This window comes from Mycetomoellerius zeteki, unplaced genomic scaffold (genome assembly GCF_001594055.1).
Source record: "Mycetomoellerius zeteki isolate Tzet28-1 unplaced genomic scaffold, Tzet1.0 scaffold46, whole genome shotgun sequence".
NCBI lineage: Eukaryota > Metazoa > Arthropoda > Insecta > Hymenoptera > Formicidae > Mycetomoellerius > Mycetomoellerius zeteki.
Genome location: NW_017257457.1, coordinates 36,942 through 98,059, shown reverse-complemented (window position 1 = coordinate 98,059; position 61,118 = coordinate 36,942). Strand labels below are relative to the sequence as shown.

The 61,118-nt window shown below is 33.0% G+C and overlaps 8 protein-coding genes across 14 annotated transcripts in view; 5 read left to right on the top strand and 3 right to left on the bottom strand.

Moving 5' to 3' along the window:
• eya (eya transcriptional coactivator and phosphatase 2) overlaps positions 1–7,901 on the top strand; it is an 11,968-nt gene extending 4,067 nt beyond the window's left edge. For all 6 annotated transcript variants that reach the window (XM_018454868.1, XM_018454867.1, XM_018454866.1 and 3 more), the window contains 8 exons: positions 3,260–3,381; positions 4,323–4,488; positions 4,836–5,019; positions 5,114–5,249; positions 5,540–5,620; positions 5,759–6,024; positions 6,637–7,093; positions 7,431–7,901. In XM_018454868.1, the coding sequence (XP_018310370.1) occupies positions 3,270–3,381; positions 4,323–4,488; positions 4,836–5,019; positions 5,114–5,249; positions 5,540–5,620; positions 5,759–6,024; positions 6,637–7,093; positions 7,431–7,612 (1,584 nt within the window). In that variant the 5' untranslated portion in view covers positions 3,260–3,269 and the 3' untranslated portion in view covers positions 7,613–7,901. The remainder of the gene's footprint in view (positions 1–3,259; positions 3,382–4,322; positions 4,489–4,835; positions 5,020–5,113; positions 5,250–5,539; positions 5,621–5,758; positions 6,025–6,636; positions 7,094–7,430) is intronic.
• Positions 7,902–10,046: 2,145 nt separating this feature from the next.
• On the bottom strand, positions 10,047–13,768 carry 26-29-p (C1 family peptidase 26-29-p). The gene is made up of 12 exons (XM_018454829.1): positions 13,548–13,768; positions 12,840–12,892; positions 12,576–12,743; positions 12,290–12,462; positions 12,079–12,183; positions 11,846–12,005; positions 11,530–11,722; positions 11,239–11,456; positions 10,994–11,094; positions 10,691–10,822; positions 10,401–10,590; positions 10,047–10,326 (listed from the first exon to the last, which is right to left on the bottom strand). Exons 2-12 carry the CDS (start codon positions 12,877–12,879, stop codon positions 10,142–10,144), a joined length of 1,665 nt encoding a protein of 554 aa, XP_018310331.1. The 5' UTR covers positions 12,880–12,892; positions 13,548–13,768; the 3' UTR covers positions 10,047–10,141.
• A 1,017-nt stretch (positions 13,769–14,785) lies between these two features.
• Positions 14,786–16,591, top strand: LOC108726976 (trafficking protein particle complex subunit 2-like protein). The gene is made up of 7 exons (XM_018454840.1): positions 14,786–14,968; positions 15,130–15,253; positions 15,701–15,744; positions 15,887–16,068; positions 16,161–16,248; positions 16,336–16,415; positions 16,509–16,591. The coding sequence occupies exons 1-7, from the start codon at positions 14,930–14,932 to the stop codon at positions 16,549–16,551; spliced, it is 600 nt and encodes a 199-aa protein (XP_018310342.1). The 5' UTR covers positions 14,786–14,929; the 3' UTR covers positions 16,552–16,591.
• Positions 16,592–17,063: 472 nt separating this feature from the next.
• CCT2 (chaperonin containing TCP1 subunit 2) lies at positions 17,064–20,290 on the top strand. The gene is made up of 7 exons (XM_018454830.1): positions 17,064–17,185; positions 17,441–17,750; positions 18,303–18,739; positions 18,817–18,894; positions 18,974–19,198; positions 19,332–19,713; positions 19,847–20,290. Exons 1-7 carry the CDS (start codon positions 17,183–17,185, stop codon positions 20,017–20,019), a joined length of 1,608 nt encoding a protein of 535 aa, XP_018310332.1. The 5' UTR covers positions 17,064–17,182; the 3' UTR covers positions 20,020–20,290.
• A 69-nt stretch (positions 20,291–20,359) lies between these two features.
• On the bottom strand, positions 20,360–24,814 carry LOC108726970 (NADH-cytochrome b5 reductase 3). 2 transcript variants are annotated; one of them, XM_018454832.1, is made up of 4 exons: positions 22,543–22,941; positions 21,761–22,093; positions 21,506–21,694; positions 20,360–21,364 (listed from the first exon to the last, which is right to left on the bottom strand). In XM_018454832.1, the coding sequence occupies exons 1-4, from the start codon at positions 22,561–22,563 to the stop codon at positions 20,981–20,983; spliced, it is 927 nt and encodes a 308-aa protein (XP_018310334.1). In that variant the 5' UTR covers positions 22,564–22,941; the 3' UTR covers positions 20,360–20,980. The 2 variants fall into 2 exon arrangements, with proteins under 2 accessions (XP_018310334.1, XP_018310333.1); XM_018454831.1 differs by lacking the exon at positions 22,543–22,941 and adding an exon at positions 24,623–24,814 and having other exon boundaries at positions 20,361–21,364.
• A 2,338-nt stretch (positions 24,815–27,152) lies between these two features.
• LOC108726977 (transmembrane protein 60) lies at positions 27,153–27,859 on the top strand. Its single transcript, XM_018454841.1, has 2 exons — positions 27,153–27,423; positions 27,654–27,859. Exons 1-2 carry the CDS (start codon positions 27,214–27,216, stop codon positions 27,828–27,830), a joined length of 387 nt encoding a protein of 128 aa, XP_018310343.1. The 5' UTR covers positions 27,153–27,213; the 3' UTR covers positions 27,831–27,859.
• A 342-nt stretch (positions 27,860–28,201) lies between these two features.
• LOC108727009 (uncharacterized) lies at positions 28,202–29,709 on the top strand. Its single transcript, XM_018454896.1, has 5 exons — positions 28,202–28,511; positions 28,760–29,014; positions 29,114–29,248; positions 29,350–29,455; positions 29,549–29,709. Exons 2-5 carry the CDS (start codon positions 28,766–28,768, stop codon positions 29,707–29,709), a joined length of 651 nt encoding a protein of 216 aa, XP_018310398.1. The 5' UTR covers positions 28,202–28,511; positions 28,760–28,765.
• Positions 28,890–33,042, bottom strand: APC4 (anaphase-promoting complex subunit 4). Its single transcript, XM_018454895.1, has 9 exons — positions 32,674–33,042; positions 32,132–32,511; positions 31,856–32,053; positions 31,423–31,704; positions 31,120–31,343; positions 30,988–31,039; positions 30,523–30,901; positions 29,967–30,429; positions 28,890–28,958 (listed from the first exon to the last, which is right to left on the bottom strand). Exons 1-8 carry the CDS (start codon positions 32,777–32,779, stop codon positions 29,984–29,986), a joined length of 2,067 nt encoding a protein of 688 aa, XP_018310397.1. The 5' UTR covers positions 32,780–33,042; the 3' UTR covers positions 28,890–28,958; positions 29,967–29,983.
• Positions 33,043–61,118: the final 28,076 nt, after the last annotated feature.

Below are 61,118 nucleotides of genomic sequence, written 5' to 3'. Positions count from 1 at the left end.
TTCCTCTTGTTTCGCTGCATTTCGTTTTCCCTGACGGTTGACAGACAGGCAGCCAGTCAGACAGCAAGCTAAGCAACTCGCCCGTGATAAACACTTCGGCACAGGCTTTTGTTTAGATAAGCGGAGTGCCTTTCATCTTTCGCTTCGCTGTACATTAAGATGTGCAACTCGGCGCAGCGAGATGAACTACGACGATATACAGGGTGGCAACAAATTCATGTCTCTGTATTCGGTGCGATAATATTTGATCAATCTGGAGAGTTAATCTTTTAAATCTTTTTGCATAAAATGTGCCAGAAAATCGTAATTTCATTAAATTCGGGACTCGATCTCTTCGCAATAATACTTTACTCCAGTATCTTACCAGCATGGTAAGATATATATACACTCGTATATATATATATACCTATAAAAATCGTTCGTCATCAACAAAATGAAAATTTTTCAAAGCAAAGACGATAAATTAAAGAGCTGAGCTCTGCAGTCACCAATTATATTTACGCTACACTTTTTTAACGGTAATTCAATTTCATTCAGAATGTTAATTATAGTCTTTGATGAGTTTCCTTCAAAAGCAATCGCACTTAAAGACTTTGTTATCAAGATACTTAAATATTGGTTATCAGCTGGAAAGTCAAATCGTACTATTATTTGAAAAGAGATTGCATATAGAAATGTATGTGGGACAAGAGTGGTCACATCTCGAGGAACTCTTGAAGGTGTCTTTCACACCATCGTACGAAATATGTACGAGACATATGTACGCGCACGTATAAGGGCGGAGTGCAGATATAGATAGTGACTTGGCAACATAAAGAATACATAATGCAAAGCATCGAGGAGGTTCCATTGGCTGGTTTCGGTGCCTCATGGTGTACGCCTACCCAGCCAGTCACTCCACCTCTTCGACACGCAATTGGCAGACAATAATCGAGTTCTCACGCCAACGAGCAACCTCGCGATCTTTACAGGTGCGATCTTTCTTCACCTGCGAGATTGCGTTAATGCATTATCGTTCGACGCAGAGTCGTTAATGTCTTGGATTTAGTTACTTATTAGAGTACTTATATTAGAATACTTATATTAGAATATGAATTCATAACGACTCCGCATGTATCATTAAATTATAGATTGTTGGAATAAAAAAGTAGTTATACATACATATATACATATATATAGATATTAAAATTAATAAATAATAAAAATGAGGATTTAATATATCAAAAGATCAAAATAGTACGTTTCGACTACACCGAGTCTTCATCAGCTAATAAAATAAGTGCTCAATTAATAAAACAGTATAATTAAGCATCATGAAGGAGATATTAACCGCAATATGTTTTACCAACAAAGATACAAAAATGCTTAACATAATGCCTATCTTAACATCCTTGACGAACTTTGATGTCAAAATATAACGCTAAACAATATGAACAAACATAGTTTGTCATCTTAAGATCTTTCCTCGCTTTATCGCGCCGATATAAATCAACTGAGAGGTAACCGTTTCTGGTTTTTAAAAAAGACACATATTAGACCAAGAGGCCACTGTAGTGATTTTGTTACCCATAGCGATAAGTATGAGAAGTTGATAACCTTTTATTTCATGTAAAACATAAAAACAATACATATATATTTAAGCCTGGTCGCTTGAAGGGGAGGTGGGCTTTTCAAAATGTTGCAGATTCTGATTTTTTTTACTGAAAGCGTCAAGGTTGAATGTTGTTGCAATCGATAGTTAATACTCTTATTCCAAGACAGGCTGACTTCCATACCCCTCAGAAGGGTGTAAGGGATCGCCATGCTGGGTCAAAGTGCAAGTAAATTTAAAAAAAAAAAAAAATCGATAGCGACAAGGTTGAATTTTTGTTCTACTACTTAATTTTGATATCAATATGTATGGGAATCATATTTCTCGATAATTGATATCAAAATTAAGTAGCAGACAAAAATTCAATCTTGTCACTATCGATTTTTTTTTCAGAAAAAATTTACCGTTTTGATCCAGTATGGCGATTTCTTGCATCCTTCTGATCAAGGGATATGGAAGTCCGCTTGTCTTGAAACAAGGATATTAACTATCGATTGCAACAACATTCAACCTTGCAATCAATACTAGAAATTAAAATGCTGGTCGAAGTTTATATACTATATATACTATATATGTACTTCAACCTTGACGCTTTCAGTAAAAAAATCAAAATCTGCAACATTTTGAAAAGCCCATCTCTCCTTCAAGGGACCGTGACCGGGCTTAAATATATATGTATTGTTTTTATGTTTACATGAAGTTAAAAGTTACCCACTCTTCCCATACTTGTCGCTATATGAGTAACAAAATCACTACAGTAGTCTCTTAGTTTGAACAGTTCATTTTGCCTTTGATTCATCACATGTAAGTTTATATATAGAAACTTGTTTTATTTTTTATTTATCACATTTGATATTAATTTGATCACTATTCTGATATTAATTAGTGTGTCTTCATCTATTAAAAGAACAGTTTTCGAAAGATATGAGAACTGGCGTCGATGACTATTAGTTGAGACATAATTGGAACTCCTCGTAGAAGAATGTTACATATAGAGAATTAATATTAACGTTTACCACATGACTTAATTTAACATTTACTATCGACGAATCAATATAATTTTAACCTTTTGATTGCATGCATACCAAATCTCATCTTTTCAACTTCGATTGTTTTGTGTCAAATTTTATTATTTCTGATTTTTAATTTGTTCTAAAAAGATTTTTTAAACGACTTTTTGGAAAACCCCCTTTATTTACGCGATTTAATGTAAAATGTTTCGATTAACACCTTTTTTTATGACGCTTAATTATGTGTCTTATTTAATAAATCACTTATTTTATTAGCTGATGAAGACTTACAATTAGTGTCGAAATGTACTATTTTAATCTTATATGATATTAAAGTCTTATTTTTATTATATATAAATTTTAATATTTTGTATTATTTCCTGTGCTCGTTCTTTAATCTTCATCCTCTTACATAGAGATATATACTTCTAATTGGTATACTATTAAAATGCGTGTTTTATGTTTTTATTTACGGATTCTCTCTCCTCTCTCTCTCTCTCTCTCTCTCTCTCTAATTATCTTATATCTTTCCAATAAAGAGACACCGATAATTTTTAAATTATAAGCGCGATTTAATTTTACTTTTTCATCACAATGTTTATTTATTCTTTTATCACATTCTCAGTATAGAGAGATAAATCAATAATTGTTATTTCAGATAGAGTGATATGTTAACCGAAGACAATGATCCGACAAAACCAGCAGGGGTTTTAGACAATGCTGGCAACGTGTCTTCCTCGACAGAAGCCTCGGTACAGCATCCTCGCGCCGCAAACAATGGTAAATACAACAGGCAGTTACATTGGCGTAGAATAAATGCATTGCTATATAGATTCAAAGTTAAACAATTGTGTGGAAGATTTTATTCTTTCCTTTTTACATACAATATATTTAAAAGTAAAAACTTAAATAAAATTGATTTCTTCATTAATAGCCAATTCGTTTGCCGGTACGCTTATCTCATTAATTATATCTTAACCGCTTTGCATTTTGCTATTTTTACATTTACTACAATTATCAATGTAAAAATACGATTGAAAAAGAACGGCAATCAATGTCTTCAACTATTAAGCAAAGATGTATATATATGAGGAACAGATTTCCAAAATGCATTTTGTCCAAGAATTCATTTTTTGAGTTAAAGAGATGGCATAGTTTTCAGTGTTGAGAGATTCATATTTTAAACTATGATTCTGAAAGCATTTTTACACCTTCAATTTGTGAAAACTGTTTTTATAAACAAAATAATAAATAAATTAAACAAACGTAAAAAGTTTAAATTGAGCTCAAATTAAATAACTAATAATATAATTTTATTTATACTAAAAATGACAAAAAATACCAACGGAACGTTTCAAATTTAACTAATGTCCTTTTCTACCAATGTAGATTAACATTAATTTCGTTTTAATTTACTTTTAATCTTTTTCCATTTCTAACAAGTAAATTAACTCTTCCAACGGAACGTTTCAAATTTAACTAATGTTCTTTTCTACCAATGTAGATTAACATTAATCTCGTTTTAACTTACTTTTAATCTTCTTCCATTTCTAACAAGTAAATTAACTCGAGATTAAAATTGATCTATATTGGTAGAAATGGACTCGTCTTTTTCAGTCGTGAAAAATTATAAAGTTAAATCATGAATAAGTATAATACAATATACTTAAACTCAAAGGATTTAGAATATAAAACAAAATATTTTGTTATTTTCATACAAGAAACCGAAGTTAAGAACGAGGTGCAAGATTGCCCCGAAAATGACAGCGTACCTGGTGGTGAACTGTATATTGACGAGAATGCCGATGAAAAGGAGCAGGAGTATCCAGATTCGATGGAGAAAGCGGATTATGGATCCCTATACGGCGCCAACCAATATTACAACAGGTATTTAAACATTAATTCGGTAGACATACAGTTCAACGATTAAATGTTTAATGAGATTAATTTTATTTTGAAAAATGATTGTGATGAAAAGATATTTAATTTGTTGAAGTTATATATTTTAAATAAAATGATAAAATACGAAAGATATACTTGCTGTATAAAATACTATCACATTGTGATAGTATTTTATACAGCTTTTGATAATTCTTTTTAAAAGATCAGATTAGTCTCGTATAATCATCGAGCTGCATGTACGTATTATATGTGTAAAATCAATTTGATTTGCATAAGTAGATCTTTATTATCCAAAACAATTAGTCTTCATCATGATTTTTTCTCTTTCATAGCCTATATAATTCGCCACCTTATGGATCAACGACAGCTTCGAAAAACGCATCGAGCTTGCAGAGCTCATACTTAAGCTCTTATACATCGTCAAGCTCGATGACGCAGTATCCGTCCTATGCCAGTTACAATAGTGGGACAACGACCTTCCCGAATATGGCGCAAAATATATCATCGGCTTCCCAGGTGAGGACAATTGCAAACGTTTGATTTCTCGTTCCATTTTCAGCCTTGATTTTTCTCCAAATTGCGAATAATTTTACTTTCTCTTCTTTTGCAGAAATTAGACTATAGCGCTTACAGCAGTAGTTTGTACGGAAACGACAGGGTACCGCTACAGTATTCCGGATATTATCCTGTGCCCGGTTATCATGCGCCGCCTACTTCATTCAATATCGGAAACATCAACTTTGCTGGTAATCTTTTAACTGTTACAGCGCGTAAGGAGAAAGTAAACAGATTATAACAGCTACATAAACTATTGGAAAGACAGTGATACAAAATAAAACTTTTGCATTCAAGTCTAATTTTGAAAACTATGCAATTTAAATGTGTCGCGTTAACATTTTAAAACTTTAATATTTTGACTCCCATATAAATGACTGATGTAGATAAGAAATTTTATAATTCTAACAAAAATCATTTGCATGTTTAATACTCCTTTACCAAATAGTCGCAATTAACGTTATTTTATATTTGTAAAAAGATTCGACCAAGTCGCTCACGTTGGACGCAACGACGCACGATGCGAGCGATCTGACCGCACGCGAAACCGCAAACATTGAAGGTAATATTGTATATAATCTTATATGGATACAAAGAGATAATATACATATAATTTTTAAAAGAATATTTCAAAAAAAGAATATATACGTATAATAGTGAAGAAATATTTATAAAAAAATCGGTGTGACGACTTTTATAGTGGCAACGACGAAGCCATGCAGGCGCGGAAGGAGACAGAGCGGAAGCGGAAATAGTATCGGTTCCGCGGATACGACGGAAGCCGGCCCCGAGCGTATATTTATCTGGGACCTCGACGAAACCATAGTCGTGTTTCATTCCCTGCTAACCGGACAATTCGCCACTAAGTACCGTAAGGATGCAAGCCTTTTAGCTCAAGTGGGGTTCAGGATGGAGGAGATGATATTCAATTTGGCGGATACGCACTTTTTCTTCAATGACGTCGAGGTGATAAAAATTTCCTATGTATAAATTTTATACAGGATGATTACCGCAGAAGCAGAATATCTAAATAAGTTTTATAGATTCGAAGATATTTAAAAGATGTTTAACTATTCTATGTGCAAGTACTTAACTAATATTTTATACAAGAATTTAAATAACATTTAATCGTAATGAATATATGATTATTTATTTTATTTCCTGAAAAAAAAAAAACTTTCTAGGAAATACTTTCTAGAAAACAATACAAAATGTTACTTATCATTATTGTTTATAAATTTGCAAATATATAATACTTGAGGTATTTGATTTAAATGATCTGATACGGTTCGTTTCCTAGATGGAAACTTTTTCTAGAAAGAAACTTTCATAAGTTGACCATGTGTTCTTTAAGAACTAACATCTGCAAACTTATGTGACTACCTGTATAGTATAACGGTTAGATTTCAGTTGGAGACACAATGAACTTTTGACTATTTTAGTTCGAGAGTAAAAAAAATATCAAAGCCATATTTGAAACATACGCTTTGTAATATAGCTATGTATATACTGATTCATATTTTCACATACAAATTCAAATTTGCAAAAAAATTCAGCGTATTATTTTTTCTTTCGCAGGACTGTGATCAAGTGCATATAGATGATGTTTCGTCGGATGACAACGGGCAGGATCTATCATCCTACAATTTCGCGACCGACGGTTTCCAATGCGCGTCTGCGAACAATGGGATATGCCTGGCATCCGGTGTGCGAGGAGGCGTCGATTGGATGAGAAAGCTAGCGTTCCGCTATCGTAAAATCAAGGAAATTTATTGTAATTATCGGAATAACGTGGGTGGCCTCTTGGGAACAGCCAAGCGCGAACAGTGGCTACAACTACGTTCCGAGATCGAAATGTTGACCGATAACTGGTTGACGTCGGCAGTAAAGTGTCTGAACATTATCAATAAGAGAAGCCATTGCATCAATATCCTAGTAACGACTACGCAGCTGGTTCCCGCACTCTCCAAAGTTCTGTTATTTGGCATCGGCGGAATATTTCCTATAGAGAATATATACTCGGCCTCCAAAATCGGTAATTATCAAATGTAAAGAAATAATTAAATATAATTATACAGAATGTCCCAAACTGTTTGACACATCGCTTGTGGGCAGATAGAGCGAACTAAAATGAATTGAAAACTCCTCTACCGTTTTGCAATTTTTGCAATAGTTAATGAGGTATTAATTTTTGCAATAGTTAATGAGGTATTAATTTTTGAAGATTGTTGGATAAGAGAATAATTGGCCTATCTACCCACAAGCGATGTGTCAAAAAGTTTGAAACATTCTGTATATCATTTGATCACAAAGCGGGATTTTGGTCATTCTTCTATTATTTTTTCCGCAGCAAAGTTACATTTTTGTTTTAGGAAAGGAGAGTTGTTTCGGTAGGGTGGTCGCCCGATTTGGCCGTAGATGTACGTATGTGGTAATAGGAGACGATTCTGACGAGGAAACGGCAGCGCGGGCACACAACTTTCCCTTTTGGAGGATAAATAGTCACTCAGACACTCAAGCCCTCTATACTGCCTTAGAAATGGGATTTCTTTAATCAAAAGTATATATGAAAATCAGTCTCTACCAGGAAACATTTCGGCCGTATGAAAAATTGCATAAGTGTATTTCTGTGCGATTTATAAGAAAAACTAGCGAAAAAGCTATGCTTAACCAGGGAATGAAAGAGTTATTATTCCGTTACTTTTTCCATCCTTTTTTTATAATAACAATTTGATAATAACGTTGTAATTTTTTATGACTACAATGATAACTAAGTAAACACTGAGAGCGCTAAGATTGGGAAAGTCACTTTAAAAAATAACTTACATCATTACGCATTTACTTGTCCGGAAAAAATATATAATATATGGACATATATTTTATATATAATTGTATATAAAATGTCAATTTTTTATATAATTATATATAATTTTATATATAATTATATAATTTGATATAATTATATATGAAACATTTTTTCCCCCGGATACTAAAAAAAGTAATTTGTAATGAGTAATGTTATCCTTAAAAGTAATAACTAAAAAGTAACGATCAATTATGAATGCTAGCTTAATTTTTTCAGTAACGAATGACTTTCCCAATCCTGATGTTACAATTATAAAAAAATTGCCAAATTGTTATTATAACAGAGTAACGATAAGAAAAATAACGGGTGTTACAGCATAACTATACTTCCATTCCCTGTGCTTAACACACACATTCCTTCACTTTCTTTTTTTGGAGCAGCTCTTATCATTCCTATAACTTTTATCGTATGTAATATACATAAAAGAAGGAAAGTTGACACTTTCGCAACTATCATAATTACACTCGCCGATATTAAAATAATTCGCGAGTAATTCGGTCGGACATCTTGTCCTGTCCGCAAGTGATATAGAATGAAAGTAAAATTTTAGAAATAACAAAATTCGAAGAAACAAAGATTTGTGTATAATAAAATTCTTTCGGACAATTTTCTAGTGTTGGCACTTAGTCACATGTACTATATAAACTGAAAAATGGAATCTGTGAAAAATATATATAATAATATACGTTTCATGTACTTAAATGCACTACATTTGCATCTTTTTTCTTCCGATAATAACAAAATCAAAGGATTTTAACTTTAATATCCCTGGCGGAAAAAAAATCTTACAAAAAAGTACAGAAAAACTACATAGATTGAGACAAGATCTTAAAATTCGTAATTTTTCATAGATATTCTTAGTGGGATGTAGAATGAGATTTGTTTGTCTTAGGCATTCTTAGTTTTTCGTAGATATTCGTAATAGGACGTAAAGTGGCGTTGTTTGAGGGCGGAGGATTTCTTGGCTTTTCAATTAACAAACGACGCTATACTCTACAGTACTCTACAGTCTACATTACGAATATCTATGAAAAACTAAAAATTTCTAAGATTTTGTCTCAATATATGTAGTTTTTGGTAAAAATTTTTTTCGCTAGGGATGCGCTAATAGATTTTAATAGAACAGATTTTTTCATTAATATAGTTTACACAGCTTGTACGAATTTACATTTTTCACAAATTGTAACTATTATAGTTATTGTTCACTTAATATACCGTGATACTTCCACGTGCAAATTTATTGCAAAGAATTAGTTTACTATTCGTTAATTTCCATTAATTATACCTGCTTTATACCTATGTTTGTCATATATCACATGTATTTTTTTACATTCCTTTAGCGTTTATCGCAAATATAAACATTATGTATATTTTGAAAGTATCCATATCAATTACACATTATATACAAACACCATATAACAATCTTACTGGACATAAATGCATTAGAAAAAGTATTTATATATTTGTAAAAATATATAGTTATAACCATATTTTGGAATTGTACAAGGCTATTTGACAAACAAAAAATGCATTAATATAATAAAAAAGGAAGAACGAATTAGTATAATTACTAATTACGTTGACGTCGTTATGTGTAAAAACAGTTTATAAAAATTTTCTGAATATATCGTATTATTCGTTAAAACTATTAATAAAAATATAATTGAAAATATAATATGTAATGACTGTTCGTGTCTAAAAAAAAGATTGCGAAAGTGAAAGTAACCTTTGGTAAAAAAATAATGCATCAAGTCTATGTTAAATTATATGTGGTACTAATTTAATATCAACTATTCCGAAAATAAATTAATATTCTAAAATTCTGTTTTACTTAAACATATATGCCTAAATTTCATAAAGAATTCTGCTTATTTCTGTTTCATTAACATACTTGTTAACATACTTCAAATTTGAATATTTTTTTATTTTATTTCCTAATCACATCTCTTGATTGATATTAATAAAAATTGTTTAATAAACACTTTTTTTAATTACGAAATGTTTTATTTTTTTATTATTATATAGTATAATCACATTTTCCTACATTAAATACAATCTTCAACAATTTACACTTTGTTCGTTGTGAAATATGTAATTAAATAATTAAATATATTTTGGTCTCTCAATTTTTAAAATTGTATTTTGAATATATATTTATTAATTAAAAATACCAGAGAGCTTAAATGATACAACCAATTCTTAGAAATAAAACTACAATTACATAGTAACATATGTGGGAGTAAGGAGAACTCCGCAATTGTCATCCTTTTGCGCCATTAGAATATATCCGTCATTACCCCAGTAATTAGACCAAGAATTCTTTATCAGCCAATAACCTTTTCCATTCATAGTACCATATCCAACAGCCAAAACAGCATGATCCAATTTATCTTCGGTGTTGCCTATACACGAAAACATAATTATTTTAGTAACCTAAATTTTTTCATTATCATAAATAAAAGTTTATAAATCTTACCACAAACTGGGTCATAATATACTCCGTGAGAATAAAAAGAGAATGTCTTGTGAGAAGCATCAATAGAAACAGAGATAGGACCATGTTTAGCAATAGCGATTTTCAAAGCTTCTACGCTACGTGGAGTGACGTTAACAAAACCTGTGATCTTGGCTGTTAATGTTACGTTGTTTATATGACAGTATCCATCCTAAAAAGAAAAAGATTTCTTTGGTTTGCACGTTACCAATTATATTAATAATCAGATACCATTTTCAGTTTTAATAAATGTAATCGAATATATATTTTACCTGTCCTAAATAGCCACCATAATCCTCTTCAGTAGGTAAACCACCATGTTTCATTATCCACTGATATGAACGAAAATCTTCTCCACCATCGCATCCGTTATTACCAAATCCCCATGAACAATCGATGAGAGCCTGCAATATTAATACTACAATATTATTGATCTGCGGTATAAACACTATATATAATATATTATTATATATTATATTATAATATTAATAACACACACTTAGCATTATTTTATCAAAAAATTAGTAATTGAATAGAAAAAAAATTCATAAATTTTGATACTTCACGCTGCTTACCTGTTGAGATAGACGTACTAATTTATTATACTTCATGTAATATGCCCCTTCTACCGCACCAGTAGTACCAAAACTCCAACAAGAGCCACAAACAGACTGATCTATTTAAATAAGGTACATATATTAATGTAAATCTTTAATATTATATTTAATATATATTTAATATTACATTTAATGTATGCTTTATATATATATATATATATATAAATAATATATACATTAAATATAATATTAAAATTACAAACCTTTGACTGGTGTTACAGCGCCATACAGCCTCCAATCTATACTATCAGGAACATCTGTAATTTCCTCTTCAATATCATGCGGGAATGATGCTCCACCATTATAACCTGGGGTGTATTGCTTGCCTCGTAAAGCCTTTAATTCGAAATCGTTACGATCCACTAAATGATTTATCTCTAACTGATAACCCAAATTGGCACGATTTAAAGAATGAATAAATCTGAAAATTATTTACATGAAGCCATTACTTTTGGAATAATAATAATACAATACCTATCGTGGCATAAGTGTACCTGATATTTTGTCTAAATAAGTCTTTGCGATACATATGATCCAAGTCATCTTTGTAATTTTTATTATAAGTTTTTTTAAATTTATCAAATGCTTTATGCAAATGATCCTCATAATTATGTATGAATTCACGCATTGGGTTAAAGGTATATACATGATTTTCACCTGGACCTGGGAAGCTGACGCACTTTTCATCTACAAATAATTTTCTTTATAATTATAAATTTAATACAATAATTGTTTTACTATAATGTAATTAGAAAAACTTTATATCAGTTAGTAGTAACTGGAAAAATATATACTAAGAATTATAAATACCTTCTTTGATATTAAAGATATCATCGTCAGGTTTGTCAGAGGAATACCAATCATACTCCAAGTAATAATGATCATAATGTGAACCTAAAAGACTATTAAATCCTTTCATTTCATACCTCATAGGAATAGGTTCCTTGATTTTTGGTAGATACGGTGATTTCTATAAAGATTATTTCCTCCAAGTAAAACAGATTTATTTACCTTATTGTATACACAAATAATTTTATTCTTACCTTATAACGTATCCAAAGAGTATACTTGTTTGTTTTGTCCCCAATTTCTTGTACAAGTCGCCATTTCTCACACAATAATCCATCGATCATCTCTTCTCCAATACACTATATATAAATTTCAGTAAAAGCTACTTATACATTTTTTACATGTATATATACATATTTATATTTTATAAAATTACAGAAATGTAAATTCTGAGATTTTACTTACCTCCATTTCAAGTGTATCTGGAAGAATAGATTGTGGTTGTACTTTAAACTGATTAGTACCATTTATTTGAAGACATGTTTCTTCATTACTAACAGTTTCTGTTGTAACAGGTGCTATTTTTATACTTGCTCCATATTGTCCTTTGTGAGCCAATTGAAAGGTTTTAACCATTCCTATTAGAAAAAAATAGATATTATATATGTTGTTCATATGTGTTATACCAAACAGGTCTAAATTAAAAACAGATAATAAATAATTAGAGAAGACTTTTATTATTTTTTAATACCTCCATAATAATCAATCCTACTGGATCCACTGCTGCCATCATACCAAGCATAGAAAGGTTCTCGAATTTCTGCATATGGAATATACAATGTTCCTTTCACTGTATATGTTTTACTGAATGTTGGAGCAGTCAAGGTTTTTTTATGAAGTACCACTGCACAACACGTTCCTACAAAATTAAAAAAATATATAAGAGAACATACATAATAAATAAAAAAAAGTATATTACTAATGTATATCACTACTTAAATAGAATATAACTTACCACAGAATAATAGAAATATAATATTCCTAAAGTTAGACATTTTCACTGTATCTCTGAAATACATAACATATGGATGAATATGATAAACATTTATCGTTATTCGGATACAGCTGATATGGCTGACCTAACCAGATCACACCAGATTAAGATAAGATCGTATATATATATTATATATATATATATGTAGTATGTGTGTGGGGCAATAAAATCAAAGTATATATTTATTATGATGATTTATATAAAGAAGATATAATAAGGAAAAGACATATCGTTGTCGCAGCAATGAAATAATCATTATCAAATATTTATCGAGGGAGCAGAAACATTATTGTACATATATTGGCAAAACTACTGATGTACTAGGATACATATGCAAATAAATAAGATTAAAAGCATTTATCAGTTTTTAAAATAAAACTACATCATATAATAGAAATAAGTAGAAATACATCAAAGTATAACTATTGCATTGTTAAAAAGAAATTAATAACTTTCAAATATCAGGAAAAATGAAACTCGCAACATTCGTTTTATTTTCTTTAAACATCGTTGACAATGTCGTGACGATATTATCTTGGTTTTGTGGAAAGCACTAACTTTTATTCATTTATTTTATCCATCTTAGCGAAAACATCACGGTAATTTACTAATTTAGAACGAAAAAACGAAGATTTAATCTCTTAATGTATAATAATATATAAAATTTACCTCAATATTGCTATGCGGAAAGATCTGCCTCTCGATAGAACAGATAATAACTAATTATGCTGGAGTACACGATGAATCAACTTTTTTATCTCTATTTATGTTTGAAAATTTCGAGAAGAATCAGAGAACAATAACGGAAAATTTCCTTTGTTAGTTTAGTGACTTGTGAAGTTGAGTAGCACTGGCGACCGATTCAACCCATGTCGTTCACAACTGGCCGACCACATTGGCTGCGTTCAGCAGACTCAACAGTTTTGCAACCGTTTTATAATTGTCTGCTGAACGCAGCCAATATCAAGCATCAATTTTGATCACAAGATATATTTTGATGCTGAAAATGAGCGTCGAGCGTCAGCATGAAAAGGTACCTTAAGACCGAACTATGGATTCCGTCCTGTCCCAAAATTGACTGCCAGTACTAAAAATCTATAGTGCATGTAACATAAACTGTAGCATTTTTAATGCTAGCAGTAAATTTGGAACACAGCCACTGTAGCATTTTCAGTGTTGGCAGTAAATTTGAAACACAGTCAGAATGCTCCTGAAATTTTTTGGTACATACACAAGCATAACCAGGACACAATATAGGTAAGAACAGTAGTTCCACTCAGCCAAAAACGATGGTCACCGTTCTGCGTAATTAACAACATGGCGCACCAATCAGTTTCTCTATTCCCTAAGATTCTTCGCTCTTATAGGTGCTCATGTACAATTTTCATCATGGCGGTCGTTTGCATCAGATCAAAAGTGCCAACACAGAGTGAAACTACTGTTCTTACTTATACTGTGACCAGGGTGTCTTTTAATATTATGAGAAACAATTTTTAAAATTATAATGATTATAATTTTAGTGACTTTAGCCCCGGTTGCACCAACGTTACTTTGACTTTAAGCAAGACTTAAAACTTTCTCTGTCTCATTTTAAAGCGAAAGAGTGACAGAGACAGAGAGAGCTTTAAGCCTTGCTTAAAGTAACGTTGGTGCAATCGGGCCTTAATATTATTTTGTCTATCATAACTTATATAAGGACTAAGGCTATATAAAGCTATATATATAAAGAACATTTAATGTTCTTTATAGTTGCACTATGTTACACTTTCTGCACTTAAAATAAAATATAGATGTATAAATATAAATATATAATTACATAATCTCTAATAGAATGAAAACGAGAAAAAATGAATAATATAAAAAATATAGATACAAAAAATACATTTAAAAACCCCTGTATATCAAGCACAACTTATAACGAAGAATTTTTATCTGTTTCCAATGGAAACAATCACAGATGATAATGATGATTATCATTTTGTCAATTGACTTGTAAGATTCCACGAGACCTCCGAGTTAGTTGCTTATTAGATCAAGATTTATTATGTGTCATGTCACAACGTACTAAAGTTATTCATTTATACAAAACGGTAATAAAGTGTTACATATATAAATTAACATATTCGGTATCATTCTAGCGAATATGGTATTTCTTAAGATGTAAATAATAAGATGTAAATAAACTTAAAAAATGTACATTTTTTCACTTATTGCATATTTTTTAAAATTTTCGTTTTGCATTGTTCTTCAGCTGTTGTTCATGGGTCGAGACTATCCAATGGGATATCAATATTTCAGAACCAAGCTAAAGAGAGCCTTTGATAAAAACAAAACAGAAGCCGACCCCGAAAAGATAGATAAAATGATAAATCACGGTAATTTTGTAAAAAAAGAGTTGGAAGCTTTATACATGTTGCGCAAGTATAGAACATTGAAGAGAAGATACTATGATCAATAATAAAAGGAAAGTTTACCTGACACATCAACTGCAGATGTGTGATAAAAATGCTATATAAATTATTGCTGTTTTGTGTATAAATTAATTAATATGTAATTGTTATAAATTAGAATTAGTTTATATCTAATGTGCATATTCTTTGTACTACGTTAATATTTATATTTTATGCTCTGTAAGTAAAATGTTTCATCTAAAGAGTGTTTGTTTTTATTCGAACGATCGACACGATGGTGTCGTTCTAACCTAGCATCAATGCTAGTTGCGGAACATTTACGTTGTGTACTCGCAATTATTTTCGCATAAAAATACATTTAGCAAAAAATGTGTAGTGTATTGTAACGGAATTCTTTTTGTATTTTTATAGAATCATCTAAAATGGCTGCTTGCGTAGCTGTTATTGGCAAAGATGCAAGTATACACAGCTATTTTCCGCTTGATAGGTTATGACGTAATCATCAACACAAATTTTCCAATAAATACAATGAAGCACATTTATTTCAGCGAGTTTCTTTACATTGAATTATTCTAAGTAATAATAAATATCTTGTAGAACTCTCCAAAATTTATCAAAATACATCAATGTACGGATGAAGCTGCTGCATTGCAATTTCATTACAAAGTACATACATCAATTGATATTATAGAGGAAAAGTTGAATGTAGGAAATAAAACGACAGTTGATATACGCGATTTATACTTAGGCTTGTTATTTGCGACTGAAGAATACAAAATGTATGTAATATTACTCTTGTATAACATATTGCTCTATCTATATCATACCTACAAATTATGCATTAAATATGTTTTAATATTTCTGTTTTCAGATATGGTTATGCTACAAACACAAAGATTAAATTTGTCATAGTATTGCAATCATCTAATGTATCATTAAGGGATAACGAAATAAAAATAGTAACATTCTTTTTATACCTTATACATAAACTTAATATTAATTATGATTTGCAAATAATCTGTAAATGTTTGATAATCTGTTGATAGATTTTTAAGAAATTACACGCTGCATACTCCAATGCTGTTTGCAATCCATTTTACATTCCAGGTGACGAAATAAAGTCCAAGTATGTGAATTTATATATATATATATATATATGTATCTGTATGTTATAGAAAATATATAAAAACATTATAATTATTTATATTGAATTTTTTAGGTCATTTGATACGTCAGTGCTGGAAATAATGAGTGTTATATAATTTATAAATATGTTAAAAGTAATTAAAGAAATATTTCACACATTGTCGCAAAATGTAAAATTCACATACAAATGCTTTATGTAACTGATAATAAATTATATATAATAACTTATATTTTTGTAAAGTTGTATAACCAACTTTTTTCAATTATCCTTTTTTATCTTTCCTATTTGTACACTTTCCGTGTTCCTTTTTATTTATATTTTATATATCATTTTTTTACGTAATTATATATTTAATATTTTATTGTTGCTAGAAAATTATGCGGCATATCCGCTTGACTGCATATAAATCGAACCTTAAAAGGAATTAAATTCAGAATATAACTCGCTAAAACGAGTATCGCATTAAAAAAATATCCTACATGTTCAAAATTCTTTTTGATTGGTTTAATCGCGCATGTGTCTTCTCAATCGGATTTATAATTCGTTCTTGTACTTCCTGACGTCCAAAAGCAGCGAATCACAGACAGATGGAAAAACAAATCGTTTCATAGAAACGGTTCACGCAGCATGGCGGTAGCGCCCTGAATCGCAAACGTTTCCTATTTGGACCGTCATCGTGCATCGAAGATTTTTGGATTTCTGTGATTTTTTGAAGAAAAGTATTTGCGTGCACCGATTGATTCACCATGGTAATTATCGCGCTTCAATAATCTCGCCTGTGTAGTAAATGCTTTTCCGATCGCCAGAACCCGGTCTTCAGGAAACATGACAAACGGCTCACGTGTCGTTGAAGGAATAAATAATAATTGCACGATAAATGATTTTGATGCATTTTGTAGACACAAAGATTTTCAATTGGCTTTTAAAATGATTAGTTATGATTTTATTTAAAATGAAAAATTTTGTCGCGAGCAACTGAATAAATTATCTTATTTGATTGTAAGGTCTCCTTAAATCCAGTGCGGATCCTCAGAAATGAGGCCGGAGAGGAGAAGGCAGAGATTGCTAGATTAAGCTCGTTTGTTGGAGTTATAGCCATTGGAGACTTGGTTAAATCTACTCTTGGTCCTAAAGGCATGGACAAGATACTTGTATCTCATGGTAGATCCTCAGGACAAGTACATGTCACTAATGACGGTGCTACTATCCTCAAAAGTATTGGCGTTGATAATCCTGCTGCCAAGATTTTGGTAGACATGTCTCGTGTCCAAGATGATGAAGTGGGTGATGGTACTACTTCAGTCACTGTTCTTGGTAAATATGATGTGATTAAGTAAGAAGCAATGCATGTACTGGTCAAAGCTGAATCTCGAATGCTTTTAAATAATTTCATATGAATTTATATACCGCGTTTGTAGTCTCTTAAATTTCGTGCCAAATTAGTTTTCTAGACTTAGAAATGCAACTGAACTATCGTAGTAATATCACAAATTAAATTGATTAGCAATTTAATAATTTGATGCTCAATTGGCATCATTTTAAGAAGTAATTAATGTATTAAAAATCTGCAAATAAATTTATTGCAAAAAATATTACCTTATTCGGTAGTCGAACCTGGATCTCTAGCATTCCGTGCGAGCGTCTTAAACCTTTAGATCACCGAGACCTTAGTAATATTCTTTACAATAATCAATATATGGGAACATGCATCTTTCAGGCAGCGTGTACAAACAATAATAAATTGTTTATTATATAATATGATTACTGATTTGAATTTTCAAATTATTTAATTTTAAATATCATTAAATATTTTTAATAATCTTTAATTCAGTCTTAAATATCTTTAATTTTCTTTTTTTTTTACAGCTGCTGAACTTTTGCGAGAAGCCGAGAAGCTAATCGAGAATCAAAAGATTCATCCACAAACTATCATTAGTGGTTGGAGAAATGCTACAAACGTAGCGACTGAGGCTTTAAAAAATGCAGCCACAGACAATTCTGCAGATCCTGATCGATTTCGAGAGGATTTATTGAATATTGCTCGTACAACATTGAGTTCCAAGATCTTATCCCAGCACAAGGAGCACTTTAGCAAGCTTGCAGTTGATGCAGTGTTGCGTCTTAAAGGTTCTGGTAATTTGTCCGCGATTCAAGTTATAAAAAAACGTGGCGCAACACTTGCTGATTCCTTCTTAGATGAAGGATTCTTATTAGATAAAAAACCGGGTGTTCACCAACCACAAAAAATTTCTGACGCGCGTATACTTATCGCTAATACATCTATGGACATGGATAAAATCAAGGTTTATGTTCCTTCTGTTATGTATATTTTTCTTAATTATTTAATAAACCTATATGTCACATTTATATTTATTTATAGGTATTTGGCTCTAGAGTACGTGTAGATTCAATGGCGAAGATAGCAGAATTAGAAGCTGCGGAAAAAGAAAAAATGAAGGTAATGGACATTTCTAGAAATTTTTCACACATATCTATAAATATCTAATAATTATATAATTTTTTCTGAATCTACACAGGATAAGATTGACAAAATTTTGAAGCACGGCTGCAACGTCTTTATCAATAGGCAATTGATATACAATTATCCGGAACAATTATTTGCTGATGCCGGAATTATGGCTATCGAGCATGCTGATTTTGATGGTATCGAAAGACTCTCGCTCGTTACTGGTGGCGAGATTGTTAGTACTTTTGACAATCCCGATTTAGTCAAATTGGGAAAATGCAATCTTATTGAACAGGTAAATTTACAATTTACTTTTGTAATTCATACATAATATTCCATACTGTGGAGCACTCGATTCTAATACCTGTGTGATTATTAGTTTTGTTATAACTTTAATTATATATCAATTGCGTGTTATATTATTTCAGGTCATGATAGGAGAAGATACACTCTTAAGATTCTCCGGAGTTCCATTGGGTGAAGCGTGCACTGTCGTTATTCGTGGCGCAACGCAGCAGATCATCGACGAAGCCGAGAGATCGCTGCATGACGCGCTCTGCGTTTTAGCAGCTACGGTACGTGAGTCGCGAATAGTTTACGGTGGTGGGTGCAGCGAAATGATTATGGCTTGCGCTGTTATGCGAGCGGCCGCGGCTACGCCGGGTAAAGAGGCTGTCGCGATGGAAGCCTTCGCACGAGCGTTGCAGCAACTGCCGACCATTATCGCCGACAATGCTGGCTACGATTCGGCGCAATTGGTTAGCGAGTTAAGAGCCGCGCATAATTCCGGGGGCAACACCATGGGATTAGGTAAGTTTCTAATTCTTATGCTCTTTTATCGCTAAAAATATTTTTAAGTATATAATAAATTGCGCACGAGTGCTCTAAATGGTTTCAGACAGAATATCAAATTAAATTAAATTTGTTCTCCGATCTTGTACAGATATGGAAATGGGCAAAGTCGGATGTATGAAACGGCTAGGAATCACCGAATCTTGGGTAGTGAAGAGGCAAGTTCTCGTGAGTGCGGCTGAAGCAGCAGAAATGATACTGCGGGTGGACGATATTTTGCGCGCGGCTCCTAGAAAACGCGTGCAAGACAGAGGACGTTGTTAATTCATTCATTTATTAAAAAAAAAAAAAAAAATGTTTATTCTCGCTTTGATTTCATAATTGTCTGCAATTTTTCATACATATGTGGCCTCTTAAATTAATTGTGTTTAATTAACTAAATATTGTGTTAATCTCATTGACGATAACGCATTTGATAATATTAATGTACTAATGATAGTAAGGAGAATATATTCCACTTTTTGAACATTCTGTCATTTATAAATGAATTATATTCCATTTCTCGATCTCTCACAAATAAAGTATTATACAATAAGAAGCACATCTGTGTGTTCAAAATTTTTTATAACATTACAATAGATTCAATATTAATAAATGCTTTGAGATGCAATACTTTACATGAATATTTCACACTAGCAATATACTTTATTCATTTGCTTTATACCCAAGTCATTTTTATAATAACGTACAGATATAAGATTGAAAATGAAGTATATTTTAGTGATAAGGTAAATATTCATTTCACATGCATTTGATTTGTGACCCTATTTTTCTTAAAGTTCTACGAATTTTACTTATTCGGCAATCACAGCCTATGTTCCAATAATAAAAAAAGCAAAAAAGAATAAGACTGGCGTGTCTCGTAAATAAGTTTTATAAATTAACATTCTTATACTATATGGAAAATGGTCACACCATATTGCTAGTATGCTTACTAAACTAGTTGATGCATTTCATTGATTATTTAAGTTTATGACTATATATTCTTATATAATAGTCATCAATACTCCTTTATTGGAGGTGTCTTTATGAATAAGTTTTGATGGAATTATTCCAACACAGAGACCATTCTGGAGCATAACCACGTTATTTGAAATCCTTCATTAAAGCGGATTATACATTCAGTTAACAAAAAATTGGTCTTTAACTTGACTGAAGTACTAAAAAAAGTATATAAATCTCCACCAGATGACGCAAAATGTCTACAATCTTAATAATCAATTGATTAATACGCGAATCGTAATTTAGTATCGTAGCCAAGTTTATCAAGGTTCGGAGTACAAGCGAAATTGATCATTGGAGGTGGCCCACACATAAGTACGATAGTGTCGGGTGACGGTGGAAACATGTGCTTTTCTATCATATCAGTGCTTATATATCCTGTACTGTAAGGCCATTCATCGCTACTTGAATCTAACGTATACCAAAGTTTTAATTTATTCGGATACTTCTTAGCGATTTCATCTAATTCGTCTCGTAACAAGATATCTTTTTCTGTTTGATTGGCGAACAGTAAAGAGGTTTGAGTTTCGTCCGTAGGATCTTTTATTATTGCACGAATTAGTTGCAGCATTGGCGTGATACCCGTACCACCAGCGAGCATAACCATCTGTACAAATTTTTATTAACATATGTAACAGAAGAGTTGTTTTTAATAATGATAATATATATATATATATATTAACAAAATAAAATTATATTCTATATTATATATACATATGTATATATAGCAGCAAATGTATGTACTTGCCTTTTTAACATTATATTCCACAGCTGGTTCCTTTCTAAGAAGTTTTATAGTGACCTTTCCCTGTCCTTTGTAAATTAGTCTACCAGATGGACCTCTAAAGTCAATGGTATCCCCTATGTTCATATTTTCCAAGTATTGAGACATTTTCCCTCCTTCAGGGAATTTTGGATGTACATTTTTGAAGTATACCTATAAATCACGGTATCAAAACAGATTTTCTTTCATTATCACCAATCCTGTATTCTCACTTTATACCTTGATAACCAGATCAACGTAGCCTCGATTATCATCACTTGATACAGGCGTATACGAACGTATCACAACCTCTTCTCCAATTTTTGCTGTTAAATGTACATGTTGACCAATTGGCAGACCCAGGACATGATTTGATGTAGGTAATTCAAATCTAAATTTCCTTGTATCGTGACTTATTATGTCTTTTTGAATTAGAGGTAGACTATACTTAACTACTGGATCAACCAGTAGTACTGGTGCAGACTTTTTCTTCTTTTCACTCCAGGTTTTATATATTTTAAATGCTACTCCTATAACAACTATCGTTCCTACCGCAGCCAAAATTGGCAACACCTAGAAATATAAAATTTTATTTTAACATACATAACACGTACAACATTCTTACAGTTTTAATTTTGATGAAATTTTATCTTCTTTTTTTTAAATACAAACATGAATTTGATTTTTCACATTTAAAAAGTGCTGTAGGTACAGATTTTGTCAAATTTTTAAGATTTTTGTAGATTAAGCCTTTCAAGAAGTGATTATACAAATAAATAATGTCGTATATAAAAATTAATATTTGCACAAAAGTTTTTTATAGAACAATCCATACATAATTAATTAATAAGATGCTTCAGGGAGAAATATCTCTAAAATTAAAGTTTCCTGACTAAATCATCGTTTAAAAAAAAAACACCACGCTTATGTGCAAAGTACAAATTGTCGCTGGCGATAATCGCGTAACAATATCGTGATTGCACGATGGTACGCAAGATCGGATCGGTCGAAGCGAGTCTTACCAATGTTCGTACATTCGACATTGCAGTTGCACGTGGACCGGACCGAGAGGTTAAAGGATAGCGCAGAACAGCGCGGAGGAAATTGTACTACGGACTACGGAGACGCTCAGAGACGCTTGGCGCGAATAGGCGAGCTCGCGTGATCGAGATTGCAGATCGACTTTCGCCTTGGGCGATGATTCGCCGGCGTCTGTGCCGTCTGTAGGGTCAACGGGACGAGTGCCGTCGATTCCGGAACTCGCTCCGATCCGTTAAAATAGACTCGGCTTCTCGCGTTTTCGGAATAGGAACATTAGGCACGCGTATTTATAGCCGCATTACCCGCAGCAATGTATTATTACGCTGAAAACGCGTGCCTTTTTGTCATCGGCTGATCGACATGTGAGAGACTGTCCCGGGTCTTACTGCATACTTATCAATACCTATTAAGTATACATATCTCGATGCATTATCACTAGTTTCGTACAATCAGCGAGGAATACGAATGCGAACGTTATAGCCCTATAAGCGCATAATATTATTTAATATTAAATAATATTTTAGGCATATTCTCAGAATATTAAATATAACATTTTAATAATATTTTACTAAAATTATATAATATTAAATAATATTCCTGAAATATTAATGGATGGTTATATGTCCACTCCTAATAATGATTATCTCCTATTATATGATTATTAAAAGTAACATTTATTTAATGTTACTGTAATATCGTATAAACATTAGAAAATATTAGAACAGCATTTACTTTAATTTGTAAAACTGTTACATCTGTTCAGTATAAGTATACGTTTAAAAATTAAAAATGATTTTTGCTCTCAGTTGTAGAACTGGATATGTACTTAAAATCATGTTGAAACGTTTTTTTAGCACAAGATGCAGCATAGACTGATAAGAACTTTTCGTTACTTATAATATTTTCGAAATATTATAATAACGTTATTTTAATTTTTTTTTTAATAATATTCATGTAACATTCTAGGAACATTTTGCGCTTATAGGGAGACTTAACGCTGCTTTTCGCTTGTATGTTCTATTATCTTATATGTTTTATATCTTTTTTTTCTTTTTTCGAAATACCTAATTATCTTAATTTATGCCGGTTATATATAGATATTGATATGGTTTATTTAGAGCAACTGAATTAAATTTTAATTAACTAAATTGGCAGAATTCATTTCAACATTTTTAATTATATTATAAATTCATCGTCTCTAATCCGATTTTTCCTTCCTTGCATTAAGTAACAAAAAATTGATAATTCTATTCGCGTTTATAAAATATTATATAAATGCTGTTTTAATAAACTAATTGCCGATAAGTTAACAAGCACTTGTAATTGCATTTTGTCTTCTTTTCTTTTTTCTTTTGATCTCCAAGAAATTTAACATTAAATTATACATTAAAATAATTGCATTTATTTTATTTTAAATATATTACAATTTGTTAATATATATATATATATATATATATTCATGTGATTATCGTCAAGTCAGACGAATTATCAAACATCAGACGATTAACAATCGATTCTACATTCAATTCTTTTCTTATCTTTTGATTATGTAAAAACTGCGCCGCGTGGTAAGTATTGCTGCGTTTTAATTGCGTGCGAGAGTTATATATAACTTTTTCTTCCATTATGCTTATATCGTGATACATTAATTTTTAAGACACAAATTACATGCTCACGTAACATCTCGCGAAGCGTATTTCGACGTAATGATTTATCTCTATCGATATAAAATATATATTATATTAGGGCCTCTACAATACTCTACAATTCGCAAATCGCAAAACGTAGTTCGCAAATGCTGATGCAGACGATTATCGCAAGACACACACAGATTGCGTTCCCTTTCACGCATGATGTTCATGATGCACCTTTTGTTATTCTCACCGAATGTTAAACAAGAATAAATGATACACATTATGCGTGAAACGGAACGCAGCCATAGACGAAAACCAATTGCATATAATGAAAAAACCAACGCAAATCTTCATTCTGCGTTTGCGAATTATGTAGAAGCACCTTTTATTATACGTATTATGTAGAAGCACCTTTTATTATACGTACTTGAGAATCAATTATTGCTTTCATATTTTTTACTCCAATTTCATTGAAAGACGCGCGCGCGCACACAAGAAATTTCTGCGAGTTGCTCGATGCACGTTATATATATTATTCAATTAATCAGATTTATTCGTGATGAGAGACGAACAAGGAGTGAGAGACTTGTGTTCTCTCGAGTTACGTCAAGAAATGTATTACATCGTTATCGTCGGCAGTGATGTAATTGCAATATCTTCTACCCACCTTTCTCATTTTTTCACGAAGAGAGATAAAGCGTTTTTCGAAGCCAATTTAAACAATGCCGATTTCGATTACTTTATTTTCTATGGCGTGTTTTGATAATATTAAAAGTATTAGTTATTTTAAAATAATATGATAATACGCTATAAAAAATTATGATCAATGTGTGATGTAAATAAATTCTTAGCTACGTTTCTCTCTTCCTTTTTTCTCCTTGTATTTTAATCTCCTTTTTTTTATTCCTCTTTTATTCTTTTATTTATATTAATTGTTCTTACATTTTTCTTTCCTGCTTCTATAATTTTTTTTTCTTTTATTCTGAAAATCTCTCTGGCCACGAAACATGTAGCAACGTATTATGCTTGTAAGATACGCGACTGTTATTTAATAATCTCACAGTAACGATTCTTCGTATGAGTGATTCTATTGTTGGCTGTTGATAATAACGGTAACGCACATTACATAACTGACTTTACTTTTCTTGGACAATTCAAGGATGTAACAGATATTTTGTAATCAAAATTCCTACGTTCTAAACTTAATATCCTTATCTTTTTTTTTTTCTAAATTATCTGTCACCCTATGAACTGAATTTCTCGACATTGCATTCTTGTTGCATTGCATTCTTTTCGCGCATTAATTTAGATCGTGCATTTAGGGGTGTTTTCACGACGATATATAGAGCGAGAAAATTAAAAAAAAATGTAATTACAATACAGTATATTTATTCTACTTGTTAAAAGATAGAAGTAGTAAAAATAATTTAATAATTAAATAAACCAAATTCTATTGAGTAAGGAAAAGATATATAACTGCATCTTTTGTAGATTGGAAAGAGAATTCAGAATAAAGACATGAATTTAAATTATGTTTTCAGAATAGGAGAAAATTTGACTTTAATTTGTAAATAATAATTATTATCACCTTGACATGAAAAATACAATTAAAGGTCACTGTAAATCGTTGTCATAGGCTGCGTTCAGCAGTTTTGCAACCGTTTTATGATTGTCTGCTGAGATAGGACCATTCTTCTAGATCTAAAAGTATGATCCAATCAGCGCGAAGGAAACTTCCAACAGTTGTAAAACAAACGTTCTGCTGAACGCAGCCATATGCAACGTATAAATTAATAGTGCAACTCTATATTCTTAGAATATTAAATGTACATTTAATATTCTAAAAATATGCTTAAAATATTAAATAATATTATGCGCTTATAGGGAATGAATATATATATAAAGCCTTAAGAAATAGGGAGGTCTATAATAACGATCAAAGCTGGATGTTTAAATATAATAATTCAATGTGAATTATATATATATATAAACACACACGCACACGCACACACACACACACCGCACACACACACATGTACAGGATGATCCAGAACAATCTAGGTGTTCCTGAAAAGACATATTCCTGACTTAATTCTAAGATAATTTTCCTTTTACCCCAGATCTACAATAGGGTTTTAAGCCTTAAGCCATAAGAAATGGGCGAATCACAGTCGATTATTCCCCTCGGATTCGACTGTAATTGGTCAATTTCTTACGGCTTAAGTCTTAAAACATCTATTGTAAATCCGGACTTACGAAAGTTTTGTCTGAAGCTTACAACGACATTTCCTCACTACCACCTCTAGCATAAGGTTTGTCGCGTCACATATGCTCCAACACGTTCCAATATGCTCCTACCATAGCTTTTACTCACTCCAATGCGCTTGATAGAGTGAGTAGGAGCTATGGTAGGAGTACGTTGGAACATGTTGGAGCATGCGACGCGACAAACCTCTTAGGGTGAAATCACACGGTGTGGAAAAAGACTGCGGAATAGAGAATGCGTCATTGAAGCAACCAATCAGCGCTATTCTGAATAGCGCTGAATAGCGTTGATTGGTTGCTTCAATGACGCATTCTCTATTCCGCAGTCTTTTTCCACACTGTGTGATTTCACCCTAATTGGTGACTTTTTCTGCTTTTCCGTCAAGGTGTGAACGCGCCTTTATTTCTTCTATTGTGGGTGCACCCAAAGACATAATAGAGAATGGACTGCATGATCCGTGGTCAAAATGGTCGATAAAAGTAAGAGATAGGGACCGTCAATCTGTATCTCTTTCCATTTAATGGTATAATGGGAAAGAGAATGAGAGGAAGATTGGTCGTCTTCTTCACGGTTTCTCTCTCTCTCTCATTATTGTCGATCATATTTGATACGGATCGCGCTCGCGCACTGCGCAGTCCATTCTCTGTTTTTGCCTGTAGCATGTTTGTCGCTAAAGGTTAGAATTGTCAAAAGTTATCAATACAAATGCATAAGCTTTATGAGAAGCTGTGTATATAGTTAATTAAAAATTCATGGCGGTTTTACATCGCGCTTTGTTCACTTGGTTCAATTTGCTCATATTCTTGATCTTACTTGTTTTGAGGCTTGATCAAAGAATACAATGGAATTGGTTCATAATTTTCATTCCAATGTGGCTTTACGACAACATTCTCCTTATTTATATTGCATTTAATATGATTTCGTACTGCAAGAATGTACGTAACTTTAGTTTGAAGCGAGAAGTAAGTGTTTTATAATTTGATAAGACAAAATAAGATAAAATTTTCTTTTATCCTCTTGCGATTGAAAATATTTTATTCCAATTTTTTTTTTCGCGTACATTTATTTTATAAAAGTAATATTTTATGTAAAGAAAGAAACGTAATAATTAAGAAATATTTCTAACAATATAAATCTTCAGTTAATTAAGTAAAACCAAATTTTAATGTACAGTATAATAAAATTGTTTCAGACGCGGTACATGATAGCTGTGATCTTGAAACTGTGTGCACAGATTTTGATTTGTTTGAAATTAGAGGCCCCTCACTGGTCTCTACCAGCCAAAGCAGTACTGGCACCATTCTGGGTACTTTTTCCAATATTAGCCATAGATGTTATTTACCATTTAATGCTACAAACTACATATTAATAATGAATGAACTTGTTTATTTAAAGTTATTTAAGTATGTGTATATATCATATTAATAAAAAATTATTTTGTAAGTGTTACTTGTTGTACATAATCAATTATTTGATAAACTATTTTTATAAATTATTCAATTTATATTCTAACATTATTGTATTGAATAATAAAATATTATATAAGTTTATTTTGTATGCCTCAATTTAAATGTATATAAAATATAGAAATATTTTTTATATCTGTATATCTGTTTTATTCATTCATTCATTCATTTATTCAAACATAAGGCAAGGTTTTCTTTGGTAAGATTAAATTGATTTATAGCACAGGATCTGAGAACATATAGCAATTTTGAAGTATAGATCTAGTCTACTATAAATACTTAGTATTGCACAAGGCCGAATAGGACAGAGTTAAAAATAAGTAACTCCATGACAGTGCCTGTAGCAATCTTCTCATCAGTAAATGAGTGTTTCCAATTTATAATTAATAATTTATATAAATGCTATTGTCGGTGAATTTAATTGCATAGAAAAAATAGAAGCAAGTTACCAACTGTTTGCAAGAGAGAGGAAGAGAGAATTGTTTTTATGATTACACAACATTCACTTAAGTCTGATCGTGTATAATTATTGTGACAACCATCTGTGAATAACAAACTGGTTTTGCAGTAATTGTGAAAAAAAGGTGAGATGTAATTAGAATATAATCATGAAAGAAGAAGATAGACTAGTAATATCTAACAGTTTGCTAATATTGATTGTGGCAGAATATAATAATTGAACGTATTTCTATATAAGTTTTATATTTTCTTGGATATATTTTCACTTTTTTACATATACACATATAATTTTATATATAGAAGAAATTGTTTTCCTCTCTTTCTCTCTAACTGTAAAATAATCTATACAAGTATATTTGATATCGATTTTTAGGTGACAATGTGGCTTTTTATACTTTTTTATTCAGCATTTATATTACAAAAATCCGAAACTGCAAATGACGTACAGATTGTAACAGTGAAAGAAGTGATAGCTGGACACTTGGCTGAACTCCCATGCTTAAGTATTGATGAACATCATCGTTTCATGTTCTGGCAATTTGGAACTAACAATGTTATTGGTCCAGGGAATCCTTTAAATGAAAAGAAATATAATTATGAAGTACTGACTGGCATACTTCAAATTAGAGTATGTTTTTAAAATGTATCATATACTCTAAAATTTTTCTCTTTTAAATAACAGTTAATATTTAATAAGATGTATTATCAAAATTATATTTATAATTAGGGTGTATCAACAGCAGAATCTGGATTTTATAAATGTTTTTCAAAAGGTTTATTTGACGATTCTCAATTAAAAGTTCATTCTGTTGAATTAATAGTTACAAACGACTGGGAGCAACTTTGGGAAAATGATTTTGAGGTATTTTAATACACATAACATATATATACATACATACATATATGTACATTACATAAAAATAATCACAAGCTTGTATTTTATTAAAATGTATATTTGAATAGACAAATCTGTTACGGGGAATGACTGCTGTTATGGTACTAGTGGTTGCTGTAGCTGTTGTTCTTCTAATTATTACTGTTAAGAAAAAAAGAAGTCAAAGATTCTTTGGTAATTTTTTATAAAAATTAACGAATAGAAAGAAAATGCATTTTCATACTGTGTGAAAATATGATTATCTTTTATATATAATTATTTTTACAGATCTCGAGGAGTCGAGAGAAAATTCTCCAGCACGCTATACACCAGATAATGCACCTGGTGTTTCATCACGCGTCGAGAACGTTGGAATAGATAACGCTGTTCTTGATATTGATTTTCCTAAAGTATTTAATCAAATGCAGAAGGAGCAAGCAATGCCATAAGTTTTAATTGTATTGTGTATATCATGAAATTATATTATTTTAGTGTTTTATTCTTAAGTGTATATTTTGCAATACATGTATTTTAGAAATATATATCTTATAATTTATTCAAAATATAATTATTATTTAAAATAAATAAGTTTAAAATCGATTTTGAGAAATAACTGAAATAAATCAAAATTTTTCAATTACACGAAAAGTTATTATTTAGAATCTTACATAATCTTTTTGCATATATAAATTATATATATTCATACCTTAAATATATTTTACTTCAGTTGTTTTCTTCCTTGTAGAATTGTTGTACGTCAGTTTTTGTTTCTACAGGAAAATGTGCACTAGGTGTGGTATCCATTATACCTTCCACAAAACGTCCTTCTTCCTCCTCTTCATCTTCCTCATCTTCAGGTTCCGCTTCAGTTTCGAGTAAACGAATCTTTCTATTATTTTCATTCAAAATAGCAGCTACTTTCCGAGAGCCACTGACTGCTAGTCGTCTCGCAGATATTCCTTGAAACGGTTTCGGCCACGTTGCACCGATGATGTCGGTTATCGATATTATTGCCTCATTATCTTGATATTCAAGCGTACTATGTAATGGCATTTGTATGAGAAACGATGCATGAGTTTGTTTATTTAATATAAGCAAACTAAGATAATCTTGCGAGTAAAATTGCAGATCTACTATCACAGTATCGATGTTTTCTTTTGAACATTCTCCTAGATGTGCAGAAAAGTTAATTATTCTTATAACGTAATGGAGAAACAAATTAATTATATTATAATTGTATGTAATACAATTCAGCTACTAACCTTGCTTTTGCGTCACATCTAACGTAACCATCTTTGAACTAAGAGATATAGGATCTATAGACGAATATTTTATGTTAAAAAGTCTTAACAATTTGCTGTCAGTCTCGCTCATAGCTAACAAAAAATTTCCATCGCTTGTTACAGTTTGCGAACACATGAAAAATGTAAATGATGGCAAAGAGACGGAGATCATCACAAAGTGATCAACTAAGCTTTGATAGGCTTCAGCAAAAACATTTTCTACAGCGGCGACTAATTTTACATGAGACTGTAGTAAAGATAAATTAAAATTCTGCTTTACTATATGTGCATAATTGTGCAAGCAATCATTTGTATCGAGCAAAGCAGCCCATTCGCTTCCTTCCGAAGTCAGGGGAGTCTGCAGATTTTCATGACGCAAATATTGACCCAATTTTTCTAAATTTACTCTACCGTTTGCTTTTTCTGCTGACTTACACGACTTACTTCTGATGGTGCTCTTTCATCCGTTAGTTGAAGAATGGCTACATACAACCATCTATAAATATAATAAGAAATTAAAAATGAATTATTAAATATACATAAGTTAATTAATCATTCAATTTTTGACTCATATACCGGAAAAATGCTTTATAATTGCGCATACTCTGGTCTATAACTTGCTCGATTTCATACGATTTTGCCAAGAAAGCTTCAGATTCATTAATGGCATTAGTTACAAGTGTTTCATCACGTAGTCCTAATGCTTCATATGTGCCACCTACTCTCACCATACCTCTCAATTCAGCTAATTGATAAACCAAGGCCATACCAACACTAGTTAAATTTTTCGAGACTAGTTTCTGTGAAAATAATCTCTTTACATTCTAAACTTGTATGATACACATAATTAAACTAAAAAAAAAATATTTCTCAACATACTTGTATATTACTGTAACACATTTCAATACTATGTCCAAATTTTTTTAATCCTTTCTCTGTGAGATCTCTAAGTAGAAAAGTTTCTAAATTTTTCGTAGGTATTCCAATCATTAGTAGTTCTAAAAAGTCTGCAGACATACTACCAGGTGGATTTGCTTCTGCATATCGTGCGAGTTTTTCATCCATTTCCAAGAGTATTGTCTCCCAAGCTTCGCAAGTAGCCATTAAGGTTCGCGAGAGATAATCTTTCAAACATTCTACATTAGCTTGAGTTTGCGCAACCTGAGAATAAAATATATAAATTGACTTAATTTTTTTTTTTAAATTTTAAATTGTTATACACAATACTTAAGAAAATAATGCCTTTTGTTTTAATCTTTACTATGAATTACTCACAGCATATATATATATATATATATCATTCTCAAGATACCTTGAGAAACGCTGTTTTTTTAAATAATGAACAAGATATTCTAGTTGTCTTAACACAATTATTATCCTTCCATGTGATCCATATCGGATTATTAGATCCACCTGTGATTTGCAAGATTGGTCCAAGGCCTACAGTTATAGTGCCGCAATAAAACATGCCAAAAATATACATTAATGCTGTGCCATCTTTTTGACCAATCTATAAAAAATCCATATAGCTATTAATCATAAAGTTACAAATGCTTTGTCTATTAGGATTGTGCTTTACGATATTTACAAAGAGCATATCCAAAATATGAGACAGAAATTCTTTCCGCTCAGGTTCTGCGCTATAACTTCTGATTAAACTAGGCAGAGGTGGCAGATATTCGCCTGTAGGTTTATTAGTTTTATCACTTGTTAATGAACCTTCATGTTCAGAATTAGACAGCGGCAACCACTTAACACAAACAATCAATTCATTTGTAGACAATTTAGTTTTGTGAATGATATTTTTAGTTTCAACATCAACAAGACACAATAGCTTGGAAATCTCATAGCACACCGCAAGCAGCTTTCCATCTGGTCTCCATGCCAAATGGACAGTGATATCAGATTCATCTTGAGGACTCAACAACCATACTCTTTGCCATGTGAGTCTATGAAGGACGACTTCACCTATAAGAATATTTTTAAAAATTTTCCCAATATTCGTTAAATATCTAAGTTAAAATTAAATCAAGTAATTAATTCTGTTTTATTCACGAATAATTATAAAAAGGAGAAAAATAAATATTAACTTTAAACAATACCTTTACAATGTTAACTTTTAAATCTAACCTTTGATGTTGCTAATTGCTAAAAGATCCATCTTCGGTGACCACAGCATCGTCGTCACCTCTGCAGGGAGCTGACGCTCCTCCAACTGTCTCATGGCCCCAGCCATATCTCGGACTTTCTTTTAAATACAATAGATGACATAAAATCCTCACCAGGCAAATGTCTAATCAAAGCAGGTTACTTCAATTACACGTGTACGAAACTTGTCTCTTCTTCTTCTGATTTAGCATGGCGCTCGTCAATGAAATGACGGCGAATCCGGCTAGACGAAATTTATATTTACTACGACTTGCTCACGTTTTCCAACGTTCGCATAACTTACAATTAGAGAAAAACCGTTTGTGTACAAACATTATATCACATGGATGCGTTCCGTTTCAATATGGACGCATAGGGTGTATTCAGTACCACGACCGCTCACTGAGCGCTCAGTGAGCTCTTATATCTGTGGTCTATATTTTTATATATATATATATATATATATATATATAGTTCTAACGGAATATGCCAATAATCTTGGGCCCCAAGATGAAAACACGTTAAATGTTTTCCAAAGTAAAATTTTATTTAAAAACTGATTCACGGACGACCTGACCCGATATTTTTGGAAAAATTAAAATTTTGCGGAATATCTATATGGAATATATATAGAACATTCTCGGAATATGTATCCGGCAAACAATAAATATTCTTGAAATATTCATCAAATGTTCCTAAAATTCCAAAAAAAAAAAAAAACATTTTCGAGTAAAGTTTTGAGCCCATGCATGTTTCAGCCTCGAGTTTGGTCTCCTTTTTACTCTATGTTTTTTTATATAAATATTACTGATATTGAATAATAACAAATGATGATTTTATCTCTCTCTCTCTCTTTGTTTTTACCGTTTTCGACCGTTAGTCGATTTATATCTCTTGATAGGCAGTATCGAGTTCTAACGAGAGATAACGCCACCATGCTGCTTTGGGCCGATACTTTGCGCGCGTAAAAATAGCAGAGGTACGGAACTGGAAGTCGTACTTTTTTGAAATTTAGGGTCTGTACTGCGGTTTCATTGCTCGTCTTATTTCTCCACGTTATATTTTCGCATTATAAAGTATTGCAGCACAGGCTGCGCGAAATGTGCCGAGATATCGTAAAATTTCGTTGTCGCATGTGTGCAAAGAATTAAAGAAAGAATATAAATGCATCAGAGTTTCCTAGTTTCGTATACAAGTACAAATCGCCATGTACGTATTTGAGGTTACTTTTATTTACGAGGGTCAATTTACAATACATTCTAAATTTTTTATTCATGCTCGTTTGTTTCGAGCTTACACGGTAAAATACATTGTATTTATGTTAAAACGAATCCTTGTTAAAATTCTTGCGTTGAATTTTTAACATATCTGAGTATTAATTTAACATAATGTGATTTACAATTGTATTATTTGAACATTTTTCCAGCAAACGCTAAATATTCTTGAAATATTCATAAAATGTTTAAAATCCCGAAAAAACATTCCAAAAATGCTCCAAAATATTTCGAATATTTACGGAATGTAAAAGAAACATTCAAATGTCGGTTAAAAATTTAATTTATATAGTTAAGGCCATCACACGTACAAAAATTTTAGTCGGAATCATAAGGTCGCAAGCAAATCGACCAATCGCAATCAAAATTAAGATTATTAATTATCTCGCGTTTTTAAATGCTCGACTGTGATTGGCCGATTTACTTACGGTCTTACGATTACTAAAATTTTTGTACGTGTGATGGCCTTTACCCAGCTAACGCTAAATATTCTACATCTGCCAGTAGCGGGATTCTCTAAACGTCTTATCGATGATTGTTGCTATAGTTAACTTGCGACAGTCAATGTCAGGACAATCCTGGAAGAAAGCGCGGCTCTCATTGGCTGTCGTTAGTTAACGATAGCGACAATTGTCGATAAAACGTTTAGAGAATCCCACAACAGGCTACTGATGTTAATAAGGGCCATGGCACACAAAAAAAACTTAAGCAGTAAAACGTAAGCAGTAAGAGAATTGACTAATCACAGTAGAGTCCGTAAAGCCCATGGCACATACAAAAACGTAAGGCCGTAATACGTAAGCAGTAAAGAAATCGTAAGATTGGATTCGCTACTGGCCTTACGGTCTCTATTGTGATTGGCCAATTCGCTTACTGATTATGTCTTACGGCCTTACGTTTTGTAATGCCCATGGCACATACAAAAACGTAAGGCCGTAATACGTAAGCAGTAAAGAAATCGTAAGATTGGATTCGCTACTGGCCTTACGGTCTCTATTGTGATTGGCCAATTCGCTTACTGATTATGTCTTACGGCCTTACGTTTTTGTATGTGCCATGGGCTTAAGGCATATTCAATTTCTTACTCTTACAGCCTCATCCATTACTATGGTTGATTAATTTCTTACGGCTTTATGCGTGGTCTACAATGGGCAGTAACAGTAGTGAATTAAGGAGTAGGTGCAGAAATCGACTAATCATAGTTGAATATCTTTCTCACATTCGATTATGATTGGTTGATTTCTGCGTCTACTCCTTAATCCACTATTGCTACTGCCCATTGTAGACCACGCATTACGGCTTATGCGTCGTCTACAATACACGGAGTAAGAAGTAAGAGTAAGAAATTGACCAATCACAGTCGAACGTGAGAAGAATAATCGACTGTGATTGGTCAAATTCTTACTCTTACTTCTTACTCCGTGTATTGTAGACGACGCATAAGGCGTCGTCTACAATATGCGAAGTAAGTTTGATTTAAGAAGTAAGAGTAAGAAATTGACCAATCACAGTCGATTATTCTTCTCACATTCGACTGTGATTGGTCAGTTTCTTACTCTTACTTCTTAAATTAAATTTACTTCGCATATTGTAGACGACGCTTATGGAGTAGTTATTCCAACATGTTGATTTCCTTACTGCTTACGTCTTACTGTCTTAAGTTTTTTGTGTGCCAAGGCCCAACTGCCGGGCAGCACTGATGTTAACTTTCAAGAACTATAAAAGTGGCTTGCACTAAAGAACGGATTTTTTCTTTCTATCCCGTGTCTCGCGATGTGGTTTATATAGGCGTTTTTTTGGAGGTAGTTCTTTGGTAGGATGCGTCTAATTGAGAAATTTAGGAATCAGGTTCATAGGATTTTAATATGGTAACAGTTTTAACTGGTCATTGGGAAGTTGGCCCTTAAGTTAGCTCCGCCCACGTTGTAAGTTTTTATTTGCTCTTAAAGTGCATTCACATGCAAGCGTCAAGTAGCGGAAGCAGCAACCAATGCTTGACGCTTGCATGTGAATGCACCTTTAGGCATTAGCGAGTCGGCGCGTTTAAAAAACGTTAAGTCAATACGAAGTCAGCGCGAATCAACAGCCTGGTTTACACCGTGAGCTTAGTCCGCGACCTATACGATAGATGTCTTTGTTCGACCTACAGGTTAAACAAGGACGTCCATTTAAATCGCGGACTAAGCGCACTGTGTGATCGTAGCCAACGAACGCAAATAACAAAAATAGTGCGAGAATCAATAGAAGTCAATGGGCGAGTTCAAGATGGCAAAGCAGCTAGGCATACTTATCGAGCGATTGAATATGATTGATTGGATCTATAAGTAATACCCAATTATGTTCATTTGCTCGGCGAGCAGGCTAGCCGCTTTGTCAACTTGAATGCGCCCAATGAAAATAAGGAGCGGGTCAGCGAGAGAGAGAGAGTCGAGCAACGATGATTGTTTGACTCGAGAGTGAAACCCGAGGTGCCCCTTGGTTCCTTGGGAAGCAAGAAGCGTAAGTCATAAACTACGTTTACACCGTGCATTTAGGCCGCGGCCTATACAATAGATGTCCTTGTTTATCCTGTAGGTTAAACAAAGACATCTATCGTATAGGTCGCGGCCTAAGCGCACGGTGTAAACGTAGCCATAATTTTGTTGATTTTTCTGATATCGAAAGATGTCATTATTAAATTTATGACCCTTTCTTAAGTCTATGCGTATTATCATTAGACGTGCGTGATATCGGCGTGAGATGATTCAACATTTCGATTCGTGTTATCGATTGAATTTGTTCATATCTTTATTTTATTGTTCGAACGCTCGCGAAACGAAGAAATCATGGAGTCCATTGGACGTAACACTATTATAATCTCGTTTTTGAGAAAAGTCTATGGTAAGATTTGTGTGAAGTTTAGTCAAAGAAGTGTCTCCGAATTTTATTTATCACTAAGTTATACGTGAAAAGTTACATCTTCAATATTTTTTTCTCTCTCATTTCATCGTTAGTCTTCATAGAATTTTGTCGTCAATTATGATACTTCAACTTTATTATGTGAAAAAATTAGACATTTCTAACTCGATTTACTAAAGAATCACTTTAAACTTTTTTTGTTGATAACTTTTAGACGAAGGACGATCACTAACTAAAACCTGTTGTCATCACTCAGGGTCATGATCTTGATAACATCAAGGTCATCGGAGATGAAAGATCAAGACCTTGGAATTGGATTTCCTTTTGTCGATATTTATCTAAAAATCTAAATAATTATTGATGGTTTTATTTTTAGATAGGGAAGAAGGTAAACTTCTGATTTCGCTATCGATTGGTATATTACTGTATTTTAATGTGCTGATAAAGAATGTGACCATGAAAATTGGTGATAAGGTCATTTTCAAGATCAATTGTGAAAAAATATAAAAAAAGTTTTTTATGTATATTTTGACCTTGAAAATGACCTTGTCTGTAATTTTTATAATTATATTTATAATCAGTACATCAAAATACAGTAGTACATCAATCGATAATAAAATCATGGGTTTCATCTTTCTTCGGAAGTTATACACTCATTCTGATTAGTTGATTCTCTTATGTTTTATGTGTTATGCAAAAGTCTGTGCTCTGGTCCTCACACGCGACACTCGAATATAAATCTTTGATTAATAGATAATTAAAATTTCTTATTGCCAATTCGCATGATAATTCAGTTCTCGTGTGCATTTCAGGCGTGCATCGAATCTTGCTTACACGACGAAACCGATGACGTTCTCTAACGTGCAATGAGCGCAGGTAGCGATATAGGTGACAGGAGACATACGGGAAGATGATAAGGACCGCCTCGCCGCGCCGTACCGTTGTTTAGGTCTGTTAGGCTGCGTTGCGTTGTCGCCGTCTCCGGACGGCACGGAGATATCGCTTCGTATCAACAGACTATTCTATTGTAACTCGCTTACATATACCTACGTGTATACGTACGTCTGCATCCTGCAGAATGCGCGCATTCGCGCGAGGCGACTGCATATCGCCGATCGTCGTCGACGTGCGTGTAAATTCAACGTGTTAAATCAATTGCTCGTGGGTATCCCCTCGTGTTTCTAAATATTCGTAAATGCTACTTCTTCTGAGACAGTGTAAGTTTCTATAATCAATTATGCTCGTATTCATAGTCAGATCTTATACTTAAGGCTTCCTTAAATTTATCTTTAGATGCTCAGTAACCAATGAAATAATTCGTAGAGCATCTGAAGGTAAATTTAAGGAAGCCTTAAATATAAGGCTTGACTATGAATATGGGCCATAGTGTTTGAAACGACAACCCTTGAGCGACAACTGCACCTTTATAGAGAATATTATTCATGAAAATGTTATTTGGATGCTGATTATCATATTGAGATCAAAATCAGTTTTTTTAATTTTTCAACTTTTTATCGAAAGTTCAAAATTATTTTATGTACAGTGTGCATTTCGAGCACCGTTTTTTTATTATGTAAAAAATGATACTATATTAATCTGTTTTTAGTTTCTTTTAGGTTTGTTTTCTGTTTCCGCACTGGTTGCACTATTCCAAAAAGTGTACACTAAAGCGTTTTCTGTTCCCAAAATGGCGTCAGTGACACTGTTTTTTGTTCCAGTACAACAAAACTCAGTGCACAAGTTCACTGAACTGGCTGCACTAGGTCTGGAGTCACTCAGTGCAAGCAGTGCAAGCACTTGTGTACACTAATTCAGAAAATAGACCTTCTACAAATATTGCGAGTAATAAAACGATAAAAATATATAAATAATAGTAAGCCTATACATACAAAAACATTTTGTACCATCATTATCTTCAATTAAGAATTTTCTTAATGGTGGAATTGTATTACTTTCATCTTCATCATATGAATTTAATACTTCCATGTAAATAATATAGAACGCCATTTTTATCTTGCATTAGAATGTTTTTTTATTCCTTGCCTGCACGCTTACACTCGTCAGTTCTGGATTGTACTAGTTCAGTTCAGTTCAGTTCTAGTGCAATCCTCGTGCAGAAACAGAAAACAAACCTCTTGTTATTAATATGTTATAACATATACATATACGTTGTATTTTTAAAACTGAATACAATCGTCCTAATTTATAAATGAAATAACTAAAAAAAAAAAATAGCGGAACTTGAACGACATGAGATTCCTTAAATTTCTCGCGAAACGTAAATGTAGTCGATCTGCATCTTGACATTGAGATAAGATACTAAATGTAATGACTGTAGCAAATTATCATAACATAATTCTTAGAATTTTTAAGAAAGATTTCGCGTTGCAGATACATTACCGCGTCATCTGTTTGTATGACTAATTATTGGAGATGGTTAATTATAAATAGACAAAAACAGGAATACGAGAGTGGCGTGACTTAGTTTATTGCAGTTGGTAATATTTTAAATGCGATGTTATTCATTTCGAAGGATTAAACCGTCCGCAATGGCAGGCAGTCTTTGAAAACGTATAACACAGTCCCCTCGATAACTCGACTCGCGTGTATATAACGTCACTGTGATATTTTGCCACGAACGAGCTCCGCTTAAACATGTATCGGATAATGTAACAATATCATTTGTACCATTAATACCGTTTGCCCCGGTTTGTGCAAATTTCATTATACTTGCATTCGCATTGTCGACCGCAATTATCTTTATAGGGACATAATACGCGATATTATACGTCGCTAATTTATCGGTTACCCTTATGAACTAGCTTTCGATAATACGAGAAATTCTAAATATCCAGCCAATGAGAAAAGCAGCACGTTAGCGTAATGTTGTGTGGATTACGTAATTTTATGGAATCAATCCATTCGGTTGTGCCAATGGATTTTCTGTTTAGCAGACAGTAGGCATCTCTATATCTTTATTTCATTGATTCGTTTCAATTCTTTTCACAAAAAAATATTGAAAATAACTTAAAGATGGGATCCCATGGCTCGGCAAAGCTCTACGTGTCGTGGGACTGGACGACTAGCTATTGCTCGTGATTCGTAGCTGTGATACGTTGTTTTCGGCAATTAGCGATAAGTTTCGCGAGCCAAAGAAGTCTTTGTGAGTAGACAAGCCAACAAGATACCTTGCACTGTTGGATCGTTAATGATCTCATTCAGCAGAATGCTTATTTTGCAAATATTGAAAGTTTTCTTCGTTGATATAGGATTATAGAAGATCTAAAAATATAAGGTGAAACCATTAGTTGTGGATCACTCTAAAAAAAATTCATATTTTTATTCAAAACAATATCAAACAATTAATAAAATATTTAATTGTTATGAGTGATCATAAAGATTACATTATGAATGATTTTATTCCATTTCATTGCCGTTTTATATGTTTTAATTTGAATTAATTAAAATAATGACAATTATCCACAATTAGACCCCATCTAATTGCGGATCAATTCACTAAATGCTTTATCCTTTTTGGTGGCGTTACTACATCCTATAAGAATAATGAAAATGATTTGCGCATGTATATCTTAATATATATAACGAAATTATAATTAATGATCCACATCTAGTTGGGTCTAATTGTGGATCACGATGTAATTTTAACACATTCGAATTTATTTAAAATTAGTGATAATTAAAAATCAATGATAATCAAAATTGCAATCAAAACGTTTAGCAAAAAAAAAAACTGTTAAATTATGAGTACATATATAGCATATTTAGTGATTCAAGATTGAATTATTTAAGTATTTTAAGATCTAGCTTCGACCGATATAGAATTCTAGTTTATCGATTGTGTTCTCACATGTACGGTTTAAAAGAGATTATTATAATTTCATGAAATCATTTAGATATTGTGTGAAGATGTAACACTTCAGATTAATTCGAGGATTATTTAAAAGAGACAACTCATCTAAAGCATTATTGTTTTGGTAATATAAATAAATAAAAATTGATGAACTTTTGGAGCATATATATTCTGAAGCAAAAACCTATTGTATATATTTTAAGATCCTTTTACGCGTTAAGAGAACTTCTAACGATTAATTTAACAAATTTTCAATTTATAGTGTGCACTTCTATATACATTTTTTTTTCTTGATGCAGCATGTGCACCAATCTGAGTGGAGAGAGGAGACTACCGGAGAAGAAATGAGACTGAAGAAATAGAGAAAACGCGGATAGCACACGAAGGAAAAAGTGACGCAGAGGAAGCTTGGTGAACGGGTGCGAGGACCAAAAGAGACAATAAAGGGTGAGTAAAAAAGAGATGATGAACGTTATTAACACTATGCATCATATACCTGCTATGGAGTTCAGGTAGCGAGGCTTTTTATTGCTCAAGAGATAGGTAAATCATAGCGAAATACCGGAAGTTGACGACTTTTCGCCGCACACTTTACTCTGATTAAATTCCACTATATTCGTGTGCGAACCGAGACATTTAACTATAAGGTTGTCCTGAGAGTTTCCACTTTTGTCTATGTTGCACGCTCCTGGCATAGCATCTGTAACCCCACGACAAGAGAGAGAAAGAGGAGGAAAACTTTTGCGCGTTATCTTTACAAAATTCATAAAGTAGACGTTTAAGATAATGCAGAAGTCATTAAAAATATCTTTTTTAAGTAAAGAGAGATCTTGGTAAGCTTATTGTTAGTATAACACGCCATAAAAATAATGGGAAATAATTATTTCCTAAAGGAATTCTATTATAATATACGTAATGTTTAAATAAGATATTTTTTTCTGTAATTGTTCTGACAATGAGTTCTATTGATACCGCTTACGCTATTTATGATATTGCTAAGATTATCCTTTATCCGATATTTATATGATGATGATGACAATGAGATGAGCTATACGATTTTTTTTTGCCAACGTGGCATCGTTTACAACTGTATACCGAAGGTGGATCTGTAAACATAAATCGGTATCCGTAAAATCGATGGCACACACGGTACATTTCTCGCGCTTTACCACCGTAACGTGTTGCAATCCTGTGCTCGCCCCCATTCCGTACGTCTACGAAATTTCATTTCCAATTCCAATGGACACCAATCTCCAAATTGAGCGCCGTTGCGCACGCGGTTCACGAGCAATCGTTTGCTCGACAGTTACAGACGGTCGTCTCTTACGAACTTTATGATTTGAATTCAGAGCATAGTTGGTATCGGTGCCGTTGGTAAAAGAAACGTAGCTTCGCTTCAAGTTGATTGCATCTCTGTGAATAAGGATCATTTACATGCGATAAAATCGATCATATTTCATAGATTGAAAGTAATATGTATCTTGATAGCACTGCACTGACGAAAAAAATAGATCAAATAAAATTACTCAAACAGATGTTACAAATTGAATGAACTATATTTATGTAATTATTTTTAGTAAGTTTGTTATTAAGCAAGTACATTGATAAAATTTACCTATTAACATGTAATTTGTTTGATTTATTTTTTAAGAACTTTATTTTTTAAGAAGAGCAAAATCAGTAAATTAATTTATGCAAGCAATATTTTTCTTTCTCAAAATAGAGATACACATGAAAACACATTCCATCAATATATATGATTAAATTAATTTCATGAATGTAGTTATGACTACGAGAGATGAGATATATAAAAAAGAAAAACCTAGTAAAAGCTAATAATAGAGTTGGAGTCTTTAGACGAAAAGATATCAAATATAAAACACACACACACACACACACACAAATATTAATTTGGAATAGTAAAACTTCCGAAAGAATATTTTTTCAAAAAGGATTGCTAAAAGGGGACAAGTGCAGAAGCGACGAGCAAAATAGATGCTATTTAGAATATTGAATTCTATTTGTTGACACGTTTAGCTGAGGAGCTAAATATTTAGCTTAGATAAGGACATGATAATCTGTTTATATCTTTAACGTACAGTGAATGAAAATTCGGACGAGTGACTTTAGGAATTGGATTAATAACTCGAGTTTGAGGAACGTACATATGAAATACAAAATTTAACATTAACTCCACGTTAACGATAGCTTTAAGCAAAATGAATTAAATCGTTTCGTTATATTCAACTCTATACTATATATACATATCATGCTTCCAATAGTTCGTCTAATTTAATTAATTTTGTTTTTTAAATCCATTTATTGATACATATTTATTGCCAGCTATTCATGCAGCATCCGTATATTGTTTGTCTTTTTACAGCACGGCACAAAATTTAAAAATTATCGCGTAATGTTGTTTCATCGAGATTTTGTGCTCGGACACGAGACAATACAATTGAAAATGTGGCACTTTATCTAATATTTCGCGCTTGGCTTGACAATTTCGAATATATCCTACAATAAGAAAGCATCTCTTTTCGCTGAATAATACGGAAGCACTTCCAACGACTCCGGGCAGTCGTATATGTAAGATTCATCGCGCGCACAATGTGCACAATTTATGATAATCGAATTTTTTACGTACATTACGATTACGTGATGCGAAACAGGTATAAAAATATCAAGTTAAAAATGCTTAGTTGAACATTTGTTTCTTAATAATATCATTTTTCAGACTGTGTATGTGAAACACAACCGATAAATAAGAGCCCTATACGGTCGAAGCTAGATCTTAAAATGTTTTAAATAATTCAATCTTGAATCACTAAATATGATATATATGTACTTGACATATATACCACAATTGTAGTCCAACGAACTGTGCACCGAAATATTTCCGGACTAAACACAATTAAACCACTATAGTAAATTTCGTGAATTAAATTAAATTCTAATTTCGATGCTCAATCAGGCATCATACCATATTTCAAAGATATTAATATGCTGAAAAACTATAATTAAACTTTTGTTTCTTAAGTTGCGCAAAATATCTCTCTTAATTGTAAGTGCATTTTCGAATATTTTGTAAGTACTTTTATTGTGCTTGGAACACATTAACGTCAGTGAACAATTTATGTCGAGATAACGATTTGTTACATTGATAGTACCTTGAGATAATTTTTTTCATTATGATAGAACACTGTTATAGACTCCCAAATCCCAAAAGTGATAAAACAAAAATGATTTTTCTCTAGTAATATCTTTTATCGCACGTTAATGAAATATGGGTTTGCTAGCACTCAAAGCGAAACAATTGTGCGACATTAGACACGGCTATTGTGTAGTATTCAAGATCTCGCTGTAAAGTAGAGAGAGAATCATTGCATCAAACCGCAGTCATTTCGTATTCATTTCTCTGCGATGAAAAACTCACGTCGTATAAAAAAATCTGATTTTATATACCTGACGCGTTCTCCGCGCATCATAGTTTCACGTTTATCGCATTATGTCACAATCGCACGATTCGTCGATGAATTTTCATGCACTTAGCGTGTATCTCGCACAGCTATGTATGTCATTGCAGCTATTATTTCGGACAGCGAAACGGCTAAGTCCTTGGAACACCCGGCTCAACTTCGGATGCGCTCCGTTCCCGTTTCAACTTCGCTAATTGTGCTTTAGACGGTGTTCCGGCATTTATATCTTTGCTCGCGCAGTTCCAAGTTATTTCGTGGCCCTAAACAGTACGAGCATGCTTATCGTGCTTCAAGGACATTAGATTGGCACGGCAAATGCGTTCCAGCGAGAAGGATAGTATGATCCCGTTAGCTTAACAACATATCGTTATTATGACTATATGATCTCGTTAAATAATATTAACATTTTTTTTATTTTGTGCACATTTTGATTTACATCCTAATTTAGTTTCGCCGAGTTTATGCTTTGCTAATGTTAATATAGAGCAACGTGTCTATTGAAGTAAGATCGATGGTATAGTCGAGTCATTAATATATTTTGGTTTTTCCTCTAAAGTTTTGACCTAACAAAATCTTTTTTTGTAAAAAGTTGTAGCACAAATGAAAACCAGTAGAGATGTTAGAACTCTCACTGGACGTTGGTATGTTTCGCGAAATGTAGGAGAATTCGCTGACGCATGAAAGGCGCATTTCGTGAAAAATGTGTTGGGTTTTCAGCAAATAGGAGCGACTTGCGTGACGTAAGGAGCGTCTAAATTTGTTAACCATTACGTAACGTACATGATATATTTATAAATTTTAAACTCATTGGTGTTAAAATTTTCCATTATCGGAAGATCTTGAATTTCATTAATGATAATGCTATCTATAGTCCATTGAAGTGATATCTATAGTCCGTTGAATTATTGCTACGACAGATTGTTCTCTTTTAGAGACAAAGATGTTAGCTAAACACAATCGCATTTTTTCTTTCATTCGTTCGTATGACAATAAAGATTATTTCGATTTACTTTTAAATGAAACAAATAATACGCCTATTTTCAATGATAATGTAAAATAAAATAAATGTAATTTTACTTGCGCGATGAGAAGGCTGTAATATTTATGCCACGGAGCAAACTCGCTTGGCCAGATGGTGGCAAATCCTAAGACGTACACATATGCATGTACGTATGTATCTTGGCAAGATTCCTCTCAGACGACCGTCTAGGGAAACATGTTGTCAAATATTCCGGAGCACCCCTCGAGGCTCGTTCCTCTTCAGGAGCGACTTTAGATTCGTCTCTCGACCGCTCGTTTCCTCCGTTCCCTGAACAACTTTTGCGATGGCTACTGCGCTGATGGCAACTTATATGACGACAACGACGATGGCGACAGGTCTCTTGACCTATACGGGAGAACGGTCTGACTGCTCGTCTGTTATTCTACTTGAAATTCTTAGCCGCGTACGTTTCGATTGGTTGTGTGCTCATAATCAGTTAAGGTGATTCTTTAGTAAATCGAGTTACCATAGAAACGTCTAATTTTTTTATATAATGAAATTGAAATACCGAAATTGACGTGTGCAAAATTCTACGGTAGGTTACGATGAAATAAGAGAGGGAAAAAAAATGTTGAAAATGTAACTCTCTCTCTCTCTCTCTCTTCATGTACATAACTACACACAAATCTTACCATAGACTTTTCTCAAAAACGAGATTACAATAGTTAAAAAATTACGATTTTAATGACAAAAAAGTAATAGGTCAACGGTCATTCTGAAGAGATATTTACGTGCATAACTTTGCATATAAATTTAACGTCGAAAAGTAATCTCATTTTGTTTTCATTCGATGAAGATGCAGCTCTTGATTTACTATCGTATGTTCCATACTATTTCATTAAGATATACACGTAGTTTTAATATTTTATTCAAATTATGCAGATATTTGTAATTTTGAGTGGGCCCTGGTGAGGCACGACAAATTTTCGGCACTTTGCTAAAGAACCTTCCCTTAAAATGATAACCTTTTCTCTTGAAAAAGTGAAAAAACAATAATGCCAATTGGACGTATTATCAAATTCAATGTAATCGTTAAATGTTTCTGCAAATCGACATTTAGTCTTTCAATATAATGATTGATTAATACGATAATATATGTATGTTTACAATATTACAGCAATGTATCGTTTTAATAAGGAAAAAAAATTGAAATTTTCAATACTTTTAATATTTACATATATTGAATTCATATTTATATGTTTAATATGTAGATATTAAAAGATGTTACACAATAAATATTCAAATGTTAAAAATGGATTATGTCAAATATTAAATATAAATATTAAACACGTAGTTTTTCATATATTTTTAATACATTAATTATTAAATTGAAATATCTCTGATACACTTTTGCTTATATCATAATATATACCAAGATAATTTCTTTTCCGGATAAATTACAATACAAAGCAAAAATCTTTTTGATAGGAAATATTTTACAATGTATAATTTTAACCGCGTTTTTTAATGCGATTTATTATCATCGAATCAATGCAGTGCTTTAACATAGTTTTTCGAGTATATCTGTCTACCTATCTGTTTACAAATCGAGTCCATCATTACCTTGTCCTCGTGTCGTCTTCGTGTCACTTCGCGAAACACACACGTTCCATTTACGTCGAGGTTTCGTGAAGAATCGCGACGTGTTACATGTCTGTGCGTCGCGTCGCGTCGCGTCGGCTGCAATTTACACGCCAAAACGGATTAGCCGCCAGAAATGCGAGACACTCGAATTCCGCGGGACGGGACGGAGAGCACCCATCGGTTTTGCATTTAGTGATTGCGGCGACGTTGTTGTGGTCGTCCGTCAATCGCAATGGTGTAGGACGCGCGACATATCGAAGCTGACCGCAAAGACAGAAGCTGTAAGCGATGTTTCGAGTTGTAACTCGATACGTCAAAGTCTATCGTTAAACCGCGCGTGAAATGGTTTGAATAATAGGGATCGGAATCATTTCTGAATAACTTTTCAATATTCTGTAGAGGCATTCAATATTTCGGTAATACATTAAATTACGATTTTCTACTAATTGTATGCGATGTAGAGACGTTTTCTCAAGTAAAACAAAGTTGGATTAAATCGGTTTCGTTAATTATCTCACTTTTATTCCGAGTTTCTATGATTTCATTTGAATAATTGCCCACGGCAAAGACATGTTCCGCATAATGGCTCGTCAATAATAGGATTATCGGATTCGAAATCAGCTAGCTGGACGTAAAATCGATCGTGTACAGCTCAGATGCAATGCAGACAGATCGATGTTATCGCGCGCATTCTAATATCGTAACGAGGCACTCAGCTGCATTTGAGTATATTTAATCGAAATCGATTTATGCATCTACGATTATGATATACTTCACGCAAGAGCGTACTCCTTAAAAGTAGCACAGATTTATACAACCTACACACTTCTCAACAGCATTGCACGGCCAAGTTACTCCTTGATATCTCGAAATTCTAAAAAATCTAGAATAGATATATGTTACAAATCGTATATATTTTACGAGGACAATGTGAATGGAATCTACGATATATTGTATTTCAAAAACATGTAGATCTAAAAACGGTAATATGGGAATGCGTATTAACTTTTATTATTAATTTACTGTCGATTGAATCAACGATATGCTTTTTCGGAACAAAAATAATTGGCTAGATAAAACGTTCAATTTCGCCGTTTTACAATACCTTTATCGTTTGTTTTGTTGCAATTGCATCGGCATCCGCTAATTCTGATTTTTTGTTTGTCTCTAGTTTGTTATATTGCATTACATTTTTTTAAACGAAAATGTAGAAAGACCATACGTGATTACAGAGCGTGTGTTTAAAGTAGAGTACACGCTAGGATTTGTCAGTGAATGCAATGGATGACGAGTTGGAAGATAAGCATTTCTCTCTTCCTCTTCCTTAGTTGGAAGATAAGCATTTCTCTCTTCCTCCTTTCTTCCTCTCCCTCCCTCCCTTCTCTCTCTCTTTCACTCCCTTATTCTTTTTTCGCGACCGCGTTCTGCATAATCCCAGTCCTTCGTTTTCCTTCAATTTTATCTCTACGTTTCGCTGGCCTCGTTCCACCTTTCTCTTTCCACGCTCTCGCAGTCTCTTTTTTTGCGTCTGTTATTGCACCAACCGTGGGATTAGTTATTCGCGAGCGCATCACACGCGTCGTATGTATGCCGTATGGCTGCGTATACGTATGCGATATTCCATTTTAAGTACATTTTGTCATGTCGGAAAAAATTAAATATTTTCGATGGAAAAAATTAAATGTTTCTCGCGTCCTTCGCACTAATTGCGGACCATTTTCTGCGCGCAAATTTCGGCTTTTTATAAAATGATTCGATGCACGCGTTTTACGGACTCATCTATCTAGTTTTAAATATTCGTTATATTTTGACGGGGAAAAAAACCATGTCATGTTAATGCGCTTAACGCGAAGAGTTACGGTTTTCCAGGTGTGGGCAAGTGTCCATATCAGTTGTGTGAGGGCACTTTCAAAACGGAAGCTACAACTAATTACAAGTTCAATTGATTTTGCGATAAATATATTTTTTGCATTTTGTTGTATATTTCTCAATTTTATATTTTAAACGTTTCAAATGTATAATAGGCCAGACATTTTTGGGGTAGAATAAACAGAACGTTAGCTGCAATTGATATGTTTATGGTGCGTCCCATCCACGAGTGGTTTACAAACTCGTGAGAATTGCCGAAACGCACGATAGTACATTTTATTCTGCTACACTCGTAAATCACCACAATAAAAATCAAATATTTCGGCCATTATGTCCATATCGCAACTTTTACGAAGCTACTTGTCGCTATTTAAACTATGAGAGAGAGAGAGAGAGAGAGAGAGAGAGAGAGAGAGAGAGAGATGAGAGAGAGAGAGAGAGAGAGAACTTTAGCTATCTACGCTAACGTTGTATCGAAGCCGCGACACTTCTGTAATGGACTGGTATAACGTCTGTTACTTCCGTGTATCCTTTTAGATTGATATAATATTATCTATTATCGAGTGTACTTTGACATTATCGAGTTAGAAATTTCTAGTTGTATGTTATCTGTAGTATTTATTGTATGAAGAAACGAGACTGAAAATTTATCGTTTTGAATTAATTTGTGATTAAATCAAACTTACATTTTTTTCAATTCTTTATCAATTTTTTTATGTTCTTAAAAATATAGAATGGATAAATATCACACTGAAAGTTTTAATTCTCATGTTATTTAGAAATTATACATATACTATTATTTATCACGAAAAGAACGATTTTGCTGAAGTATCTAAAAATTTAGATAAATACAAATTTGAAAATAATTCTGCTGGTCCAACTAAAATAATTATGTAGAAAACTTATATAAACATGATGAGCAATGCTGCAAAAAGTTTTAATATTCTAACAATCAGCTTGAATATACTATAATAATTATTTTGAAAAATTAATTTCAAATCTATATCCTAGCTAAATTTTTACATATTTCAGTGCAAAATCGTTTTTTTCTTATAGAAAACAACTAGTTACGACTTTATACGTTGAATCAATAAGAATACAATTTTTCTCACTTTATAATCAATCGATCGACTTCTTTTACGTTCTTTTTGGCAACCATGCTTTATCTTTTCCGTTGTTCCCTTTCTTCTCATTGTTCAAAGGATTAATATCTAACATCGAATACACATACGTGCAAGTACATTTTGAATGCGGGTTCATATGTAAAAGGAGGCTCAAGAAGAGCACGGGAATGGGTTGTACAGGATGAGGATGATCGTGGAGAGAGAAAGAGAGAGAGATTAACTGATTGATTGATTGATCTTTATTAGGTCCAATAGCTGCATTGTGCAATCTAATGCCGAATTACCCAAACCGCCAGACTTACAATCCATGTACTTCCATATTGCACCATCCCTCTCTATTAATATATGACATTAGCGCTCTTGTAAAGCTTTTTAATCTTTTTTCCTTTCTTATTTCATTTGGTAATTATTGTACATTTTATATAAACCCATCATATAACAACATTCTCTGTTCCTCTCTAGTTTTACATTTATTAATATATATTGTGACGTCACGTTTTTCATCGTTCGTCACAAGGGTCAATCGATCTGACGGCCAAAATTAGACTGGCGATCATTATTTTAAGATAATTAACTCGAACCGAAACAAAAAAACTCGCAAAAAAACGTCCGCCCCGGCGTCACTATCTTGACAAACGTGGTACTACATCTATAAAAATTGCTGTCCTATTCACTTACCTTCACTAACACATTAACAAACTGAGTGGCACGCTCTCTCGTGCCTGGCGCCCAATTATCGCTGTTGAGAGTTAGAGGATTTGGTATTTGTAAGAGTCTCTGATATATTATCGACTTTAATTGTATATAGAATTGTGATTATTTGCGAACACTGCACTGTTAAATCTATTGTGTCAAATTTAACCTAACGTGAGTCGCCACTGCTCCTACTAAATATATCGTTAGTTTTTACCAAAACGATAGTTAAATTTGACACTATATCGTGTCAATTTGACATTATATAGTGTTAAATTGACACTGTATAGTGTCAAATATAATCATTGTTTTAATATAAAATAACGATATAATTGAGTAGGAGCAGTGAAGACTCACGTTAAGTTAAATTTGACACTATAGATTTAACAGTGTGTATAGAATATTAATCGCCAACGCACGACGAAGTTGCATCACGCTCGTGAGTGCGATCGCAATATATTATCCTCTAATCTTGTTTGTACTCCTTCCTCCTTTCTTACTTGCTCTATCTTATTTTGTAAATAACCCGGGCAGTCTCTACTTACCATTTTATGTATCAAAATACAAACATTGTAACGGTCCTAATACTGTTCTCTCTGATCCCTGTGGTATTCCCAGCTTCACAGCAATAGGACCTGATAAAGTTCCATTAAATTTAACTTTTTGTGTTCTGTTTTCTAAATAACTATTAAACCAATTAAGTACTACCCCTGTTATCCTATAACTTTCCATTTTCTTTACCAAAACATCTCTGTCTACTAACTCAAACGCCCTTTTTAAATCTAAAAATACAACTCCTATCATCTTTCTTTCACCTACACTTCTCTTCCACCTCGATATAACCCATTGAAGGGCAGTCTCATATGAATATCTCTCTCTGAATCCTGATTGGCACTTTTATAATAATCTATTATCTTCTGAGAGAGAGAGAGAGAGAGAGAGAGAGAGAGAGAGAGAGAGAGAGAGAGAGAGAGAGAGAGAGATATGAAACGGACGAACGATGAATATTTCAGTCTATAAGCATACTCGCGTCGAAACGAACTCTGGCTTTAGTCAGAGTACAGGTCAGGGTTCAGCTTAATCCAGCTTCAACACGAAATTCTAACCGCTTAAAATATATGTACAGCATCAGAAGCACCCTACCTCAAGGGGGGCGCCGCTCTCTTTGCCATAGTTTTCAATGTCCTGGTTGAAAATTCGCTAAGTATTTAGATTTCCATTGGGAAGTCGTTTCTTTCCGATTTAAACAGCTGCGATTAATCCTTAAGTATATTTCGATACGATCTTTTTCCATTGACTTTTGCGAATTCAGTATCTAATTTTCAGAATTTTGGTATAGTTGATAGATTTTTGACTTTTTTCCAAAAGTTTTGGTCTCTTATACATTTTCTCGAGAATTCTAAATAACATTTTAAAGAAAAAATTATAATTTAAATCGATTTGGATAAATTAGAGAGAAATAAATAATTAAAGCTATTAAGTAAAGTAGGTCAATCGAAATTTAATTATTTTCTGATTGTTAAAATTGAGAATTGACTTATTTTTAAATGTTATCGCCTGAAAGTTATACATTTTGATATGCGAAAATAAAAAGACAGCATGTTCTAGTCAATCTAGTCCAATGTACATTGCATGTATTTAAGGGAACCACAGATGGATCCACAGATACAAAATTTTAATAATTTTTTTTAAAATCTTGCTATCGATCCCGAGAATTTGAATATAACGATTTAACACATAATTACAAGTATTGATCAACTGTACAATACTTGTCAATCAACTGCACCGTTACTGTGGTATTTGTATCATGACAGCTAATGAGAAGGAAACCGCGGGCGTTTACATTGAAATTGATTTAACTTGTTTATTTAAATTTATTTTATCTACCATTGCTTTTTTGTTTCGTTCATATTGTAGTATCATCAAACTTGGTTTGAACCGAATCAATACTTTATCAGAAAGTGAGAGAGAGAGAGAGGGGGGGAGAGCGAGCTATGAAAAAAACTGTTCCTCTTTGTGTGTGATTGTTGTAAGCTTGAATTACAAATTGATATATGAACGATGAAGAGGCTGGAAGATAAAACTGTCACGATAGCGTGTCGATTCCACTTTGCTTTTATAATTACGAGGAAACGTTTGACACTCTCTTTCTCTTGCCTCTTTCTCCCATGCTTTGGCGACCGGTCATCCATTTCACACTGGCATTCGCATTGGTCGATTTTGTGGCTTTAACGAGAGCCGCTGGTATAGTTATAGATAGTAATTAGTGAGAGTTACTGAAATATCATGTCAATATCCACGGTATTTCCGATTCATATTTTGAATCGATCCGATTAATATGTATACATATAGATAGAGTTCGTTAGCTCATTAACGTTTAATCCCCCTATAAATGCTATGTTAATAATATTCGATTTAATATTATTGTTTCATGAATATATCAATTATATGTTATAAAAATTTTATTTTCATTAAATTTTTTAATATCAGACAAATCACGGTTTTTACGTCACTGTATTCTATTGAATTTGCCACGAAATCTACTATATATTGTGTACTCGAGGAAATTAAAATTTTGATCATCAAAATAAATAATAAATACTTTATAAAATTGAAGCAAAAGGAACGGATTGTAAGTGTAATAATAATTTTAAATATATTATTTACCGTAACTTACTTATCGTTCACAATAAGTATTACGAGACACGTATTCAATCGGATACTGTGAAGTTTTCCTATTTTTGTGGTGTCAAGAATTTGATTTGTCGAGAGAACAATTTTGTATGCAAGGATCGTGAAACGTACGAATGATGTGCAATTCGCAGATGTACGCGAAAATTTCCCCTGGCGAGACTTTTTCGGACCGTTTTTATCTCACCAAATATAACGAAAACGTATTACATTTTCACACCTGCATCCTGACGAAATTTTCAACATCATTCTTTTCCTGCCATATTTTTTCATCGCATTTTCTGTAATATCTTTTTACATCGTCTGTTAATTTATCCTCGTGTCCCGTTCGTAGTTGAAGGAGCGTAAAATCACTCGACCTATTATACGACACTGTTATACGAGAGACTCCGTGTTGATTTGAAGTAAATGAATGGTGTGGCGTGTCTACATTATACGAGGAGGAAAAAGATCCTTTTTGAAAAAAGATTTCTTATGATCTTAGAATCTAGATTTTTGAAGCAAAGTCTACATGAAATATCCACGCAGTACAAATTGAAAAATTATGAAAAAAATGTGAATTTCGCTCAACTTTCTTAGAGAGAAAAAAATAATCTATCTCATAGATCTATCTATTTCAAGATTCAAATATTGCGAATATTGAATCGATGTTATATTAATATATATAAAATGTAACATTAATTCTTGACATTACTATTAAAGAGGGTTCTCTCTTTCAAAAAGTAGTATACAGGGTGATTAAAAAAATCATTCATATGGTAGATAGTACACACCATACTGACAAGGAAAGGTCGGCAAGTGTAAAATTTAAAAAAATCTGAAACTTTGCATAAATTTAGAGTAGATGGATCTAATCACGAAAAAAAAAATTGGGTAAAACTTCCCCTTTACACAGTCAGCCCCAAATGACCTTTAAAATTGTGCATTTTCGCCTCGTCTTCGGATGATCTTGTAAAGATGCTATCACATCCACCAATCTTTATTAGATTTTATGTGGGAAAGAGACACATTATATTAATAGCGTGCAATATAATGTATTATAACGTTAAGTTACATATTCTATTTCTTACTGTTGAGACACACAAACGTGCGTTCCTACGTGAAATTAAAGATAAATTTTAAAATGGTCACGCGCAAACCGACCGGTATTTAATGCGAGACATCATAAGGACGGGTTGCGGTTTAAGAACAAAAATCGAATCACCGTTAAGTGTTAAAGTGCACCCCACAGTTTAATTAGTACTTTCGAATGGCGGAGAAGTTTCCTTCTCTGTAATTTACGTCGGTAAATATGGTCGTTTGATGTTAACTAGCTCGTAAAAATCAAGCAGTCCTTTTTTATGGAAGTATATTTTCTGAGTCATCGTGTGTTTCCATTTGTATGCACTCACGCGCATGCGAGTATATGTTGTAAAAAATTCTATGCCTTTTATGTTTCTCTTTCCTAGACTTTGCGCGCGAACAATTCTATATAATATATGTGATTAAATATTTGTAAATAAAGATTTGTTTGAACAAACTACAGATTAATTTTCTGTGGAATCATATACAATATTTAAACGCTAATGGCATTTTAACATATATAACGTATGTTACGGAAATAACGCAGAAAAATACTAAATATACATTTGCGTATTTTCCTGCAAATTTCGAAGTATATATTCTATTTCTTACTGTTGTTCTTACTTGTGCATTATATATTCGAACTCTATAAAAAGAAAAATCAATCAATGAGTGTAGAAAAATATACGCTTTATTTTAAGTAATTCTCTCTGTTTGTATAAAAATAAAACTTATACATCTCTTTATTTACATATGATCGTAATTTAACAGAGAGATATTCTAATAAATCTAATTCTTTCTACCACAAGTTAAAATATTCTTTTCAAAATTAATTTTAATGACATTTTTACAGTATATTGACACATTTAGAAAAATTAACGAATACTTCTTATACAATTATTTCAGCACTTTCGCAATTTTTTTGACGGCCGCGTTAACTGTAACTACACACGGAATATTTTCGTTTTCGATAATATCATTCCTTTTTTTTTTACGATTTTGAGTATCACATAAATCATGCATTTAGTTTCGAGTGGTTTCTGAAGGAAGATACCGCGTTTCGCAGAAATTCGTCCGCTCGTGTTTCTACCATTTGTCCGCCCCAGAAACGGTTGTAGCGTCGATCTTACCCTTTGAAGATCGGCTATTTTCATAATAACGAAATATATCTTTCCCTGAAGACGACGTCCCATTCTCACGCGATACGGTCCGTTTCGAAAGTGGGTTACCCGGGGCGAATGACTTGCGGGTAAAAAGATGAAATGGAGAAGCAGGAAGAAGACGCGCAAATACACGTACGTACCACGACAACCTTCGCGAAAAGCAGACGTGCATTAAAGTGCAGATGGAATCTAACCACACGCATTGCGCGCGCTGCGATACTGTTGTGTGTTAATTAATTACCAATGATAAATCCCATCGTCACGTTGACACGATTAATGAGTTATGCATGATTATTTTAATTATTGTGAAAAATGTTACAAATTTTCGCCAATAACAAAAAGATTATATATTGTTTATTATTCAATGATTATCACATCCAAGTTTTGCATAACGAATATTCGGATTTAATATGTAAACAAAGCCGATTCCACGTTTGCTATTTAGACAACACGCGATAAGAGATGAATATATTAAGAATATATTTATAATCGCGAGAGAGAGAGAGAGAGAGTTTTAAATCTTTTTAAAAAATATAAAATTTCGTATACACACTATTTATATCGATGCTTAACTTTCTTAAGACTCAGTATGTGTGTATCTTTTATGTAGAGAATGGTAAAAATTCATCTTTTCACTTCCACGTTGCTTTCAACGTTGCAATTAAATGTTGAACATAAAGTGACAGTGCTTATGATCCGAATTAAGGATTAAGAAGGAAAGATTTTTGTCATCGCCAAAAATTTGTCATTTGATATAGCCGCTTATCTCACAGCTGCTTAAGTAAGATTAATGGATCGTTATTAAATTTTTTCCGCTCATGGCCTCGAGACGTGATTTTCAAGAATGCTATGCGTCATTAACGGCATTAGAGCACACATCACGTTTTCTTTTATGACGCAGCACGACCACGTCTTATATTTCGATAGGGATTTTTGTAATGTGAGAAATAGGACTCCTGAGTACTGTAATCGGTTTGGAATATAAACGTTTTTATCGATTGTTTGCGGCACACGTTTGGCTTTTTCTGCACGTTTAAAATGTCGATTTACCCGCGGATCGTGAATATATGAATCTCACTCGACATAGGTTGAAATCCATCCACCACGTTAACCTCCCCTGTCTATGTATAAATTTCTGCGGGCTTTTTAGACAACTGGGGTTAGACAGCCGTTATTTGAATGCGGCACATTTATTGATTTTTCTGATATGTGTACCTAAATTTAACTCTAGCAAATCCAACCTATGCTGCAGTTGCGGAAAATATTAATCCTTATACTATCGCGAGGTAAATTTCTTACCTTTTCTTTTACCATAGATTTTAATCCTATATATCCGTTGTGCTGTCTGAATATTATATCTTCAAATCTATAATAATTACATAAATATAACGATAATTTATTCAGAATTGAAGTAATGCAAGAAGGGAAACTGATCTGAAAGTAATATAGATGCAGAGTTTTACCGTACAATAATTAGTAATGTGTATGAATATTGAGAATCCTTTTTCTCTCTCTTTCCTCTCTCTGGCTTGAAGGGATAGCGATCTAAAAATCTTTTTTCTTGAGTCAGTTGAGTCAGATGTATAATATATATTTAAAGCGGAGATGATCTCTTTTTCCAGTAATGATATGTATCTCATTAAAATATGCTACTAATCCTTTATCTATATGCAAGGCGGCAAATAAAATGTTGATAATTGGATTGGAAAGAGAAATTTATGAAAATGAATATTTCTCAGAGAAATTTTTTAAACATCACGTATGATGTACGTATAAAAATTCATACATAAATTATTTCGGACAAATATACATTAAAATTGTAAATGGATCATACGGTATGTATATATGCACAAATAATTTAAAATTATTAAAATTATTATCAGATTATGTTTTGAATACAGATTTTTTTTTAATATACTGCACGGTATTTATTATACGATTTTCGAACATCTCGTTATCAAGGTACACGATATTATTCATTATTTCTCAAGTATACGTGAATTATCATTAGCGAAGCCATAGCTAAATATCTCGATATTTTCATGCGAGAGTCGCGAGAGACTTACGGACGCATGCGGTTGTGCTGTAAAAAAAATGGCTTTTTAGAAAACTAATTCAAATACTTTCGTTCGGCTTCGGTTTAATTAGAAACGTGAGCCGAAACTTCGTGATGGAACTTTTGAAAATTAATTATACGTTCCCCACACACTCTGCCAAGCGATTAAAAGCCCATTCGAAACGCTCGTGCTGCGAAGTTCAATAAAAATAGTTCGCCCAACGTGCAACGTCTATTTGTATCGACTGTTACGATCGTGCAAAAAAGAAGATGCAACGTTTTATTTACCGCCGTTTAATTTGTTACAGTCACATACATCGCTCCTTTGTCGCGGATTACGAGAAATGTATGTAACTAATGGAACGATTCTATCCTTTCCTTGCCTTTTACTGTTTAATTAATTAATTAATTCAATCAGTTAAATGATGTAACTGTTTCAATTATTCTGTTACTTATATAAATATGAACGAATACTTAAATTGCAATTCTATTTAATTGTATATAACTGTTAACTTATCGTTTACGTCAATCAGTTTCTACGGCGATTTAAAGAAATTATTCTATTTTTATTTCAATAATGGCTATACGAGAAATATCATATTATGCATTTTAAAGACTCTTGCTTGAATTTATTATTATAATTAGTGAAATACTTTTATCATTGGCAATATAAAGCATATTGAAATCCTCTGATTAGATTAATGTATCGTCAATATTTCAGCGAAGGACAAACTAAGGTAAAAGTCAATAACAAAAATCGGTATCGAAGATCACAACCCTTATTATGTTATATCATAGTTACATCTACGTATACAGAATGTATACGTAGATTTTCAAAAAAGTGGTACCAAACTTTAGGAATATGTAGTACTCGTGAAAACAAACCGATCGACAAGTTTTAATAAGCAGAACTCCAAAAACCGTTTTTTTCCGGAGTTATAAAGCATAAAATAAGTTTAATTACAGCAGATGTTCAATGCCCGTTCATTTTAATTCGGCACGTCTTTTCATTGAAGATCGAACACGTTTAAAGATTCCAGGTTTATCTCGTATTTGTTGACAAGAGTATTCAATTTTACGTGTCAAAACCAGACACTGTCAACGATACGCGGGCGTTCGTGGATGAATTGACATTGACTGAACGAAGAATTGAAAACTGTTATCAACAAGCAACGAGTTTAGAAGTTCGTGAAGGACGAGTGTATGAACGGTCGCATATAAATACGTTTACATACTCGAAACGAACAGATTATTCATTACAGCAGAAAATGCTTTATACACTGTTAAATATATAGTGTCAAATTTAACTTAACGTGAGTCGCCACTGCTCCTATTCAATTATATCGTTATTTCATATTAAAACAATAATTACATTTGACACTATACAGTGTCAATTTAACATGATATAGTGTCAAATTTAACTATCGTTTTGGTAAAAAATAACTATATATTTAGTAGGAGCAGTGGCGACTCACGTTAGATTAAATTTGACACTATAAATTTAACAGTGTAACTTGGAAATAAATGTTTTCGGGGTGTACTGCTTATTAAGACACACACACACTTTTCGGTTTGTTTTCACTACTACATATTCCTAAAATTTAGTTTTACCTTTTTTGAACACCCTGTACATATCTATAATATAATTCATATTTATATATGCAATATTTAAAGATAAAATGTCGCTCTCTCTCTCGGCTCGCGCCGAGAGACATTTTACTTGTCGCCGAAGACATCATTAAAGTTAACTGCGAAACGAGAATCAAACAACCACATTTAACGCTAAATGTGCGGTGAGAACATGTACCCATGTACTTGCTGAGATCTCCGGAGAATCGTAACAATTTCTATTCACCAATATAATTCGTCACGTCGCGAACTGCGGAAATATATTCGTTAGGTGGGCTCCCGCATTATACAAGCGCTGGTTTGGGAGTCATTCGAGGTTGGCCACGGTAAATTGCGACCGGTAATGTCAGTTCTTAATAACGGCTCGCCAGCTGCTATCGATCTGTAGGCGGTCATGGCGAGTGCGCGCGATCGTATTTTTCAGGCCTAGACCACGCGCGTCGATTGAATACATCTGTTTACAACCACTATAATACAATATTAACCCATGCATTAATTAAGCCGACACGCATTTTCATTGCACAACAACGATTTTGTGACGCACAATTCGCGATCTGTGCTTCTTTTCCCTGAGGTGTTTCTTTTTAAAATTATTATTCAGATGACAAATATATATGGACTGAGATGCCAAATTTTACTTAGTGCACAGAATATCAATTTTATAACAATATATCAAAGATTCACATTGTTTAAGAGATGCGCGTGAATTCTACGAAGAACCGCAGCGCGATTCCCCAGGATTAGCCGAAAGGACCGAAAGCACACAGTCCACGTCGATAATTCACCGAAATGCGCATTGCATTTGCCCGGTAAATATACCGGTGCTACACCTCGAGGTCCGCCCTTCGATTTCCATTCGTCGTCCAGCGCCGCAATAGCAGCAGCCTCGAGAGCGAAAGCGAGAGAGAAAGAGAGAGAGGGAGGGGAAGGGGATGAGAGGACTTCCGTATTAACATAAACGTATTACGAAGCACCGACGACAAGTTCGAAAGCAAGAGCGCTCTAACGAGTGAAAAATCGACCGATATAGATCGCCGTCGTGACGTGTACAGCCTCGCTCTTCGTGGATTAGGTCGTAACGAGTCCGGGGAGGAGGACTCGTTTCTTTTGCCTCCGTCGAGAAAAAGGCAGGCGCGATCTAATTACGGAGAGGGTAGCGAGCGAGTCGCGGGAATTCCCGGGGAAAACTCCGGACCTTTCTTCAACAGCTCGGTAAGCGAGAGACTGTTGTTGCTGGTGCGATAGTCCGCGCTAGGGATGGCTCAATGCACTCTCTCGAGGTTGGATGGCTGCCTGCTCGCTCGCTTGGTTAGCTCAGCTTGCAGGCTGGCACTGGTTGGTGACGATCGATGCCGCTAAAATTCAGCCGATACGACGTAATGAAGATGAATCGACTGATGGCGGTCTAAACTCAAAGATCGATTCTATATCGAAGGGTCGAAGAGGAAATATGTACGATGCGACGTATGTGCGAATATGTACAAATGAACGCGAACATATGTGCCAGCCGAGAGATAAACAGCCGGCTTGTTGGGAATTATGGTTCTTTACTCCGTATTGTTTCTTCCTCGGTCTTGCGAGCCAAAAGAATACGCCAATGTGAAAAGATGACAAAAGGGTAATAAAATAATAATAATAAACTTGGAATATAATTCACTTGATGATTGAGTGATGTATACTTGCGGTACGTATATGGAGTATCTAATTGGACTTAAAAAATTAAGCGCTGCTTGACAATATTATTTGATTGTAAGTTAATATCGTTTGATTCACGTTTTTCTTCTTCCGTTTGATGAGTGCGTGCAAAAGTTTGCACGGTGGATATACCTTCATTCACTTATCACAGCTCTGACGAGATTGACGAATAGCAAAACACATGCTTTATGTTTATGGGACTACTTAATCTACAATTATATATAAATGAATGCGTCTAAATCTGCCCGATGTAAAAATAACTATAGAGCGGTGTGTCGATGTACATATTTTTCTCTT

Bases quoted from the DNA above. Each gene is read 5' to 3' on its own strand.
- LOC108726976 (XM_018454840.1), top strand. From the start codon at position 14,930: ATGTCACAACGTACTAAAGTTATTCATTTATACAAAACG. The intron at 15,254-15,700 runs GTAATTTTGTAA...GTATTTTTATAG, and splicing joins AGATAAAATGATAAATCACG to AATCATCTAAAATGGCTGCT. The intron at 16,249-16,335 runs GTAACATTCTTT...ATCTGTTGATAG, and splicing joins GGGATAACGAAATAAAAATA to ATTTTTAAGAAATTACACGC.
- LOC108726977 (XM_018454841.1), top strand. From the start codon at position 27,214: ATGGCGGTTTTACATCGCGCTTTGTTCACTTGGTTCAATTTGCTCATA. The intron at 27,424-27,653 runs GTAAGTGTTTTA...AAATTGTTTCAG, and splicing joins ACTTTAGTTTGAAGCGAGAA to ACGCGGTACATGATAGCTGT.
- LOC108727009 (XM_018454896.1), top strand. From the start codon at position 28,766: ATGTGGCTTTTTATACTTTTTTATTCAGCATTTATATTACAAAAATCC. The intron at 29,015-29,113 runs GTATGTTTTTAA...ATTTATAATTAG, and splicing joins CTGGCATACTTCAAATTAGA to GGTGTATCAACAGCAGAATC. The intron at 29,249-29,349 runs GTATTTTAATAC...ATATTTGAATAG, and splicing joins TTTGGGAAAATGATTTTGAG to ACAAATCTGTTACGGGGAAT.
- CCT2 (XM_018454830.1), top strand. The intron at 17,751-18,302 runs GTAAATATGATG...TTTTTTTTACAG, and splicing joins TACTTCAGTCACTGTTCTTG to CTGCTGAACTTTTGCGAGAA. The intron at 18,740-18,816 runs GTTTATGTTCCT...ATTTATTTATAG, and splicing joins TGGACATGGATAAAATCAAG to GTATTTGGCTCTAGAGTACG.
- 26-29-p (XM_018454829.1), bottom strand. From the start codon at position 12,879: ATGTCTAACTTTAGGAATATTATATTTCTATTATTCTGTG. The intron at 12,463-12,575 runs GTATTAAAAAAT...TTTTTCTAATAG, and splicing joins TAGGATTGATTATTATGGAG to GAATGGTTAAAACCTTTCAA. The intron at 12,184-12,289 runs GTAAGTAAAATC...ATTTATATATAG, and splicing joins CAGATACACTTGAAATGGAG to TGTATTGGAGAAGAGATGAT.
- LOC108726970 (XM_018454831.1), bottom strand. From the start codon at position 24,646: ATGAAAGCAATAATTGATTCTCAA. The intron at 21,695-21,760 runs GTATAAAGTGAG...CGTGATTTATAG, and splicing joins ACGTTGATCTGGTTATCAAG to GTATACTTCAAAAATGTACA. The intron at 21,365-21,505 runs GCAAGTACATAC...AAATTTGTACAG, and splicing joins TGGAATATAATGTTAAAAAG to ATGGTTATGCTCGCTGGTGG.
- APC4 (XM_018454895.1), bottom strand. From the start codon at position 32,779: ATGGCTGGGGCCATGAGACAGTTGGAGGAGCGTCAGCTCCCTGCAGAG. The intron at 32,054-32,131 runs GTAAATATCGTA...GATTTTTTATAG, and splicing joins ATATTTTGGATATGCTCTTT to ATTGGTCAAAAAGATGGCAC. The intron at 30,430-30,522 runs GTTAGTAGCTGA...CTGCACATCTAG, and splicing joins AGATGTGACGCAAAAGCAAG to GAGAATGTTCAAAAGAAAAC.